At 40.0% G+C, this 72089-nt stretch overlaps 1 long non-coding RNA gene across 2 annotated transcripts; it reads left to right on the top strand.

The window, feature by feature from the left end:
* The first annotated feature begins 31510 nt into the window (after positions 1-31510).
* Positions 31511-52775, top strand: LOC129782791 (uncharacterized). Of its 2 annotated transcripts, XR_008744908.1 has the most exons (4): positions 31511-32927; positions 42258-42355; positions 46495-46706; positions 49449-52775. It is a non-coding gene; the product is annotated as an uncharacterized LOC129782791 (long non-coding RNA). The 2 variants fall into 2 exon arrangements; XR_008744909.1 differs by lacking the exon at positions 42258-42355.
* Positions 52776-72089: the final 19314 nt, after the last annotated feature.

The following is a 72089-nucleotide window of genomic DNA, read 5'->3' as shown; positions in this document are numbered from 1 at the left end:
AAAAAATTAGGTAGGATTCCATTCACCTCCTAGGTGTGAGCTCTGGACACCTCGTAAACACCTCCATGGGATTTATCCATGAGGGAAACGACTCTGCCATGCTGCGAAGCTAGCAGTTTCACAAGCTTGGAAGTGATGCGCTACTTAAAAGTGCAAGCCTGTTTTCCTCACACACACTTCCAAGTACATTTAGAGGCAATTTGTCTGATACACTTTCAGTGGATATGTGAAAATGACAAGAGAGGGTGAATGTTTGTAATAATAATAATAATTCCTCTCACCACTCCATCCACCTCCATATACCTCCCTAATTTCTCTCACTGGTTAAGGCACTAGCTATTCTTGCTCCTCCCACTGATTTCCTGATTTATTATGATTCATACTACAACAGCCCTAAGAAGCTCATAAGGGTTTGCATTTGGCTAAATCACACATCAATTGAAAACCTGTCTGCTGTTAACATTGGCGAAGCATAAGGTGAGGGGTGGGCTGAACAGAGGGGAAAGGCACTGGAAGGCTGTTAAAACCAGAGGGTAACAGAGTTCCTCATGTTATGGCCTGCAGTAGTATGCATGTCCTGTATAAACCTATAGGAGTGAGACGTCCTGGAAACAGACTGCCTCCCCAGGCCTTTGCAGAGCCCAGATGCCTCCAGTAAGCCAACCCTGCGCATCATCTCTCTCTGCCCTCCCAAAGGCTCTTCTTCTCTTGAGCATGATGCTGGGCATCAGGTGATTGTATTTGCCAGAACAGACCCAAACAGAACAGATCCACTGTTGGAAAAAAGAAGGGGGGGGGGGGGGGGGGGGGGGGAAGGGAAAAGAAAACAAAGGCCCATCCTGATCATGTTATTTATAGGTTCAAGACTTTGTGCCGATTTTAATTGAAGAAACATTTTAAACATTTATCCAGGCTTTCAAAAGCACGTATTAGTCATTGACTTATATATTCTTCTACATGTGCTCAATATTTAGGCAATTTACTATTTTTATCTTAATTAAGATAGATCTTCTCAGCCAGCAACAAGCTAAGTCATCTGTACTGTCATAGCAGTCAAGCCGCCGAGGCGCTGAATTTTGAGATGTGTCTGCCTCAGTGGGAGGATTCCTAGAAGAAACATTCATTTCTGCACCGCTGTCATTTAGAAACGAACATACGCAAACCTGCCTCGCAATGAAAGGCTGAAGAATCTTAGTCTATCCAGCTTAAAAAAAAAAAAAAAAAGGTTAAGGAGCAAAGTCCATTAAAAAAAAAGTCAGGAAGGTTTTTTTAATCCAGCAAAGACATGAGAAGACCCCTGTCACTAAAACCTGCTGAGGGTAGAAGACGCTGCTTTTTTTGTTGTCGTTTTCCATTTATTTAACCATAGGTACAGCAAATTAAATATTCACTGTCATATGATGTTTCTGAGTCAAAATGGATATATTTTGAAAGATATTTGCCAAGTCTTTTGTATGCTTTTGGAATGGGTTTTGTGGTGAAAGTTCATAACCTCCAGGCAGATTAGATGGCCATAGTGGTCGTCTCTAGCTGAAATCTATATACAGTTTATTTGCAGTGTTAGGTGTTCTATGTAATATACAAATACTCTGATACCTAAAGAAGTGGTCTGTGCTCTGTCTGAAACATTTCCATATTTGAACTATAATCTCGATAATATAATATGCAGAAACAAATTTGATAGCTCATCTTTCAAAATCATTTTTGGGTCTCTAATGATGAAACAGGCAAGCTAAATTATGCATATCCATATATTACCTGTTCATGGTAACAAAAAACCACCTGCCTAACCAAAGTTATACATTTTATCTTATTTTTGAAGTTTATGGTAATATCTCCATAGACTTTTGCAGCAGAGCACAAACTAGTACTAACTCTAAAACTGTTTGGCTCTGGCTAGCAAATTTCACAAGTTTTAGAAATCCCATTTCCTCAGATAAATGCTTCAGGATTAGTTAGAACTGGTGGAGTTTGACAGGAATTCCCATGTAATTGTGAATATGTCTGAACTTGTACAGATCACACCAATATAAAAAAAATCCATTTAGGATACTTTACTAGTTCTCCTGTTTCTTATGGAGACAAATATATAGGGAAAGAAAACAGTAGAAGTAAATGAAGAAAGAAAGCTTTTCGTAAGTATCAAGAGGCACACTGTGGGAAAAATTATTTATTGGGAAGTACTAAAGAAAAAAAAATATTTCATTTGGAAACGTTTATCTTTCTCGGTTGTCTTATTCATTAATGGTACAGAGTCTGCTCTGAAGAATTAATTCAGATAAATCTTATAAATGCCTATTTCCCCTTCAGCTGTCCTTCCATCATGCAAGACAGAGAAGGCCACGATGTCCTGTGACTAAAGACATCTTAGAAAGTGCTGGAGGCATTTCCAGGACTGGACCTTTTGCTCTTCTAGTCCGCCCTGCATGCTTCCACCTGCAGTCCTGAAACGTGCGGCAAACAGGAAGCCTGCACAGAATCTCGCACAATCGTCATCTCCCGTATTTAAAACTGCAGCCACCCTGTTATATCTGTGGCTTCCTTCAGCCTCAGTTCTCACCCCGTGTTAAGTCACAGTCCTTATCATCCAAAACAAAGATCATGCACATAGCTAGATACAATATATATGTAATTATGTGGGCACACATGCACACACACAAACACATATATATACATTTTTATTTCTATTTTTATATATGTATATAACATTTATCACCAGTGATACCAAGTATAGCAGCTTTTATTTTTTCCTGCTGTTGCTCACAAAGAAGACTACAGGGGAAAACAGCCCAGAAATTGCCAGAACAAAAGTTAAACAACACAATGTTTTGTTACAAAAATATGAATTGTTTACAGCAGATTATAATATGCAGATATGTTTTAAGTGGGCAAATCCTAACATTGCCTACTTGAATTCTAGCAGCAAAGTGTAATTCAGCACTACTTTAATTTTCTATTATATTCATGCTAAGTGATTTTCATGCACATCAGATTCAGTATGCCGCCTGAAGTAGCAGTGGATAGAGAAAACTAAAATCCTTCTAGCTGGTACTGAGAGATAAAGAAACTGAGTTGTTTTAATATTAGAAGTAGATTTATGGTAAAATTAGATGACGGGCTAATCCCTAGACACTATCCACATTCCCTTCATAGAAAGAGCTCTTTTCTCTAGTCTTTGCATATGTTCATTTAAAGTGTTGTCTCCTCAGCTTATCCGTCTAAGCAAAATTTGATCAAGTGCAGGAAATATCATGAATTGACTAATGACAGGGAATACCCAAACATCTTTATGCACAAATTTTGCTATATCCAGGCCCAGGTCTGTGGTTTTATAGCAGATGTTACCATTGGAGTATGCAAAGCAATTCTTGAGCTCTCCATGCAAACTAAGGAAGCCCAACTGTTCTGGATATTGCGTCATAAAAGAGTTGGATGAAATCATGACAGTGAAAAGCACAAATATAAGGGCTCTGCTGTTCCGCTGTTGGGATACAGGATCCCTAGTGCTAAAAGGCTCATTTCACTGAAATCAGAGAAGGGAACCATATACCCCATAAGGACGTTACATCAGGAGATAAAAAAAGAGGCAGCATCTGCCTATCAACGAGTTGCTTTTGTTTGTATGAATAGTTTTACTGCCACCGCTACTAAAAGTGCTAATGTTATTTCTGGGGAGACCTTGGGCTTTCATCGCTGGCTGGGTACTAAAAACACACATCGCAAAGAGTTTTGTCCACAAAGTACCTTACCAACCGAGAAAACCAAATGAGGCTGCCCTGTGACAAACATTCAGTCGTGCACTGACAGCTTCTAAAAACATTTTTACTTTTGTCCTTCTTAGGGACACAGCCTAGGAGACCATGGCCAGGTTCATTTTCATTGTGGTCCATGGTAATGCCAACATCCAGCACATGACACCACAGCCCTCACAGAGATCGCCAGGGCAATAGCACCAATAACAAGTGCTATTGTGGTGATAAAGGTATTGAAGTTTTTTGTTGACCCCTACACGAGTGCAGAAAAGGTGTATTGCCACACTGCTCTGATCAAGAGTCTTGAATTTCTCAGCTATGATAAAATCAAAGCTGCTGCATGCATAGAAATCATATCTCTTTAATGTATGAACCTAACTGAAGGGAAAAAAAAAAAATCCAGAGAGGCTATACTATCAATTTCTGAACTTTTATTACAGGAGTTCTGTACCTATCGTTTTCATATGCTTCCTTAACCAGCAAATGATGTGGTAAAATTGTGGGTAGTGGCAGCATGAAGAACAGAACCATTTTAATTTGTCCCATCTGGCATATTAACATTAATAAAAGATGTTTAAAAAGAAATGCCTTGAAAGGCTTTCACCTACTGATTTAACAAGATAATAAGGAAAGCTTGCAATCTGCCACTAAATATAACTGATAAGAATAAGAGTGAGTTTAAAGCGATGATAACAGAGATTAACCTCCGAAACACTGATATAAAAAGGAAAAAAAAACCCTGCTGATTGCAACATATGAACTTAAAACTGGCAACCAAACTGTCTATTATTTTTGGCTAATATGATCTATCCGAGTACAGACTATCGCCAATTTAACAAACATTGAGAACCATCGAGGGACTTTACACCAATCAGGTCAATGCAGAGACAGAGCATTCCTAACCCTATAATTGCCCACTGAGGGTACCCCATGCTGGGGAATTAACTGCTCTTTGATTGTTCCATTAAAATTTAACCAATGAATCGTCCTATTTTCAGGCTGCTCTGAGGGGGAAAGCAACGTTTTTAATTTGTCTAAAATAATTATACCATTACTTATTTTGGTTATTTGTACTCCAGTATTTAAATGCCCTGAGTGGTTTGTCAGAGGCAGAGAGGGTTGGATGTGGATACCAGTACCGGTAATTCCACCCACCCTCCCCGCCCCGCTTAGTCCCAGATATCAGTCGTTTGTGCCCAAATTTAAACTCACTGAAATAAAGTGAATACTCGGGATTTTCACAAGTGTAGTAGCAAATTTTGTGGCATCTCCTCTTCCCCCAGCAACATATTCTGATGCTGAAAATGGGCTCACTTCCCTATCTCCATTCCCTGCCTCAGTGCCACCTTTTCATCCCTGCCTTGTTCTGTTTCTCCAGAGCAAAGTGTTTGGGTTTTTTTCCCTTCATTGTTCAGGAAAAGATTTGTATTTAAGTCTGTGAGAAGGTGCACACTCGAGTTTTTGTTCCCAGGAAAACAACAGTTGGTAATCGGTATGTCTGATACTGCAAGAGCAAGATTCACCTTTTGTGGTCCCAGCTGGGATGAATGAAGCTGGTGGCATCCACATATGACTTCTGGGGTCCCAGAGGTGTGCAGTAAACCAGTATTAAGCATTATTGGCCACGCTTGTACACCACACTCACCCATTTATGCATTGCTTGGGAGCATTCACAAGGCAGGCAAACAGCTATTTTAATTCACATGAAAGCGAGAGGCGATTTTCTGAGCCAGACCCAAAGGGGTGTCGCAGCAGATCTCAGCCAGCGCTCAGCCAGCAAAGCGACAGCCTGCCCTCCACACTGCCCTTGTTGCTCCAGACCTCGTCCTCTCTCCAGCAGATGCTGCCCGTCTCGCCAAGCAGCTCTGAACACTTTTGACGTGCAGAAATGGGCATATGGATATGAATGATCTGCATGTCTTGCCAAACATCAGGAAACTATGGATCAAGATGCAGGAAAGAATCATGTGAAAAATACCTGAAACTGATGTAAATGTCAAAATATTTTAAAATATAATTATTTCCATGAGCTTTATAAATAGAACAGCAAGAAAAAAATTACAATGGCTGTAACATAGCTGTGACAAAGAGACAGTGAGAAGTAATAGCATGTATCACTGTTTACAGAAATAATGGGTTTTATTTAGCATATCTATTTTCAACCAGTTAGACGGTGCATGTATTCCAATGTGTTCGTGTCTCCAAATCGGGGATCAGATTACAGAATATGACAGATGATGAATTAGGGAGATGGGACAATAACAAGACAATAGTTTATTAAAAGGTTAAGAGGTCTTAAAACCAGACTCAGTCTAGACAAATTATGTCGATGAATGCATGAGGAAGCTGCAGGAAAACTGCCGAAAATACCAGGAAGTTTAAAGAGATGGTTTTAATGCTTACTCCATGTAGGAAAAGACTATCTGGGCTATAAAATGGCTGGCATTGCTGGTTATTTAAGGGGAGCCAAAACCATAAGAATTTTACAAACTTCTTCCTTCTATTCTACCTCTGATGGTAAAGATCAAGCCTTGATGTAGATGGGTAGAAAATATGACAAGTGTTTCATGTCAAAGAATTCCTGAAGGCAGCATTCTTAATTGCCGTGGTGGCTCAGGCACTGTTAAAACACTTTACGGGTGGAGAAATGACATTATAACTGCATTTCTTTGGGAAGTATCTCAGGACATTATTCCTTTCATCAGTTTCTGGTTTTGTTGGTTTTTTTGTTGGTTTTTTGGGGGTTTTGTTTTTGTTTTGTGGTGGGCTTCCTTTGCTTCTGCATTCAGATGTTTAAATGTGGGCCTGGGATGCCTTTTCTCGCACCATGCCAAATGTCTTAGTTCATTGCTACCAGTGGTAACAGCATCACGTGTTTTGCTTTACAGCAGATGTTACTAACTTCCTGTATTTTTAGCACTCGGATGTCTAAACTTGTCTAAGCCTGGATAAACTATGTCATGGCAGAACTTAAGCAGCCACCAGCATTTTGATTGTACTAATGTTCCCACCACCACTACCACCAGAGTAGATTTGCTGAAGTTAATTTGTTTGACAAGTCCAATGAATTAGAGAAGCAATTTGTCATATAGTGTCATATTCCTTCTCCGTGTATTTGTACCTTGCATAACAAAACGGGAACGTGGTCCAGTTCTAGGGCTCCATCACCCACCCCCTCCTCCTCCTCAGCGTCGCCAGCACTACCCAACACCGTCATTCAAAAAGGTAAACACATTTTATTTCATAACATATTCCAATATGTTCAAAATGTATTTTGACATGTTCTTCTTCCCTAGCTATGCCTATTTTCTAAACACCCTGGCACATTGTCAACACTGCTGATTCACTGTGGTCTTTCTTTGATTGCTGTGATATCAATTAAAATTGGAAAGATGTCACAAAGAACTGTTGGGGAGGGGAGGGAATTGCATTTATGTCCTACAACACGAATGTATGTGCACATCTGATTATTCACAGGATCACAAATTCATAACGTAAATTTAACCAAGGCTTGCATACTGACAGTCATGTAACTGACAACTGAACCCTTCAAAATGCTGCGAAGGTTTGACTCAGTTACATAAATGAGCATAGGTGAATAATCAAACACTTACATACTGATCTGCCATTTTTTTTTTCTGTTATATGAACATTTTTGCTAAAGAAATGGGAAATGCATGACTAAAGTATACGTTCCAATTGTCACCAATAACAAAAAATAAAATAAATGCTCACTTAAGGCACATGTTAAAGACCTCTCCCTACACTTTTTAAACAGAGATGGATTTCACACGGAAATTAGGGTGGACAAAGAATTCAGGACTCTTCCCTCCCTAACAGAATATGGAGTTTTTTTCCAGACATCCTCTAGGTTTTCTGTTCATCCAAGCTTCTCTAGATCCAATGAAGTCTAAGGAGTGACATGGATTACGAGCAGCCTGCACTGCAGACCGCAGTGTTTCCTTCTGTCATAGAAACATTTTGCCACATTACTGTGATAATAGCAGTGCAGCACAAAGTTTTTCATCATCCATCAGGATCACTGATAGAGTGGGTGTTAACTCAAAGGGTTTCAGTGTGATACATGTTACATCACCTAAGAATCTGCACGTAGATGGAAAATGGGTCTTTAAAGGCCAAAGTTTGTAAAGCTACTGTCAATATACATAGCCTTTCCTTTTTTTCCTGAGAAATTTTATTCATTGCAAACTCCGTTCATGTCCAGTAAATCGTATGTGATCCTACTGAAGCACAGATAGAACAAGCTACATTGAGAACATCGTGGCGGGTTCGAGGTTGCTGACTTGGAGCAGACAAACCTGCCACAAAGGCAATTGACATTTAAATGGGAGCCTCAGACTGAACTTAAACCGGGCTTGGGGGAGAGGAGAGTGTTTATTCAGACCACGGAAGCTATTGTTTCTTTGCCTGTGCTTAGCAATATTGATACTATCACACAGCATTTGATCAGTGCATGTTCACAGCTTGCAAAAAAAAAAAAAAACAAAAAAACTAGAACATATGCTTAGAGGGAGCATTTGTAATGCAGCTATCCTCAAGAGCACACTGGGACCTGAGCATGCCTAAATAGCCTGAGGAACTGGACATGATGCCTAGCACATAATCCTTTATAGTGGTCCAAGCTCGCAGCACTTAAAATTAATAGCTGTTGCTTATGGGCTGAGATAAGGTCCACACAGCCGGTTGGTCTGCTATTAATGTTCAACACCGTATCCTCAGTCCTATGGGAAGGTAAAAGATATAAAAATAATTTTTATATATCACTATCATTGTAGGCTTTTCTGAATATCATAAATAGCTACATCTTCCATATTCTAAAGTAATATAGTGGGGGAAAAAAAGATGCAAATGGCATGAAAGTGCTTGTTTGAAGGTGGGAGAATTTAGTTCCAATATAATCTTCAGCTTACTTTGTGAAATAAACTTGAAAATGGAGGATGGAAAAGAGCTCCACAGAGAACAAATCTTATTTCATCAGGATTTTGCCGCATTTTATTTTAGTTTAAGATGTTACAAAATAGTCTTGATCAACCGTTTTTTTCCCCCTCCCATAAGGTTCTACTTTAAGACCTCCATATGCTCGATTTTAATAATTTGCTTCCAAAGCCCAGGAATGATTCCAAATACAAGTTATGGAAATATTATGCTTTTTATTAAAAAAGAGAAATCCAAAGCCCAGGTACCAAATATTTGAAATACATGGCATGGAAAAAAAAAATTAATCTCATTCGCAGATTTTGTCCCTTTTCCTCTGGAAACAGAAACCACTCTAACAGCATTGCTATAAATGCTGTAGGGAAGTTTCCTCTTGTTGCAGTGTGGGTTTTTGAGCAGCCTCAGTAACACAACACTGCTAACCATCCCTCACCATGCAGCTGCCACTCAGGTCCCTGCTAGAGAGAAGTCTCTGCAAAGGTGAGCTGGACAGTTTGGACATTTCATGCCGGGAAAAGAGGCAATTGCTTTTGCAAAAGTCATTGCTATGTTGGAAAACCAGGAAGGCACTTACAGAGAAGGATGAAATTTCTCATTTTGTTTTTGTATGAGGACTAAGTACTGCATTGTTGGAAAGGACTGTGGAGGAAGACTCTCTGGGATCTCCTGTTTAAACAGAAAAAAAGAGAGTTCATTAATTTTGAGTGTGCTGCTTAGTGAAATGTTTCACTTACTAATTTGGCAGAGCATATTGACATGAAGCTCCAGAGGCTAGATACAAAGTACAGGTGAAATCCTCTTCTCTGTGCAGGTAAAGGAATACTACTCACTGAGGGCAGCATAGTCCTGTACAGCCCAGCAAGGTTGCTGAGGTCTTGCAGAAGCTCTTGATGCTGACCCTGTAAGCGAGGTTTCTAGGAGTGGGTGTTTCTTAATAGTCCTCCTTCAGATGCAGAAACTCTTTCCTCTACATGGTGTACAATGTCTGCAGTTTAGCTATCTTCACTCACTATTAACAAATCTGAGGGAGGGAAGGAGGGAGGGACAGATGGACAGACAGACGGAGGGTTTTTTGAGTTATTACTTTGCAGGACTAGGCATGTCCAGCAATGGTTCTACTGCATTTAGGCATGGAGGAAGCCAGCAATTAGGGGACCACTGCTGCGCAGTGTGTTGCATTACAGTACAAAGCCACTGGTATCACAGCCAACACATGTCATTCGTCTATACCAGTGGAGAGTCGATCCCTGTTTGCATCACTCCACGCATGCAGGAAAGGAGCTAAGCCAAAATTACATGCAGATCTTCAAGCAAATGAACCCACTGCCAGTATCTGATATCATGAGCAAGAAGGTTTGTAAGTTGAAAAGTCCTGTAGAAATCCATTTTCGGAGTCCGGACAAACTGGAATAGCCATCTCCTGAAGATATCAATGGGAGGAATATCAAGCTGCTGCTGGTCATTATAGCAACGACAACAGAAATGACTGGAAGCTGGAAGGCACCATCCAGAGCTTGTTGAAATCAGTGAAAACATTTCTAAAGACTTTAATAGGCTTTGGCTCAGTCCTGGAGAGAGGGAATGGGGAAAAGGGAGGTGTTTCCGAGTGGAGTCAGAATAAGGGAGTGTAGCTGGAGTGAACACATATGTTCCTACCATATGGGTGGAGAGCTCTGGGATTTCTGCCATATTGGTCCTGAAGTCAAATACAATTTGTTTTTCTAGTTCAGATAAACTAGATCCTCAAGTGAAGAATATTTAACTTCAGATGAATGCCGAGCCTGGTGTCTTCAGAGACCAATTTGCAAACCCACGAGCCCGTCTAGACCGTGAGAAAGAGCAAGCACATCCTAGGTTGACTGGGCCTGATCCATAGTAATAATGGAAAAGCTAAAGAAATCTCTACCCAGTATTCTCTTTGCATGCATTTCTTATTTTTAAAGAGATCTGATTTGCTTACTTTTACTTCTCATAAATGCAGAGGTCTCTTTTCAGTCGTTCTGTAGGAACTGTATTGTATACGTGACACTTTCAGTGAAAGGGAGGATTTATCAGGAAGCATCGTGGCATACGGATCATCTATGCAGAAAAATCTGCAGCTCTACTGCAATGAAGCACAACATTTATTTACTCAAATTAATGGTGGAACCGATGTCCAGGTATTTATTTCTATGTGTTTCTTCACCATATCATCAAGTTGATGCTTTATAATAATTACTTCTTAATTATGTCAGGGCTAAGCCCTGCATTCAACAGGTTTCTTGGCATTAGTAACGACTTAAAACTTGTACATTGGACAATGGGTGGTTCACAGTTCATTTTGGGCCCATATAGTTAGTAGCGGGAGAATCATTAATAGCTAGAAGATGGATTTTGGAAATCCAGAATTTCTACGCTGACATATATCAGAGCTCACAAAACAATAAATCTCATGGTTCTGAAAGTTCTCCGGCACCCATTTCTGTAATCATCAACAGAAGATTTTTCTTGTAATTTTAAAAACTTCCTTTAGGGTTACTATAAGGATCACCCCATGTAATGCTAATTTTGTATTTTTTATCGTCCAGATATATACAAAGATGCACAACATTTTAAAAACCAATGTTGGTAAAGAAATTTTTCACACTTGTCCAAAGCCAAAAACTTTTGATTTAGTGAAAAATCTCAAACGATTCTTTAATTGTCTGAGACAGTTTGTCTGTGTACGGTCGAACACAGGCTACTACTACTTTAGGTTAAAAGAAGAAGATGTACAGATTTGCTTAGATTAATTTAGACATAATTCAGATGGACCAGGGTGTTTGAGAAAGTGATTAGCACGAAGACTACTAGCCACAAATGCATTTGATTGACATGTGTTTCAGACTGCAATTAATTAACAATATGTTTCTCTTATGTCACCAAGATTTTTTACACATGACAGTGAACGTAGAACTTAATTCAAACAGCACCTCTGAGGTGGGATGACCTGAACAGTTTCCATGCAGAGGACTACTGCATTTCTCTTCTGATCCCTGCCAGCTGGTCATGAAGCAGCAGCCACTTACTCCTCACTTGAGGAAGGGTGATAGGTAACAGCTCCAGTATCAAGTGGGTGGAAGGGAGAGAAAAAAACAAATGCATGGGCCATGAGATAACTCTGGTGACAGTAATAAGGAGAGTTGATAACATGACACCGAGAAGAATAAACTAATTTCAGGGAACCTTAGCAATTTTTTTTTTTCTCTGATAGTGATGATCCAATATATTCTACCTTAGTGGGACTACACATCTTTATGTTAAAGAAAGGGTCATTCAGCAAAGCTGAAGAAAAGCCTAGATTAGTGCAAGCCCTTGTTAGAGACGATTTTGTGCTGTTTTCTGGATACAGCACAGCACTGGGCTGTAAATCAGCTCAGGAAGCAGCTGATGGCTGTATGGGGAAAGCTGGATAGGAAACTCTCATTTTGAGTTGCTACAATGCCGAAAACCCTTCAAAACTGCACAAATATTCCTGATTCAGTGCAAACAGCTCCATAGCTGCCATGGCAATCTCAGTGGACCACAACAGCTGTAAGAGTGGTCTGCAAGTGAGCTGCTCCAGGATGCAATCCCTTTCAAAAACATGCTTCTTATCAAAAACATATTCAAGGCATCTACAAAGCAACTAAAAGAATTTAAACACCTGCAAAATAAGTAAAACGTAGGGTTACGCTTTATTTTTATTTCGGTCTCTCCAGGCTGTATGAACATGGGTAATGCATTTGTCTTCCACAAGATTTTTCAAGACTTTCCATAGAAGTCTTTTGTTTGGAGACTGAGGAGTGCTCTGTCTGTGACAAGCTGGTGACTAATGGGCTTGCTATTGGGGCAGCCAGTCCCAGTTCCTGCACTTTGGTTGTTTAGTGTTTCCCATTATGAAAGATACTTGTGAGCTTTCCTGAGACGTTTGAAAAGTTTTAACACCTCTTTTGGAAACAAACATTTGGAGTTTGGCAAGGAGAAAGCCTCTGGGCTGGAGAAGAGCCTTTGTCCCAGATATAAATATCTGAGATATAAATATCTGCTGTGGTTTGTCTCCCTCAAGAAAATATGGGCAGCCTGTCAAAAGAAAAACTGCATATGAATATGCTCATCAAAGTCCAGACCTCTAACAGCGCCAGAGCAGTAGCAGCAGCACTACACACTGCAACGGAAAAGCATAGATATGGCCTGGATGCTCTAGCTGGGGTGGGATGACAAAAGCAAACAGGTCCAGAGCTGCTCAAACCACACTCTGGACAGATTACTATCTTTTAGAGGATGCCACACTGGAACACTTGCTTGGAGAGTAGGCAGAGCTTGTGTGCTCTGTATAGACACATTCCAGAAACTGGTCTGGATTCAACGCTCACCTCTCCAATGCTGCTGCTCTGGCTTTGGCAAAGAGAAAGGAGGAAACACCCACAGGCAGGTTCCCTATGGTAAGAAACTGGAAGAAGGAGAAAGAAGTGTCATGTTCTTCATCAACATACGCATGTGCACTATAATACAGCCTTTGGTTGCACTATAATGATATATTTTTTCCACCAGACAGCTTCTGTGTTCAGTGTATGAAACAGAATTAATGTTGCAGGGGTCCTCTCAATCTGGGTGTCCACAGACCCGGAGAGTCATCTCACTGTCCTCCTGCAAAGGGCTTGGAAGGCCTCAACTGCCATTTGGTTGGTCAACAGAGACAAGCAGGAGATACATTCATTCAACAACTTAGCCAAGGCACAGCTCTTCTAACAGCACAGCTCTCCTAGTATTACACTGCAATATTAGCATTGGATCTGAGCCCAAATCCTGATGTGGGATTTAACTCACTATTCTGGCCCACAGGCAAACAAGTAATCCTGGCAATACAGTGTAAATGGGCTAAACAGACATAAATCCTGGAATTATTAACATGCATAGTATCCAAAACTGTCCTAAAAATACAAAACATATACCCCTCTCATATTAGCACTAGAAAATATTCGTGAAAGAGGCAGCCAGCCCATGAAAGTTGATATTTTACCCATATATAATCTGGGGTTTATGCTTCTGCTTTTCAGTTTTGTAAACAGCTGGTCACCAACTGCAATTCAAATTTGAACCTGATAACTTTACTTTTCTTGCTCATTAGATAAAAATAGCAAAATTGTTGGGCTGTTTTTTCTTAAATCAAAGAAAATATTGAAATTCACATATTTCTCCTCTTAACATAACCTTCTGGAAATGCCTTACACAACCATGTAGTGAAGATTACAACTGCATTGTCAAAAGGAGCCCAGTGCTAAAATTTGTTACAGAGACATTAGGGTAAGTGTTCCCAATTGTGAGCAGGTGGTACAAACACGAACCCTACTGAGATATAATGAGATGTGTATACATGGGAAGTTTAGGAACCTCCTGTGCATCTTTTTGAAAATGACATAAAACAACTTGCAATTAAACTCTATTTGATGCCAGATGAGAAACAAATGTTTGGGGGAAAGTAGTTTTTAATACAATAATAATTCACTTTACATGTGCATGCCAGCAGCTTTGCATGCTACTTCCCCAACCAGCAAGAAGCCTTACAATCATTCAGCAGGGGATGAGATCTTCCATTTCGCATATCTTTACAGGGATATTTCCTCTGAATTGTTGCATGTGCACGATGGCAACAACTCAGCGTGCCAGGTCTGCTTTTATACTTCTGTAAGACCCCAACCAGGGGAGCACTTCAGCACACATTTAACTTTAAGGACACTAGCGTTGCTCGTTGAAGTAATGCAAACAGCTCCATTGAAGCCAGAGGCTGAATGCGTTTTTGATGGACCAAAGTCTGAAGGTGCAGGACATGCCATTTCACACTGGTTTGCAAGTGAGGTGCAATGGGAAGTGTTAATAGCGTTTCCTACAGAACTGATTTTCTTCTCTTCCAAAAGCATTCATACCCCACAACATATTCCTACAAGTGGCATCTGTGATATGCAGAGAAACATCTCCATTTTTCAAAGCACACTTTTTTTTTTTTTTTTTTTTCTGTCTGTGAGTGAAAATCCCTGCTTGGGTGAAAGACACAATTTCTCTGGCCCAATGTCAGTATACCCAGCAGGGTGCGGCACTCCTACCTACCCAGCCACGCATCCCATAAATGCTGAGTAGGAGATGATCCTGTTGTCTTTATATTCATAGGGCAAATTTCAGTCCAGCACTTGTTTCCGCTGCTTTTCCAAGGTGGGAAACAATCTAATTAACATACTGAATCTGCTTTTGCAAGTTTCTCTGGAACTACAAGATAACTGGCATTAAGTATGTATATATAGGGCCAGTCTTCTGCACTAAGGAATTGCATGACCGCAGTAAACAGTGCAGTTGACAGTACAGCATCACAGCCACCACTTGTTTCTGCTAAAATCCTTAGAAATATTAATTTCTGCACTGTAATTTGCAACTAATTGCAAAAAGTGAAACAAAAGACTAGGCAGTCTTGTAGCTATGTTGACAAAGGATTAAGGATTAATATGTTGCTGAGAAGAATGCCTCAGTAAGCCACATTTTCCCCTAAATTCCCTGCAGATCTTTGTTATGTTTTCATGCTTACAGACAACCCTAACGATCTGGAACTTTTCTCAGCAGCGTGAAACACTGAAGGAAAAGAGATGAGAAGCTGGAAGAAGCTTCTGCAATGCATCATTTGACAGGAAGTCAAGTTATCAGAACAAAGCGGTATAGGTATCAATCTTACACCCATATATGGTGTACGTCCTAGTTACCATACAGATATGAAAGGGCCATTAGGGCCTCTTATCAGCTGTATATTGGTGTAATTAAAGGGTTTGATAGCATTAACCTGAACTGTGAAAGTCTCCAGACAATGCACTCTATCAGTCATCTGACCCTTGAGTTTAAACAGCTACAAGAAGACTTTCTCCTCTGCCTTCCAAAGGACACACTGAGCTGCTGAGTTCAGTGGCTTTTTAAAGGAAAAGCCTTGATTATTTTTTTTCCCTTAAAAGTAAACTGTTCTTTTTAATTTAGCCTTCTACTTTAATGACAGAAGAAAAAGAAATCTTCTCTTCCCCAATATATTGCTATGTTTTGATTAGTATGTAAGCTAAGGTACTGTATGCTTTTTTTTGCTTTTTTTCCTTTTTTTTTTTTTCTTAATGTGTTTTAGTAGCTGTACCATGGTTTTCATTTTAGGTCATGTTGTTTTGTGGTCAAATGACATGTGAGAATTTAGGAACAGTATATATTTCTGGGGTTCTTTCTAGCTCTTTGACTGTACACCCAAGAAAGCCTAATTCTTTTTATCACAAGCTAAGAAGTTCCGATTTGATCTAGTAGCCTAAGCAGAATCTGGAACTAGGGATTTAATTGCCTTTTTGTCCTGTTGTTTTGCAGGGGGTACTAAAGAAAACCTATTATTTGCTATCCCAAAGGCCTGCTGAATCTACAGCACAGATGATGGGGGACAACAAAGCCACTAATCATTAGGAAGATTTAATCAACATTTTACTTTGGGGAATTTGGATACACCTTTAATTCTTAGCAAAGACTAGTGCATGATCTGGTTTAAAAACAAAATTTAAAAGAAAATAAACCAAACTTGTAAATGGGGCTGCTTGCAATTGTTCCTAAAGGGATTTTTAATTTTTAACTATGACTCTTTTTGCATCAAAAATGTAAATCAAATATGGAAAATAGCTCTTCATCAGTATTTTGGTTTCACACATACTTTTTAAAGGATTGTCTGAACAAGAATAAATAATCATTCCTTTTAATAACTAGGTAGCTAGCTGTCTTTGTGTAATTCCTACTGCAGTCATCTCACTCCTAGTTTACCATGGTCAAGAGTAACCTCAGCCTGCCCTGCTCACAGTTGGCCACACCTCTGCAACATCTACTTGCTAAAACTCTGAACAGTTAATGAAATTCCTTGGGAATTTTCTAAGTCCTGCAAAATTCCTTTTTTTTTTCTTTTTTCTTCCTGTTTTTGTTCTCTAGCACATTGATATTTCATGGCCTTTTGCCCTTTCTGCATCTGTCTTTTCTTTCTCTTACATGAGAATATGTACAACACCCTCTCCCCAAGCAATCCCACCAAAAACTGTAGTCGTTGATAAATGGAGGGAACTAATTTTAAATTTGCAGAAATCCTCTTTTCCTCCAGACAATATGAGTCCAAATATTATTCACCAAAATCCTTCTGTCTACCTATCCATCCTTCTGTGTGTCTATCTATTTCATACTTATATTAGGCACAGTACTGACAGGAAATGTAAAGGAAAAAAAAAGAACTGGCAGAAGTTGTTATAGCCAGATGTAATGTATGCTTTTTCCATATATAGTAATGCAGTAAAAACATAATTTAACTTTACATTAAACTAAACATCATGTTTAAATTTTCCTCTAATAGAAACCTTACTCTAAATCAGTTATTATAGATCAAGTAGCATGAAACTTTAAAATAAGAATTTTAATTCAACTGGAAAGTGATGAAGGAGACTTTGGTAAACATTGTTATCTGTGCAATAGGCAACTTGAATGTTTATGAATGAACCATAAATTACATTAATAAAGCAAACAGCTGTACATGGTCTTACAAGATTGGGGTGGAATCATCATGTTGTCCTCAGCTAAAATATAATATCTGTCCTATAGCATAACTTCACCCTCATTCTCTTGAGAGAACCTAAATAAACTCGCCAATGGTGTGGCAGGAGTGATATTAAAGTCTTACCAAAATGAGTACAACTGCATCTTGATCTTGCAGCTAGCATGGAGGAATAATGTTCTGAATAGCGAATGTGCAGTTAACTAGATGAATTCTAATGATTTTGATGGTCTTCGGATAAGCCCATTCAAAAGTGTGCTTTGCATTACAGAAGCACAAGTAAACGATAGCAAATAATTCCCTTTTAACATGGAGGGCTTTTCTTCTTTGGATGTACAGTGAGTTTTATTCCAGAAAAAAGGTATTTAAAGTCAAGTCAATATGACTCTTGAATCTGAGTATCAAAGGTGTTTGTAAAAATACTTAATAGCAAATGTCTTTAGGCAATAAGGGACAGAAACCATGCCATGAGACTTATCTGCTGATTACAACTAACCAATATAATTCACGGAGCTCTGAATATGCATAAAGAATCATTTGCCATTCATCTGTCACATTAAAGAGATAATTAGTGAAGGATGTCACATTAAACCATTAGCAGAAAGAGAGTTTTGCGAAACAGTATTTGTATTGTGAATTCTTTAATGAACCCCAGCGTTTACACATGAAATTCTGGTGCTTACTGGACACTGAATACCACATACAAATGGAAATTCTTGCGGAATTATGACAATGATAATTGATAAAGATAGAAAAGAGACAGACTAAGCTTATTACAGTTCTCCCAAATGCCACAACTATGCAGGCAGCAAGAAGCAATGAAACCCCTTACTCAGGCTCTTGCAAGTGTTAACCACTGAAGAGAGAGAGAGGCATTTTCAGTCTTGTCACTTGCCATTAAGATTTGCTGTTTATGTGCTTGCACAGTGTTAGGTTGGTTGGTTGGTTGGTTGGTTAGGTGGTTGCTTCAGCAGTTACGAAGACCTTGAAAACTTCCTATGTCAGGTCCTAGGAGGTACTGACTGAGGAGCTGAAGTATTTCTGGTGTCCTAAAAAACTGCCTCTACACTCCAAGCAGCACTGGAGTACATCTGCATCAACACAAATCCCGCATCAACAAGTCGGGTACCATTCCTTACCACTTCAAAATAACACCCAGCCTTCCTGCTTCAGGCAATGGAAGGTTTGGGGCATGCAAAGGAATTCAGTGAAAGCCCATATGGACAAGACACGTCATTAAAAACAAAAGATTAAATAACGAGTAAAAATATTTTTATTTTACAGGAAGGTTATTGCTTTAAAACAATATATTACTTCACAATACTACAGGGTTAGTCGCATTTTTGTCAGCCTAGACAAAGGACTCAAGGAATAAATGAAGACAGAAAATTTCTTAATCTTATACTTTTCCTAGAATAGAGGTAGGAGCAGAAGCAGTTTATCTGAGGCCAGCTTAAACCACTCCATTTCTGTTGATCTGAAGTTGACCTCTCTGTTTGAGACAGTAATTGAGTTACCATTAGCCAGCCTTAAAATGTAGCTAAAGAGACACAAGACATTGAAAAGGTAACATTTTTAAAAAATAACAGTACATTAAAATAATATCAACTGTGACTTTTAAGAGAAAAAGAAAAACAAAACCCAAAACCATGAACATTATAGCGAATACTTTAAAAAATTTAGGCTTGGTCTAGAACCGTTTTAATTCTGGAAATTAGTAGTCTTAGGGAAAAAAAAGAGGAATTAGGGAAAATAATCACATGTAAAGAGTATGATTAGAATCATTTAATATTCTAGTAACTAAAGAGTGCTTAATTTTTAAAATCTCCCTGCTGTTTATCACAGTTAATAGAGAGATGTATGAGAGCAAAAATGAGGGTGTCAATCCATTATACCCATTTTGTTATCAAGAGTAATCACCATGTGAAATCTAGGATTGAAGAAATGATGCTAATTTGGGGCCTGCAGCAATACAACCTGGGGCTCCCATTGACCACAGGCTTGTTCAGGATGGGTTGGGACAGAAAGAATCATGGAATCATTGAGGTTGGAAAAGACCCTTAAGATCACCGAGTCCAACCATTAACCCAGCACTGCCAAGTCCACCACTAAACCAAGTCCATAAGCACTGTGTCTACACAGTGTTTTTAAGACCCCCAGGAACGGTGACTCCAGCTCCTCCCCGGGCAGCCTGTTCCAGGGCCTGACCACCCCTGCAGGGAAGCCGTTTCCCCGCTACCCGAGCTAACCCCCCCGTGCAGCTTGGGGCCGTTTCCTCTCGCCCTGTCGCTTGTTCTCCGGGAGCAGCGCCCGACCCCCGCTGCCCGCAGCCCCTGCCAGGCAGCTGTAGGGAGCGACCAGGTCCCCCCTGAGCCCCCTCCTGCCCAGGCTGCCCCCCCCAGCCCCCCAGCCGCCCCCCCAGCCGCCCCCCCAGCCCCTGCCCCAGCCCCCTGCCCGTCCCTGGACACGCTCCAGCCCCTCTGCGTCCCTCCTGCAGCGAGGGGCCCAGCCCTGAGCCCAGGGCCCGAGGGGCGGCCGCACCAGTGCCCCGCGCAGGGGGACGGGCACTGCCTGGCCCTGCTGGCCACGCTGCTGCTGACACCGGCCAGGGCGCTGCTGGCCGCCTTGGCCACCTGGGCACGCCGGGGGCTCACGCCCAGCCGGCTGCTGCCCAGCCCCCCCAGGCCCTTTTCCCCCGGCCCTTCCCAGCCCCCTGGCCCAGGCCTGCAGCGCTGCCTGGGGCTGCTGTGACCCAGGGGCAGGGCCCGGCACTCGGCCTCCTCGGGCCTCCTACCGGGGGCCTCGGCCCCTGGGCCCGGCCTGCCCAGCCCCCCCTGCAGAGCCCCCTGCCCCCCGCAGGGCAGCACTGCCCCCAGCCCGGTGCCACCCGCACACGGACCGGGGGGCGCTCGGTCCCCTCGCCCAGCCCGTCGGCACAGACATTACCCAGGGCCGGCCCCAGCACGGAGCCCTGGGGACACCCCCTGTGCCCGGCGCCAGCGGGAGGGGGCTCCAGCCACCGCCGCCCCCTGCGCCCGGCCGCCCCCAGCCCCTCACCCAGCGCAGGGCACCCCTGTCCAAGCAACGAGTATCCACAAATGTGTAAGCAGGAAAGCAGTATTGTGCTTCAGCATCTCAAGTCAGGGGAACCAACCCAGATGACATGAGTCCAAATTTTTTTTCTAGAAATTTATTCTGAGATTTCTTCTTATTCTAGGACTTCCACTTTTTCTTCTGCTCTGCTGCCCGTTCTTTTTCTGCTGCTGATGCACAAAATGCCATTCCAACACATCTGGGAGGGAAATACATTGCTTTTTGCTTCAGTAAAAGAAGTCATCATTGGTTTAAAATTATTTGTTTCTTGTCTAGGTCTTTATATTTCAAGGTAATTATAGATAAATTATCATAAGAACCTTTACATAGCTTCCTGCTTGGTGCTGTTCCCATCTTCTCCAGAACTGACTACGTGGGTGAAAAAAAAAAAATGAAAATGCATTTAACTTCTTGATGTCACTAGTAAGCTGTGAATGTCAAACAGTTTAGCCACATTCATGCCATTTAAGAATATATTTTGCACTCAGCCCTCTGTACAGGTACCATAATTCATATTATCTGATGTGCAGAAGACAATCAAAGAAATGAACTTTGAGACCCACAGTTGTCTGCACTGTTTGGCTGAGACCTGCCTGGTTGGTGTCTGAGAACAATTTTAGCATTTCGTATGCAGAACATCATACATTGCTCCACTATTAAAGCTGCTACTACTACTTGTAACAATACACTACACGAAAAAAAAATCCTCAGGCAATTTCTGTTGAAATCATTAAGCAATGAATTACATCTCAGAATGTTTTCAGAGTCTACAGGCATTTCTGATATTGATTTATTTGTTTCTGACTAGAGATGACACCAAAGCTGAACACCAAACCCAAGTCCTTGAAATCCATCTTTGCCCCTGACACCTCCTTATCACTTATTCCATGCAGTTCTTTGTTGTGGTTTTTTTTTCAGGCATGGTATGTCACTTAGGAGGTAATGCCTCTAACTTTGCAGGGTGGAATGGGACTGTTGGAAACAAAAAGCAGCTTCATAAAAGATGCTAGATTGATGAAAACTGTAGTTTGGTTTCCTCTGTCAGTTTGCATAGGTAAGGATGGGTGGATCAAATCAGCTGTAGGAAAATGATTTATCCTTGGTGCAGTTTAATCAAAACCTAAAACATGTACATTGATGAGTGTCATATTTTCCATAAGTTCATTTTAAAGGTGGAAAAAAAAAATCCAATTTTTTTTCATAACCCTTAGAAACAATGCTCAGCCTACTCTTGTGTCTGAATCCAAAAGTGTATAAGAAATAAGGGCCTGAATTCTGTGCTTGTAGCAAAACAATCAGGCAATATGGGTAATGTAACTGTTAGACTGCAGATCTCTTAGCTGCAGTTCAGAAGTAGCACATCAGTTTCAGAACTGTGAAGTCTGAAATATGTCATCTGAACATTGGGGCGGGGGGGGGCTTAGTAAATCTACTAAAACAGAAGCAATATATTTTCCACACTATTCTAACTGCATGTATTTTACATGCAATTGAAAAACATCACCCACTTGGATGGTGATCCCTTTCTTTGACATTGCGTCTCTTGTGACTGTCTTCACCAACAGCTACAGGGTGAGCAAGAGTGGGTCTGGAGAACTATAACCCCACAGAGCAATAGAGCTTCAAGCTGGACAGTAACAGACATGTACTTTTAATTTATACTTGCCTATCTGCCTGATACTGACCCATGGATATCTTCAAGGTCTGTAATTTTAAAGCTAGAAATGGACTGTTACGATTATTTTGTTTAACTGTAACACACATGAGAAAACCTTGTCCAGTAATTCCTGCATAAATCTCAAATACTTAATTGAAATCTCTCTATATTTTAGGCTTATTCATCAGCTATTTACAGTAAAGTAAACCTCTGGCACTAGGATTTTTATTTCCATGCAGCAGGATTTTCAGTGCCAAGAAATCTTTTGTTTCTGTTCTCACAGAGCTTGCCACTGTCTAATCTGTGCAAAAAAACCCGAGGAATTATCTACCTGTTGGAAATGTCCTGAAACCAGAACATGGTCTGAAAACCCAGGTGTCCCTAGGTTAGATGGCAATGTAATTCAGCCTAGTAAAATAGCATCCCAAACTAGTTACAGAACAGTTCGAGATTATTGTTGCTTAAGTGATAATCTAGCATCCCGACCTCTTCCAAGGGGTGTCACTTCAAGAGGGACTTCAAATCTCACACACATGACATGGAGAGCAGCCAGCATAGCAAAGGAATGCCATTTGCTATCGTAGTTTGAGGTCTTCCTGACACAGAGATGTCTTCTTCCATACACTGATAGGGCCTGGGAACTTCTTCCTTGAGTTGGAGTTGACAGTTTGCAGACCAGAGATCCAGGTTATGTTTTCAGCACTCACAAGGCTCTGCTCTCTTTGATGAGAAATATCAATCCCAGCATTTTCCAACTACGAGCTTCAATTGTTTACAGGGAAAGCACGGATAGTGGGCTATGGCAACACTGTGCTTTCAACTCATCATTGAAAAGATTTCTATGCTATACTAAATGGTTTCCAGATTTACAATTCTCACAGGATAAAACCAGCAACAAGATACATGTGTATGCTTCACTTGGGAAGGAATCCCATTCTGCCTTATCTCTTTCTGTGTTCTAAGTGGAATATCTTAACATGGTACCCCCAACCGCAACAGCAGGTTGCGCAGATATGTCTAAGTGCCTCTCAGGTATCTTCTCAGGTACTGACCATGGTGTCCTGGATGTCAACATACAGAACAGCTTTAAAGTTTGCCTGAGATGCTGGGTAAATCCTCAGATGGCAAATTTAAAGAGAGATCCATGTTGCCATGACTACACTGCTGTGAAACAGGCAAGCTTGGGGATGTCGGCACTATCTATGGTGGTATTCTTTCTGCTTGTGGACATACTTTTGCATCTATCCCCATGCCAAAGGGCATCAAAGAAATCTCCAGTCAGAAGAGAAGACTCTGACTGGAGCTCAGTAGATGCTGGTGAAGTGAATAGCAGGAGCCTATGCAGGCACCCTAATGCACGCTCAGTACCTGCACCCATATATTAACATAGCAGTGCCATAAATTTTACTGGGGACAGTGTGGACATTAGCTTTTGAAGGGGTGAGCTATTCAGCTTTGATAAAAGCAATTTTTCATCCTTTTCTTTCTGGGGCGGTCAGTTCAGTTAGAAGACTGCAGCTACATACATTCACAAAAAGAAACAGCATGTTCATTTCCCTGCATTCACTGCTTACAGATTTCTCTCTCTTCTTATTTCTCTACGGTCAAAACTGCAGTTCCTACCTAACACAGGGCAAACTGACAGTCCAAATGTCTTTAGGACACAGTAAGAAAAAAGGATCCTCTAAACTAGTAACAGTTATATATATATTCATTTAAAGTAATGGCACCTTGGATACTCGGCATTCTCTGTATGTTTTTGCCAGACCAACACCTCAAAAGCCATCAATGGGACTCTGAAAATGAGCAAGAAATATAACCTATACAAAAATTAGAGGTAACACATAAAAATCTATTCTCTTATTTTAGATACCAGGGATTTTGCCTGAAACACAGGCATCAGCATACAAGTATCAGCAAAGAGGCCAGGAGAACAAGAAAGATCCATTCAAAGTCAGAGTAAAAATTAAAATGGCAAGTAAGCAAATATGAGCAAATGCTTATTTTGTATTGCTTAAGAAAATAAGCTGTTTAACACTAAACAGTCTTCTGAGGCTGCTGGACTATCAGTATTTTAGGCCACACTATCTTCAGTTTGATATACACAGAAGAGGTGATAAAACAGGGATGGGATGGGAAGACAGGTTTGGTACACCAAGAATAAATGTTTATGGCCAACAGGTGGATTGCTGTTCAATGCATGAAACAGTTGGCTCAAAATATTTTGCTGTAGAAACAGAAGTCCTTTCTAAAACAGCTTCAGTGAAGAATGTGGCAAAGATCTGGCATGATTGGGAATGTTGTAAGGGAGTTGGCTGCAACGCATTGTTTCTCCAAGCCCATTTTGCTGCTCACATCTGCCTTCAGTGGCCTCAGAGCATCTAATAAAGCACCTTTTTCTACCAAAACAGAAGGAGAAGGTTAAAGGCTACCTCCTGTAAAGAGTTCCCTGATCCACAGGGATCTTACAATCTACAATTTGGTTACTTACTTAGAGCCTAGAAACCATAGCGCAGTGTAAGGATCACACATAGGATTTCCTCTTCAGCTTTTATTTCCTGTCAAGTGCCCCATTCAATCTCTGCTGAAGGTAATGGGAGTCTTTCTCTTCAGCTTTGTTAACTTTTGGATCAGGCTGTAGTATATTCTACTTAAGAAGCCCCAAGCTTGCATCATCTTTAAAACTGGTTAGGCACTGTTTAATGGATCAGTAATGGCCAAGGGCAGAATAATTAAAGCAGTATCTCAGTGGACTTAAGGAATTAGAAGAAAATGGAGATTTATGGAAAAAAATTCATTGTAAGAATGAAAACAATTTTCCTGCAATTGATCTGATATGCAGATGAGTGCACCTTCACTCCAATTCATCTCTCTCTTCTCTTACTTAACCGAGGACTTGACCTCAAACCCATTAAAACAGGGGAAAGACAAGTGTAGGTATACTCATAATAATTCACAGCCTTCTAATTCCACATTCAGCTTTCCTCATTTTCCCATCTTCATTAAGTACTTCTTATGGTGAGTAACAGTAATGCCCAAAAGTGTGCAATTTGAAGTGCTGTTCAAATATTAGGTATTCTTGTCCCACTTGTATTACAACACTGTGTTTCAGGAGTATGATATTTAACCTGGGACTCCACCAGTATTTAGATCTAACAAACAAGGGGAGAAACTAAAAACTGCAAAAAAACCCTGTGAATTTACAAGCACAACATCCTCACTAGCATGGCATTTTTAGCCCTGATTACATGAGGTTCAAAGCCATGGCAATGCAACAAGCAGTGTTCCAGAAGATTTTGGAGATCTGCTCTACAGTAACTTAGAGTCTGCACCTTATTTAGTTATGGAGGAAGGGAATACCTCAGAAATATTCAAATATTCAGATCAAGTGATTAATCTGACATGAGAAGTATGATGCCTGCTCAGTAGCCAGCAGTCAGGTGTACCAAAGGAAGTTGAACACACGGGAAATGTGCATGTATGGAATGAACACACGTGGAAAGTACACCTATGACTATATTGCACACCCCATTGTGGATAGCTTTGGAATACAACTGATGTCTTAACTTCAAACCACTGGTGGGAACCAGAGGGGTTACCAGTCAAGGATAATTCCTCCACATAGAGATTGCGATGTGGGTAGTCACGGAATGGTGTATAATAGTACCATGTTATTTAATATTCAGAAGATGGTGTGGTCTGCTGGAAACGTAAGTCAATACAGCTTTCAAAGTACTACAGTAAAATGCAATCACCCACAAACACATGGTTTTCTTCCAGGGCAGCAGTCTTTCTGACTGCCAGATCAACCACTTAAACCAATCTGGACCAGTCTGGAGGAAGCATAATATGTTGTCATACATTGCATCTGAACTAGGCTTTTGGACTCTTTAATCTGCCTGGCCCCTCTAATCTACTCCACTAAAGCTGGAAGTTTCTGAAGAAAATAGTTCTCATTTCAAAGGATGGAATGAAAAGCATACTTTATGCTGCCAGTCATGCCAGCCATTATTGATTGATTTGTGCAGTAAAGAAAGCTTAAAGTTGTTAACTGCTGTTTTCTGCTTGTGTGTATTTTTATGGTGTGAGCTAACGGCAGGAAGAGATGAGGATGGTTCTGCTGAAGGCCGAGAACAGTACGGACTGCTAAGCAGTAGCATGTGTGAGCAGAAATGAATGACTGAGAAAAGAAGATCTAGCGAGATGTAATTAGCTTTGAACTACAGCTTCCTCTTCATTTTCAGTCAAATGTGTTCAGAGGAGTATGTGTCTTTTGTTGGGAAAATGCCAAGTAAAAACGGGTGGTAGCATTTGCACGGCAGTGGAGAATGAAGCTGAGCAACATTTCTAGGTTTCATTCCAAGATATTTGGACAAACACAAAAAACATTTTGAAAGTACTTACGGGCAGAGATTTCTTTTTTTTCCCCATGTTAAAGTTTTGCTCACTCTTAGGAAATTTTGATTCCGTTCTAAATGGCAGGCCACCTCTTTCTTCACAGAAGAAAAATATGGAAAACTATAAAATAACTTCTTTTTTAAATTATTTTTTTTTAATTCTACTGGCTTCAGATGAATGACAACATGGAAATATGCAGATGGTCACTCCAATTGTTTTCTCAAACGATCCATAGAACAGAGTATTTGGTGGCTATTGAGGACTGCAGCATTTTCTTCCTTGGCTTCTCCATAACCAAATCCCTTCCACACTGATTCTATCGTACATTATATCTGCCATTGTCCCTCCTCGTTAAGGAGTTTTATTTCCACCCATTGAGTAAAATGACCTAATAAAAGGAAATTTTGAATAATACAATCTTTTTTTTTCCATAGGATATTATTTTCCATCTCTTGGACCTAGGTGATTCATTTTATTTAGCTCTATTAATCAGAACATCCTGTTCAATCACTGGTAAAAATGAAATCTTGACCAGAATTCAGCTGACACCATAGCATTTTTCCAGCTGTACTCTCTCCATGTCCTCACCAAGATGCTTTTCTCCCAGACGCCAGAGGCTTTCAGGAATGGAAAACCGTTGACTTCTGTTCACTCCATCCCTGACATATTCAGCTGGGGAAAAGAGAAGACAAAGACCTTTTCCAAATCTTTTTGGATCTCCCAGTTAACAAGTCTTCCCAAACATAAGAGATGCACATATTGATGTTACGAGCTGAAATAAATGTTCCAGAATCTCTCCATCCATGAAGATTTACAAATCTGGTTAAGCCAGTTGCATGAGTCATTACGCTCTTAAGAGCAACTGGTAGCAAAGAAAAACTTCTGTTCGATTCCCTTTTGACAGCAAATCCATTGCTGTGATGCACCACAATGTTCACACAGCCTCTGATGAGTGGTTTTACCATTCCAAACTGTTTAAAACATTCACACTCATAAAATATTAAACAACTTTGCTTTCTCCTGCAGGAGAGTAAAGGGAACCTTCCTAATTCATTTACAAAGGTCTGACTCAACTGCCACATTCATTGCATTACTTAATCAATTCCCATACATACAAAAACTTATTTCCCACCAAATGTGTCCAAATTAATTGTACAATTTGGTGTAAAGTACATAAAATCTATTGCATATAAAAAGACACATGGCATGTGTATTCTGACACTAAATGTATTTTCAAAGTATTTTGAATTGTTTCCAAGAAATTATATGCGGATTTTGAACTTTTTCAAAGAAGCCAGGATCTTTAACCAAGAACTTTATATGATCTTGTTAAACAAAATTTTAAAAAATTATACCATCTAACTACAAGCAGAGTTTACCTCTTCGAAAAAAACTCAGCGTATTATATGCTGGCAGTAAGTGAGCTCTCTTAATGCATGAGTTAACTGTGTCTAATTTACCATGGCACACAATGTTATGAGTCAGCTCTACAAATCTGATGTAGTTAGGAAATTCTTCATAAAAACTGAAGTGGAAAAGCATATTCCCTGTCTACATATAGGAATCCATATGTCTAATTCAGATTTCTGTTGTACTTTATATTTTATGCTTGCGTATTGGCTCCCAGGCCATTTTCTGTGAAGGCTCACTGGCATCTGGATGTATTATTCCAAAAAGGCAGCAGGACAAGAGCCTTATTCCCATTGACTTCCGTGAACTAGCCAAAATCAGAGCTGGGCTGAGTTTCAGGCTGGAAGGTTCCCGAAGTGGTCGTCAGGTTCTGTCCTTCCTCTTTGGCTTGCAGCAGTGCGATGGGTTGTGGAGGATTTGAGTTTTTAATGAAAGCGTTGTACCTGGAACTTACTGTCGCTTGTTCATTAGCTATGTATGGTGATTTTAGCTTTAAATTTCCATTCACTGTACTGTGAAAGTAAGGCTCATTTCTACCTCCTCCTCAGTTATGATTTCTTCGCATGATATGAGGTCTTCTCCCATTATATAAAAGAAATGGTCTTTCTTGATACGATTCCTATTCTTTAGAGTACTATATTAACCATTTTAATTCCATGTAGTTAGCAAACCCCAGGAAACTCTTTCTTAAGAAATCTTTCCTTCTTTCAGAATAATAGGAGGATTAAGGTATACACCAAAGATTTCAACATTTAGACACTGGATTAAATCAAAATCTCAGCATTCACTTGAAGGAAAACAAAAAAGTAGGCCTCTAAAATGTACACCTCTATTATGTATTCAAAATTAGAAATAAATGTTTAAAAACATCTGCTGGTTTCATATAGGCACATTCGCCTGAATTGACAATTAGCCATAGCAGAGAAGCGTGACCAATCCATGTGTGCCCGTGAGACAGTAGATCCCCACAGCAGCTTTGGAGGTGCCCACCAGCTCTGCTCGATGCCTGTTCGCAGTTACCTGTCCCTCTGCTCAAATATGCTCTGACTGCTGGATGTGCTTCTCCGTCCCTTCTCTTACGCCAGCTCTATCCACCTTGCAAGGAAAAGGGGCCCCATTATTCTTGAGGATGCTAAAAGGCTACGCACTCGTAGTCCTCCTGTAGAAAATATTTTACTTATTTAGAATTCAGCTTAAATAATTGATAACAGAGCAGGACATGACAAACATATGGCCTCTTTTCACTGAGAAACTTCCGGCAGTCTATATTGTTAAAAAAATTACTCTTGCAAGGTTATTCTCCTTTTCTGACAGCTCCTGAATGCCCAGCATTGGGGCCCTACGTGAGTTGCTAGCACTCTACACAAAAGCAAGTATTCTTTAAAAAGTAAATTCAAATTAAATGTAATCCTTTTAGCTTTGCCACTTTTCAAGAGCAAATGTGTAGCAACTCTACAATTAGCTCCCATTTCTTCTCTACAGTATTAAAGGAACTCACAGATCTTCAGTTGCCATTGAAATGTCTCTGTAAACCGCGCAACCTTTCACACAAAAGATAATTATGAAAGCGCTAACATTCATTTGACCACAACCAATACATAATTTATGAACTGGGGGTTTGAAATTATGCAAATATTATAAATACTTTTGTTGCCTGTACATCTGAGTAAGTATGATTCAGAAGAAAGTGTGCTATGGATTAATAGATTCAACATTTAGCAGATTTGCATTTTTACAGTGTTCTTTTCTTTGCTGGTTCATACTATCTTTAGTATCATAGCTCGGAAAACAACTCCTGACAATACTGTCTCTAAGTGAATATCCTGGCATCCCTATTCATCAGTCTTTTTGATGCTTAAAATATTTTTGCCTTCCTTCCAGAGCTTTTTATAAAGGGAGAGAGAGAAGTGCTAGTATCAAACTCACCACAAGCCTTTTGGCCCCTCTAGCTCCCGAAATGTATTTATTTATTATATATAATTGACCTGTGTACTGTTTTGTGGTAAAACTAGTTCTAGTGCTGCTGTGAATGTAATGCTAGCCTTCGGCAGTTTGGCTACTGTTATCCTTATTGCCTAAGTACTGTGAGAACATCGATTAATATATTTTAAAACCAGGACAGAACATTATGGTCAACTGGTCTGACCTTTGGCATGATGCAGGTTGCGGAGTTCTCCCCAGTAATTCCTGCAACAAGCGCAGTCATATATGACTAATAAACTGTGGTTGCACTAATGACACTTTTTGGCCACCATCCTCTAACCCATGGTCATGCGGAACAAAGGCTCGTGCAAATTACATCTGCACAGAAGAGTTGAGTGCTTAAGTAAGTTTAGGAAATTTGTGCAGTGTGGCCTATTGTAAAGGTCAGAGAGTATTTTTTATGCCTTTTCAGTGTTACGGATAATTGTCGCTTGATCTTCTGGCCTTCGGCAATACTGACAGTGGAGTTTTGCATTCTGGTTGTCAAACACAGGAAATATGCCAAAATAAAACAAAGTGCATTTACAGTGCAGTTTTCTAAGGTATCTGACAGGGCTCACAAGTAGTCATACTCTTTTTCTTCCAAAGGATTTGTAATTTGCCTGAGTAAAATGACCTTCCAGTTCCAAGCAAATGCTTAGAAATATGTACAAAGGCTACATACATTCATCGTCCTGTGTAATGCATTTGCTGCCAAACCCCAAATCACAGGAAACATATGTAGTTTCATCTTCTGTTACAGCAACAAAGAGTGAAGCTGTGAGACCCACTAAGGCTTCATAAACTATTCAAGCAAGCCTGTGCTCTGCTTCATGTGACCACAGGTCTGCTGGTTGTCTTTTGACAAATCTGTAAGAAATTCATGCCTGTATTTGGTTGGCTTAGTGTTTCCAGCCCAGCTGGATCCAAGATTCAGTGTGGATATCAGTACAGATGCAAAATGGGCTGGCATTGAGGAAACCATTCACACACAACCCAGGGCACTGCAGCTTGTGAGATCTGCCCCAGAAACTGGGTGAGGGGGGTGTAGTATCTCTGCTTTACATCAACTTTCCCATTATGCTCCTCATCCAGTGCAAGGAGGGGGCAAGGATGCTTTGTGAAGAAAATACTCCAGCAAACAGAAGAATTGATCCATGGGAGCATAAAATTCTCCTGCAATAAGAGGGTCAGGTTTTTTCAAATCCTCTTGCTGACTTCTGTTGGAATCACCAAGCTCCCCATACACAGGAGGTTTGGTCTTCAACTTAGCAAAGGTCACCACTCTGTATGGAGAAAAGCACTAAGGACAGAGGCGGTCCCAATGAGTATAAATAGTCTTCAGCACACATTGGGCAACTATTTGGAGAACAAAAATAGTCTGTGTGTGAGGTTGTGGGGGTGGGTGAGGGTAGTACAAGTGCCAATTCAAAGCCAGAGACTGGCTGACCTAGATGGGCTTCCTGACCTTTTTCCATCCTGAAAGCCTCCCCGTCCCTCACTGGACTGGAAGTCGTCTGGCTGTAATTAGGGGCGGTTGTTGCTTTCTCTGGCTTCCTCCTTCTGCACATTAGTTGTGTTTGGCGTGAAGCAGCGATGTTTGAAAGTGCTTGTGCCCCCCCCTCCAGCATTTGGTTAAGCCAATCAGTGGAAAAAATGACAATACTGTCTGGCATGGAATACAGGTGTTAAAATACCTTTATTAAAATAGAGGAAATAACACCTATTAGGAAGTGACCCTGAACTCACACATTTTATTATGGGTGGGAGAAGGCATTTTCCTTTCAGCATACTGTAAACGCTCTTATTTCTTTCGTGGTATTTAACAGTAGGAATGGGTGCAATCTATTTTTATAGCATACAGTTTTGTTGTAGACTCATAGAGTGCCGAGCAATGACTTAGCAGGTTGCTTTTTTTTTTTTTTTTTTTTTTAGCCAAATCATAAAAACAAACTTTAAAAAAACTAAATCCACTGGCAACTCTCCAGCAACAGTGTGTGAGGTTGTTCCTGTAGAGTTATAAAGAAGAAGGAGAAGGAAAATCATCACTCAGACAAATCTGAGCTCAACGACCTTCTTCCGAGCTTCTTCTGAGAAATGACATTCTTCTCTATCGAGCAGGAACAAAGGCACTTGGGAGGAGGGAGCGAAACCTCACTCATGCTCTTCTGAAACGTGTCCTTGCCACTGACTGTGTGCATGCCGAACTGTGGGTGCAATCATGCATATCAAGCACCCACAACCATACAAAACCACTTCAAAAGCGTAGTCAGTGCCCGCTCCTCCATCTCCAAATGAAAAGCACACTGGCTGATTCAAGACGTGTGTTTCTGCTTTGGGCTTAAACAAGAGAGCATTATTTCAGAACGATCCCAAAAATATGTTCCTAATATACAGAGATGAAAGAGTATTTCACATACAAGAGGAAACATTAAAATGTCCATCCATTTTACTTCACGTTGTTAAACACTCGGGCGCTGATTCAGGAAAGCATTTCAGCACGAACCTAAGTGCTAATGCCTGAACTGGAAGAATTAGACCATCCAGGAAAAGAAGATACAACTTGCAAACACCAGTTAGTGTCTGTACATGTGCGTGTATGTGCATGTGTGTGTATATATTCACCAAAAAAGCAAAATGTGGAAATCAGTGATAGCTAAAAAGACCAAGAGATGAAGAAAACACCAAATTAGGCATCATTTTCACAACATAGTTTTAATCAGAAAAGGAAGCCTAATTTTTGGCTGACTGTGAAATGCTAAATAAAAAGAAAGTAATTCTGCTCTGCATTCAACCCAGTAAGACACCTCTGTGAAAGAGGAACAGCGTTCAGTGCTGTGAAACCCACCACTAGAAAACATTGGTGAATTCAGTAGTGTTTGTGAATCAGAAAAATTGCTCATGGCTTTGGAGGTACAATTGTTTACTGAAGAGAGGGGGATAAAAAGCTTTGTGATCTACTTGTGTCTATCCCAGCAGGGCAGTGAGGTTTAGCACAATTCCCCCCACTGCAGCTGGCACCTGTGCAAGCGTCAGCTGCAGCCCCACGCAGGTTCAGCACACAGCGTGATGGCCATGCACAGCCCCGGGGGACACAGACATCTACAAGGTAAGAAAAATAACTGGGTGATTAGATGTGTATAAGGAAAAGGTCCCAGTTAGCATGCAAACTAAGAAACAGAAAAAAAATGTGTTAAGAGACCTGTTGCATGACTGGGGGAGGCAGGAGGAAGAGGAAAGGAAGGGGATGATATGGGGTGAGCAAGAAGATAAGGGCTACCATGAACTACTGAGGGCTTATATCCAAGGTATTTTTGCATAGATAAGCAGAACTACTGTCAGCCTGGCCCTGAGAATCAGGAAGACATATTCAGGGCTCAGAGAAACAGTGCTCCAACAAAAGGGCTCCAAGCTTTTCAGGATGTACCCATTAAAAAACTTAGACTTGAGAGTATTCTCACCCTATTACTTCTGTAAATGGAAAACGTTAATGATCATTCTTTCTTCACCACCACACACACACACACACACACACACACCCATTGCATTATTACTGCATTTAGCACTCTTTTCAGCACAAGTAGTTGCTTCAAAGCAGATTTTTTCAGGTTTGTTTTCTGTTTTGGTAGAAATATGCATCCACTCTGAAATGTAAGAGGCTAGGAGCAACGGTAATCGTACAGGGCAGGGCTGGGACCACAACAAGGGGAACTGGACATATTGATAAGTATTAGTGTCTCTAATGTCTATGGGTCTGAGAGTTTGGGTGTTGTTGGCTGTGGATGCATTTCTTTCATTGGGATGATGCTTAGAAATACCTTTGCCTCTACCAACCTCCGAGTGACCCTTTCTTGCCAATCCCTGTTACTCTGGCATGATTATCATTATGTTTGGTTCGATTTTTAGAGTATATCTAGGGGAACGTGATGAAGAAAAATGATTCATGGTCAAAATTCAGATACCTAAGCAGTGCACCCATATTTGCAATTCAGCTGTGCTCAGTTTGGTTTCTTTAGCTGGCTTCCTTAAGCTGGCAGCTCCATGCAAACTGCAATGGATTTATTTCTTCAAGTATAGCATGAGTAGAAAAGCTTTGTGCTAGGATTTCCAGCCTTTCAACAGCTAACCTAGCTGTGCAATGAAAAAAAATTTTTAGTTCCAACATAAAATACTGCCAAATGACTTCATTCCTTCATTTAGTCAAAAGGACCAAAACTTCATGTATGTATTTTTAAACATCACAGGCTGATATTATACCCTCATTTCTCTAGCAGAGAAAAGTCAAGATGATACAGCATAAAATTTAAGGTAAAGTACAATGTGTAGCCTGCAAAGGAAGAAGAACTTTTGGGAAGATGAATTTCCTGACATTTCAGTGAGATAACATAGTCTTCTGGAAAATTGACTAGCCTGTTTTGGCTGTGAGCACCAGAAAAATACCACAAATAAAATATTTGCATAGCTTATAAAACACTCAAGTTGAATATTAAAAGCATCTGTTTTCAAGGAATATACTGTAATTAAAAGGACTTGAAGTAAATCAGAAGTTCGGATTCCCCAAACATTAAGCATGTCATAAACAAGTCAATTGATTGGTTCAATATACAGAGTAATGGATGGACTGCTACATTACAAGGAAATCATTCTCTCCCGGGCCTCTGTGCCTCACATTAACCACATCAGTAAAGCAGAAATGGTTCACTGGCTTAGCCTACCCTCCAAGACTGCATTAAGCTAGATTACTACTGTAGCATGATATGGAGGATTATTCTGTCTTTCTCTATGTGGATTTGTGTGTGAGTATGTATGGGTTCTGAAGCTTTACATATTTCAGTCCTGAAGAGAAGCCAATATAGGAAACGTAGATCTACCCTGAACAGGCATTATTTACCATCAGTATGGGAGGTTACCTGGTATACAGACCAGCAGAAGAAAAAAAAAAAAGAAAAAAAAAAGGAAAAAAGAAGAAGATAAAAGACAAAAAATAATAGGGTAAGGATTATTACAATACCATGAGAGTACTAGATGGATACTCTGAGTTGTGCCCTGAACCCCTGCTCTCCTATGAAGAAGCTCCAAAGATCATTGAAAACCTTCCTTTGAAGTTTTTCTTGCGGCTCTGAGACCAACAATTGTTGACTTCATTAGAAGCAGAAATGGCAAATGACAACAGTATTGCAAAGTGTTTTGCCATTGCAGCACCTGCTACCTGTGGGTCTTCTCTGGATGCCCAGTGTCTAACGCACACTTCTGAATGGTGCTTTTTCTGTAAGGAAAGTTGCAACCTTTTTCCTCACCCATGAGAAGTAGTCACACTGATATTCAAAGTAGTTTCACTTGCATCTGGTCCAAAGAGGGAGTGATGTTCTTCTGGGAAATCTCTGGCATTACAAAGAAACAGCAGTTCTGGGAGCAGTTTGGGTTTTTGTAAGGACTTTGGAAAACTCTTTGAAAAGGCAAATCCAGAACAACATGCACAAAAAAGAATACAGTTTCAAGCACGTGCAAATTCAGTGGGTAAATGTACAGTCTGTGAGACACCCAGACACTTCTGAGCCCACCTTCTTCCACCTTAAGCTTCTCTCCTCATTCAGCTTTAAGACCTCTTTGCACTGATACTTGCAAGTATACTTGAAGGACACAAAGGAAAGTGATTGCATGAGAACAACGTACATACCATTAGGTTAATCTAAATCCGTGTTGGCAGGCCTGCCAGAACAGCAGCCTCACCTGAATCCTGGGGACCCCTCAATCTGAGCAGAAACAGTCACTCTCTCATTTATAATCACACCGTGAGTCAGACAGTCTCTCTTGCAAAACTATTGCAAAGCCTCGATTCGTTTCGAAGGGATCTGCCCTCAATTTGTTCATCACAGCAATATGAGCATTCGCACAGTGAGAACACGGTGTTGCTGCTTGTATACAAACTGTGAAATGTAATGGGAAAAGGGTTAGCTTTTGCAATTGCCATGCTCCTAGACCTAGTCCTGGCAGCAGCCATTTTAACAAAGTGCTTGGAAAAGCAACCATTTTGCAGAAAACTATTTTCTGTGGCAACAGAGTGAGAGAGGAAAATGTCGTTCTTGCTTTGATTTGGAGTTAAAGAAACAAAAGCATATTAAAGGATTCAGGCAGCTCATCGTGCAAATGCAGAGACTCTTTCCTTTTCAGCAAGTTTCAGAAAAAGTCATCAGATGTTAGTGTGCAAAGAGAGCAGCTAATTCTAAAATCTGTTTAAATTGTTAAACTTATGTTAAATATGAAGGGATTCAGCTTTGCACTGAACTCATCCTGCCAGTACCACAGTTTTTATACTACACTTCTAAACGATTGTTACCAGCTGTGAGATTATAATGAGTCCATAGTGATTATAGAGCCTGATCCAACTTCTCATTGAACTTAGTGGCAATCTCCTTGTTGACTTCAAAGGCAGTTGGACCAAGCCCTAAGTTAGGACTTCAAAATGTCAAGTCCTGTGAAAATTCCATTGTACAAGCCAATGATAAATGCAAATGCAGATAATGCACCAAAGAAATATTAAAGTTGAAGACTTAAACCTCCCAAAAGCAAGAGAACTGTAAATTAATCCTATCATGGCAAATTATCCCAGCCCTCCTGGGTGGCACTTGTAGGCTATATTGCAGTTACTTGATTTTTCTTTATTGAAATTTTAATTGTATTTCTTTTTCTTTTTCCTATTTTCCCTGATATTGAACAATGTCTTAATTGGCTGCTGAGCAGAGCTTTTGATCTGGCTGACCTTTGGAATGTACCATGTAGTGATAGCAACCCTCCACAGCCCAAGCAAGATCTGCCTGAAACTCTAATGACAACTTTGAGCTCCCTCTCCCTGAGCTTCTTTGATGGCGTTAGCTTGACTGCCAAAGGGAACAAAGCCTTTTTCATGATACACTATTCCCTGCAGGAGCAATGGAGAAAAAGATCATTCTTGAAACTGAAGCCTAATTTGATAAGCAAGTATTTACTCCAGAAATTACTTTGAGAAATAGATGACTACTGTGAATTTGCTGAGACAGTTAAGAGCTGGTTCCGAGTCAGCAGCTGTCCTGCAGCAAAAGTGGTACTTTTTGTTAAATAATAGGGACTACATTTTATGGAGAAAGGCTATGATATGCTGTGGCCACTCACTTGACACCTGCCCTTCCAGGCATGCAAGCACATCTACAGCCACCTACACACCACCCACATAAGCTTCCTGCCCCTCGATTCTCCATCCATAAAATATGAGAACAGAATGGCACTACTTCTCAGGAGGCTTGTGAGATTAATGACTTTGAATCTTAGAAGTACCCTGATGCTGTGTTTAATAGAACCACTTTAGTAGCTAAAATGGATTTGAGGCTTCTTCCTGGAGGTTCTGGAGAAGAGAACACGGCATCCCAGTCTGTCTTAATGCACTAAAGGAAGGAAAAGGGTCTCGTCCTAATGTTCACTCTTAGTTAAAAATCTGTTCTTGTGGTATATATCAGCACAGTATGTGCCATTGATAAATAATTTTTCTTGGCAGTGAACCAAAATGTTCAAACTTTCCAGGTCTCTCCATATGATGTAAGTACTTCAACAGGATAGAAAGACATGCTGTTAGAAGGGCATGCATGACAGGACATATTAGCAATTCATCTGCAAATTATTTGATTTCATCTGAACCCTGTTCTGATTAATCAGGGAGAAAAGCATTGCATTAGATAGAACATTGCTTGAGACTGAGCAAAGAATTGTATTAAATACAACCCTCTCATGCCTCTTTTTTTTTTTTTTTTGTTCCTCTCTAGCTCTTTCTAAAGAATATTAGCAACTACATTGGTATATTATGTTCTTCTGACTCTTTTTATACTTAACAGTGTGCTAAACAGTTACAAATAAATCAAAGGCTAACAGATTTCTACCTTTTAACGATAACAAGTTACACTTAGCTTCTTTTCTACTGCTTTCTGAAATCTAGATCAATTGACATAATCTTTTTGTAAGTATAAAAGGCATTCTGTCCTCCTTCTCTGTTTGATATCCTTAAGCTATTATTATTATTTGTTTGTATTACAGCAGCTGTCAAGTCCCAATTAAAATCAAGACTGACCATAATATGTGCTGAACACAGCACAATACCAAACACTTTTTTTTTCCTAGAAGTTTATATTACAGTCACTACCAAAAATGTCATCAAATAAGCCCTATTTTAAAAGTAGGATAGTAAGGTGTAGGTCTTTAATGATACTTAGGTATTTAATTCTCTTTGCACAGGGAAGCTGTATTTAATGCTGGGGGCCACAGGTTTTCATTTGTGTGCCACAGGTGGTGAATACATGGCACAGAGACAACTCAGAGTAGTTGTCGGGTACTACTTGGAAGTATTTCAGATACAGTGATTAATATGTATGCTGCAGCCTGGTAATTTCTGCATCGATGCAATCCTTTGCTCTGTGTTGAACAATGACACACTCAGTGAAAAGCTTGTTTCCTGTTCAAAAGTAACTGGATTTCAGTAGTTTTCAAATGTTCAAGTACTCTTCAAGGCTGCAATGTTTCGGCATTTCACAGAAAGTCTGCAGCTAGACTGGACGTGAACTCAGATCATCAGTCACGGTGACAGGAGAGCATCTTCTTAAATATTTTCCTGATAAACCTTTTCTATTTAAATGACTCAAGGTAATTCTTTCTAAAAGAACAAATTCTGCTTATTATGGATAACTAAAAACTGTCACTCAAACGTTCAGAAACATGCATGTCTCCTTCATCTTGGAGGTATGTTATTTTATTACTGCTTTTGCTTAGGAATCCCAGTTGCTGTTGGGCATTTGTGCTGTTCAGCTGTTACAGAGTTAGAGTGGAAGACAGAGAAGCATGCAAGAGACAAGGTTTAGGGGCATGGGGTGCAAGAACAGGGGCGTAAGGTTATGGAATAACAATGTCAGCCATGTGGCAGCTATAAAGCACACAAAGTACCTTTCCGCTCAGGAAAGCCACAGTGACACAGGAACAGATGTCGCTTATACATATTGTGCTGAACTGGGTGGTCAACTGCTATTGCTAAAGAGCAAGTGTTGCGTGAGGAGTTGCTGGTTATGCTTGTGCATCAGGTTTTTTTATTTCCTATAGCACTGCCTTTGATTAATTACTGTTCACTTCACAGAACCTGAATGTGAATCGGATGGACAGAAACAAGTTTCTCAAATCTCATATATGAAGCCCACATGATAAATTTTCCTCCAGCTCTGTCTGACAGGAGCTTCAAATCTAATGAGACCTTTCTGAGATTTCATTGGCAGCTACTTAAACTCAGAAGGCAAGAGAAAAGAAGTGGTGAAAGCAGGCTAATGTGGAAACCTGATAGAGACATTTCAGAATCGTAGTGGCGTATCACTCTCCATCCTTAACATTTCCCACGATGGAGATGAAAGGCGCTTGTGCGAACGTCTGTCAGACAGAAGAAGTTGATATGGTGTATATCATAACTCTGCCCTGCAAAGCATGGCCATGCAGAAGGTACATGACCAAACAGATGCAAATTTCTGAAGAGGAATGAAGAGGCAGGAGTGAAATGTGTCCAAAGTCCTTTCTTTCCAGTTAGACCTTGGAAATGTGAATCAGGGAACGAATGAGCCTTTACACCAGCTCACCAAGCTTTTTTGTCACAGTGCAAGAGGAGCCAAAGAGCGTAGAGCATCCTGGCTACCATACAGCTCCCTTGACCCTACCCAAAAACGTTTCTGGACGGCTGCTGCAGCACCCGTGTGTGCAGGCTCTGCTGGATGCTACTAAAGGTTTACAAATGACCTGTGAGCAGGGCACTCATCCCTCAGATTTAATAAAGCCAACAATTGCCTCTTTTCTGTTTTGTTTTGTGGCACAAAACACACGGTTTAATTGCCTAACAAAACATACAACATTTTAACATTGTCAATATAATATGGAGAGTATGAGCAAGCTGGCTCTTTAATGTATCAACACCCAAGAGTGTTGCTAGCGCGCTTGAAATTTTCCCCTTACCATCAGCAGGAACCTTTGCCTAAAAGCTTTGTTTATACAAGAGAATAACACAGGACAAAGAAATAGAGCAAACAGATATATCCAAAACTAAGATAGTTACCAATGCCTTGTAGATTAGGCGTGAGCCTATGGTCTTGTGTGTTGGTCTTCAGCTGCTGCAAGCCTCCTGGAGACCTCAACGAAGTCTCCATTGTTTGTATAATTCTATCCCTTTTAGTGAAATGGCAGTAATGTCCTCCTCATCTTTTGTCTTGGCTACTTCAACTGGATCTCTTTGGCACCCAGTGCCTCTTATATCATGTCAGTACAGTAGGACTCCAATGTTCATTGGTATTTCTTTGAACTTCTATAGCTTTATCATTTTCTAGCTTTTACCATAGATCCTTATTCAATGTGAACCTTAGCTCATACATAAACTCCTGTCATTCTTTCAGTGCTCCCTAAACATATTGAACACCACATTCAATATTTTTTAAGACTGTGAATTTTGTATTAGTATTCAATTTTCTGAAGGTCATAAAAGAACCAAACCTAGTCTAAAATATCTAAAATAAATGGTCCTGGATCTGCATTTCCTTGAATTGTGTGTTTTGAGCAGAGCTAAGTAAATGCGGTCATTTAACATTCAGGGTATTTGTTTCTTTCATCTCAGTCACTTTAGCTTGTATCTGGAAAGGAAATACTAAGAGATGGGCTACAGCAAGTTAATTTGCAGAAATACAATGATAAAAAACCTGTTGAAAATAAAAATCAAGTTGGAAAAAGACTGTTTCTCTTTCAAAGAAAGGATGTCTACTTGCAGATACTTTAAGATATTTAGACTGTACTTTCTCCAGCCCCTGACCCACTTTCAAAGAGTTTTAAAAGAATTGTCAAAGGAAACACAGATGTGTTTTTCATGGAATTTGACATTGTATGTCCAGTACGTGGTAAAGGAAAAATGTCTGCTATCTACTTGAACCTTTTTCCTGCCGTGTCAGTCTGATGAGAAAAACTGCGTCTTGAAGACAAAAAGAATAGGGGGTTAAGAACAACACAAGAGATTGATTAACCCTGTGTTGTTATCTAGCAAGTGTCAATAACAAAATGCTACTGGGCTCCCGCATTGTTTCCTTCTAAATTTCCAGTCTCACACCTGTCACATCTCGAGATAACTATCCATCACGGAGTCAAAGTGGCAAACAACTGTGTGGTCCCTTGATAAGGAATAGTGACACAATTTGTCTCCTTCTCCTCCCACAGATTGCAACTAATGGGCTAACAGCAGGTTACAATAGCACGAGATGGATTTGAATGACTGTCAGTGCTAGAAAGCAAGCACAGCTGCAGAATAGCCTAAAGAAACACTTCAGTTTAGATGAAAATCTGAAGCAACATACAAAATTGAAACCTAATCAATCCGCTTTAAAAGGATTTAATGGTAGTCTTAAAAGTTAATTATTGCACATATTGGAGGGTTATTTATGACATGCTCTGCCCTGTTAATGGCAAACTATTGCAGAAGCCAAGACACAGCTCCTGCACAGCAAATAATATTACAGTGGAAGGAGACGCAGTAAGACTGAGAGTATAGTATACAAGACTACAAAATGCCTATCTGGCATCACATGACGTTTTCCAAATGGATTCCATGGCACGACATTTAGAAATGTTGAGTTTATAACATGAAAATATGAAATCAAATGTACAAACAACAAAGCTAGGAACTGGGAACCAATTCAGCTCTGATTCAACAAAGCTCGTTTTATTTAAGGTTAGAACATGCATTTTCACAACAATAACTTCTTGAAATTTGTTCAACCTCTCCTCTTTCCCAAACTCCCTCTGCTAAAAATCTATGTGTATAAATCTGTATTCATAATGGGGAGTCAGTATGAATTTTTCAGTCAGACAGGCCCAAGGAACAGCATTAAAGTCGATTGAGACGTAAAGCACATATCAGTGATTTAAAAGGAAAACAGCTGTTGCGATAGTTATCCACAAGCCAGAAATTACAGATGCAGTAAAATCAGTCCTGTGGTTATTTTGAAAAGAAAGCCTAGTACATTAAGATATGATAAATATAGGTAGTCAAATGGCCCTAACTTGCTGCTATAGTAAGCCTATGAGGAAAACCCTAAAACCCAGTCTACCCTCACACGTGACTTCTTGTCTTCAAGCTCACTCCAGAATCTGCAGAAGGAGCTGGAGCAATTGTCCTGCTTTTCAGGTCCTGAGCTGAAGCGAGTTGCTTTGGCTCCATGAACAGCAGCCCATATACACCTTTGCTGAAGCAAGGATGTGCCCCTTAGCACCTCCTTAAGGGAGCTGGGAAGGGATTAACTTTGAGGAAGACACTATGACTCCTGTTAGCTGCGATCTTGGTGCTTCTGCTAGATCTGCCTCTGATCCTCCTGTTCATGGTTGCCAGAGCCCTGTTCACCTCTCTTTTCAGGCTGACTTCAATTTAACACCTTCCATTTCAAACGAGGGGTGTGTTGAACAGAAGCCAACAACATCTGGATTGCATGATACTGACATCCATGTAGGAAGGTAGGAGGCTTTAAAAAAAAATCCCCAGGATGGCTTCACACCTGAAAATGATTGTCCTCTATTTACTAGTCACTCTCTCGCTCTGGTATCTTTTGTTCTCAAGCTACCAAAAACTGCAAATGAAAAGGGTTTCCTCAGGGAAAACAATGTAGTACAGTTCCCAGAAGTATTGTGCTCATGAGGCATGGGCTGAGGCAGAATATTACCAGGCTGTAGAGAGCTATGAGATAAGCAGATGATTTGGGCAGGAGGCTCAGCTTGTAACCTGTTGTGAGAAAAAAAACACAGGCCTGCCTATTTTAATAGTAAGCAGTGCAGTAAGCCAACACTTTTGCGATGCAACATTGCAGAGAAAGAACTGGATGACCTTGAAGAGTGAAGATAGAGAAATATGATGTAATTTAATAGTAAAAAGTGCAACAGCATGAACCTGGAGGCTAATAGCAGGAATTCCTGCTATCAGCTGGAGTTCATCAGTTGGAAATAATACAGCAGGAGAGAGACTTTGGTATACTAATTACACACTGTATGATTAGGAGTTAGTAATACTGTGGCCATAAAAAATGCTGGGGTGAGGTATTCCTGTAGAAATGCAGAAGTATTTGCTCTGTCGTGCAAAGCACCCACGAAATTACAATTGGACTGTTGTGCACAGCTCTGATCAGCCAGGTAAAGGGTTCACCGGGATTGGCACGTGAACAGGGACAGCCTGCTAAGCCAAGCAGGGAAAACAAGAGCCTGGCTCGTAAGCAGGAATGAAAAGGGTCTGGCTTCTTTCAGTTTGCAAAATTGGGACTGAGGAGGAATATGACTGCAGTCTATAAATACATTAGTAGTAAAGAACAACTGCTAGTGAAGGGCAGTGTTGGCACAAGAACAAATGTGTATAAACTGCAATGAGTAAGTGTATGCCTGTAATCAGGAGGACTATTCCCAACCACCAGAGGATTCTGCAAACTCTTTCAGTAGGAGTAGAGAAGTCTGCAAACTGAACTGCTTTCCAGACAGACATTTTTACCTGTTTCCTAAAGTGACTGCATGACCTAAACATATAATTAGGTCTAGGACAGCAGGTCCTAGACCTGGTGGTCTGGGAAGTACTTTTCTAGGGATAAATCCAGTAACCCAGTGAATGAGAGACTGAGCCCTCACCTCTCCTGCCATCACAAACCTGGGGTTCACACCTTTGCCAAGTCGTATACTGGGAACGTACAGATACAAATCAAGTTGCATCCAGCTACATTTCACTGGGCAGCCAAGGCTGAAGCTGCCCTCCAGGTAGCTTAGAAGTTGAGCTGGAAAGGGAAGCAAAGACAACGTTTTGGTTTTCTTTCTCCAACAAATCATTTCCCATTTTCCAGCCATAATCCCTCTATTCCTGTGCATTGATCTTCCTGATAGTCTGGAATTACAGCTAAGGTCTAAGATCAATTCAGTTTTAATGAAGTCAAAAAAATTCCCGGGAGAGGATACTTTTTTTTTTTTTCTTTTCCCAAGTCCCACTTAACATGTTACTGCCTCATTCACTTAAGGGTGCTTTATTTAAGATTTCCTTGGTGATTGCACTAAAAAGTGACAGTCAGATTCAAGCCATTTCCCTTCTTCCCTACATCTACTCAAGGCAGGACAAAAATGTGACCCCGACAAAACTGGAGAGGAAAAAGTATCGTGTTGAATTAATTTAATAAAAATGTACAGCACTGAAATAAAATCATCACGTTCCTCTGTGCCCTTACAGCACAGTGCAGAATAGAACGCTACCTTGTCTGGGTGACGTGACAATAAAAGCAGATTATGTAAAAGCAACCAGACCCTACTGGGACAAATGAAATGAAGCAGTAGCTATGCTCTAACTTAAAATCAACATCAATACATCATGTGAGCTCTAATGATGTATTTCTGATAAATGGCAGGACCATGTGATTTTAAAATGCATCACATAATGTTGGGGTTTATCATGCCGGTTTGACCATCTGACTATGTTGGAATTACTTCTACTATTCCTGATCACAGAGGAACTTCAGAAAGACAGCACTTTTTGATTGTTTGCAGAAGCCATAAACAGCTTTTTCCGCCTTTTCAAATGTTAGTTTTTCTTCTCCAAAGGGAGCAATAATCATTAACTCCTACTGAACTACCTGGTTTAAAATCCAATTTATCTCAACTTTGCATATTTGAAAAAGGTATTTTACACCACTGGGGAAGGAAAACATGGTGTCCTCATGTAAATCGGTCTTGACTCATACCTTTTGAGGGACCCACGGCACAAGACCTTAAAATTATAGATGCTGTCCTATTTTATCTATTTTGTTGGAGTTTCTTAGGGGAGCAAAGGCAGAAATCTCTGTCAAAGAGGAGAATTCCTGTTTTCTTCTCTGTCCCAGATTCTTGAAGGAAGGCAGGACATGAAACGTATGAGGTCTGTGCAGAATACATAGTATGGATGTGTAAAGATAACCTGCATAAGTCAATTATATCTTTGCTACATGTGACTAATGTGGCTATCTATCATACCTTCTTTCTGACAAAACTTCATATTGCACCTGCTTTCATTTTCTTTCCCTTCCTTTCAGATATTTATGCCTGTAGAGGCAGCCAGGTGAACAGCCCAGTACAACAATTACAGATACATGAGTTATGTTTTGCACTTTCTTTGATCAACTACCTGTTTTATAGACAGGATTAGAAAATTTATATTGCAGCCTTAGGATCCCATTTTATGTTCCACTTTTCTGGATAGATGCTGAAAACCATAAAAGGGAGATTTCTTAAAGTGTTATTAGCAGTAAGCTATTGCAGTGTTAACATCATCTGTATTGTGGCAATGGAAACTCCAGGTAAGCATCTTCTTTTTCTGTCCATTTCTCTCTTTAAATTTTATTTATAGCCTTGCAAAATACTTGCATCCACATAACCCGCCCTTGCCGACTTGCCAGAAGATTAATGATATCGCAGTGTTCTTGAGAACAGAAATGTGTCTACCACCCTGGTAAATAATCTCTCCTTTCGCACGTTAAAAGTGATCTGGGAACAGCGCTGGAGAGAAAGGACGGTGTGCCATGCGGAACTGGCACACAGGCAGGTGTCCCCATGCTGCTAATTGCAACACACGAATCCTGCGACGTTAGTCACCCCTTCCACTCTCATGCCTCCCTTAGTGTTTGGGACAGAGGCTGGCTCCCTGTCAGCAGCATGGGGGACATAAACGAACACCCCACATAGTGCAAGGGAGGCTGCACCAGCAAAAAAAGGCACCAAAGGGACAACCACCCCAAAAACACCTTTGGTGCTAGCAGCACGCCCACTGAGCAAAACCAGAAAATGGGTCCCAGTCTCATTTTCTTTCTGGGGGTCAAGTTGTCTAATACCTTTATACAGTTTCTCTGTGATCATATACCTGAAAAGTCCATTTTCGAGGAAAAAAAAAATATTTTTTTTTTTTAATCCCTTGTAGCCTTTGCAATAGCATGGCTGGTGGGGGCTTTAGCTTTTGCTTGTCTGGGAATGGAATGAGAATATTCCCTTCTCCATGCTGTTGTTCCTTTTCAACACTAATAGTCCCTACTTTTTGCTTGTGGATGGTTTCATTTTAATTTTTTTTTCCTGTCCTTTTCTTTGTTGTGAACCTGGTTCCAGTTTTTTTGTCTATCTCTCTCTCTCACTTCCTTTGACCTTTTCCTTTCTGTTTCACTCTCTCTCTCTTCTTTGTCCACGTTGGCAATAGTCTTTAGCTTATGCTCTTTTATCAACCTTCTGCTTCTTCTTGTTTCAACTCTCTGGACCTGATTTGCAGCTGCTGTGTTCTTCCTACAGTCGTTTACACATGTGCGACACAGGTGTAAAATACTACCATTTTCATTTATGCTGCTTGTAAATGTCAGCAGAAGAGAAAGAAGAACCTGTCCTTCCCAGGGTGAATCAGCAGACTTTCAGGAGTGTCAGATACATATGAGCAAAATCTGTGTGAGTCACCAATCACTCCTAATCCATGCCTGATCTCTCACAAACTGTCTCATGCTATTGCTTAACCCTCCAGCTCTCCACTTTTCCCAAGGGCTCCTTTAATCCAGGTTCTTCTTTAAATGAGAGGATGTTTTACTTTGATTTGGGGGATTTTTTTTTTTTTTTTTTTTTTACAGCTTCCAGACTCCGGGAGAGCTAAAAATACACACATGGAGCCAGGTATCCACGTGTCGTGTTTACCCTCTCGAACAGCAAGCCATGCAAGAGCAACTGGAGATGGAAAGAGAAACCTTACACATGTATTTCCAACTAATGAAAGAAGCTACACAGCATTTTGCTTATTCTAGAGCTTTTCTGAATTCATTGAAACACCTGATGACCTCACAAGGTGAGGAGGGGTTTTGGTGAAATTCTGACTATTTTGGGGCCAGATGTATTCTCAGAAGTCTCCATCTTTTTCTAGGATAAGTTCAGAAATCACTTTTAAAAGAAAATCAATAAATGCAGGAAGCATAAGGTGAACAGTTAAGTGGCGAAAGCTCAGCACCAGTTTGCCTCGAGTGCCGGTACCAGCCCCGCTCTTGCATTGCCCACTTCTGCTCACGGTGTGCCACAGACCCAGCAGGACGATGACCTGTTTGGGAGAGTCCAAGTACACCTCTGCTCCAGGTCCGGGGACAATACAGTGGTGCAGAGCTCAGTAAATAAATGCAGCAGCCCAAAAGACAAAGTTATGTACTGTACAAGCCCCGTGTTATTAGCTCTTTTTGCCACCGTTTCATTGTCAAGCTACAGCATCCCGTTAGATATTTTAGCTGTTGCACGTTTTACCGCAGCCTGCTTTGGTAAGCTGCTTATTCCTATGTGTGCTCTTGTGATAAATTTTATCAGTGCTCAGCTGAAGGTTTTTCCACGAGGCAGCTGCACAGTGGCTTTTTATCTGTTGTGGCACCCCCCAACCAAAATGCAAAAATTATTTTTTTTTAAAAAAAAAAAAAACAACTTAATTTATGTTGTGGCATTTCTGTCCGTAGATGTCGAGTTAGCAGTTTGTGGTCCCAGAGGAAGCTTACGGGAAACAGGGAGCCTAGACACAAAGTAAAATATGGCCAGGATAAAAGCGACAACAAATCGTAATTAAAAAGTATTAGAGGTTGTCCACTTCTAAAGAGCAAAGAAGGTTTGATACCTGCTTTCTCATTTCTCTCACCAGTTGCACTCATGGTATATACAGCTCTCACATAGCAACTGGATAATCTTCTCTATGTTTTAGTTCACTCGTTTTAAGTAAAAACTGCTCTCGGCAACAACTTCATTTTAAAGGACAACTGACCAGAGAGTGTGGAAACTCAAAACTTAAAGGCCCTTTGCCTGTGACTAGTGATGGATTAATATCTGTCTTCCTGTCCTATATTTTCCATCTTTTTACACCTTTATTTGGATCTTATTTTTACCACTCCTCTAGAAGCTTTCCCATCAATGGCACTTGCCAGAACATTTACTTAGTGTTCATTTCTTTAATCACTCTGTTCTATAGTTCATCAATTAAAATGCTTTCCCGCAAAGTTCCCTGAGGTTTGTCCGCCAACAGGGGTATTTTAAATAGGATAAATAATGCCATATAGTAAGTTTCTAGCATCCATAATAGAGAACTTTAAAGATCATCTGCAGGATTAGTTTCACTGTTTCAAGCTACTTCAGTTTTCTTCTAAATGGAAAAGTGTCACATACAAGTGATTTTTCAAGTTTCCTTTCTTAAAGAAATCATCCAAGAAAGTATATGTCAAGCAAAATTTTGCCAGCCATTCCTCTGTCCTCTGGATTTTAAGGCAATGACTATATACTGTGCTCATTACGAAGGAAATATTTTCTATTCAATTTCAACTATTTCAATAACACCAATTTATTTCAATAGGCATCATCCAAATAAATTTATTTCAATAGGCATCATCCAAATAAATTAGCAACACCAGTTGCTAATGTTATTTTGAGGTTCCATCAGACTTATGAGGTCTTGTATCACTGAACTGAGAAAAGTTCATGTACTGAAACACTATAATTTTATAGAATTTTTTGTTATGATTTACTCAATATTGATTTTTAAATTGGATTCCTCCAACTGCCAAATTTGTACACCTAAGAGTTGTTATGGCTCTGAGGTAGTATACCAAAATATATATTCTTCAGGTACCAATATGTATGTGTGTGTATACATAAATATATTTAACTCAATAAATATTCCTCTAAAACACCTCAATATTTAGCCTATCCTGGATATGTATTTACCCAGTCTACCTCCCATGTTTACCTAAGTGATTAGAAAAGTCTCTCAGGCAAACAGGGCAGGTTTTATAACCTTCCATGGAAGTCTTTGTAAATTTGCTTTTTGAAGAAAAAGATCACTTTGGCTTCTTACTCTGTTAATTTCCTTTCATTTTTTTCATATATAAAATTATCCTCCTTGTCCTTCAAGGGAAACTGGATAAATAAATTTTAAAACTATTCCCAGTGTCTGGATGCTTTAGGACCAGGATTCATCAAGGGATTTAAACTTCTAAAAAAATGGCCCTACTGACTGCATGGGGAATTACCACATGTCTAGAAGGCTTGTAGTTAAGGTCCTTGCTGAAGGTGTCCACACATCTTTTGTTAGTGGACAGCAAATAATTTAAGAGCACTGTATTAACAGCAATGAAAGATAATGCAAAATTAGGAATGTCGCTGGAAAATGTGAAAAGGATGCCTTTAAGATTTTAGTCCTCTTGTTTAGCAGTAGATGCTTTAGACACAGAGCCTTAGCTGATTAGGTTGCTTTTTGATGCACGGCATCCTGGAGCCTTCCTGACTTTCCTATGTAGTGAAAGTAAGGCCATACCCCATGGGGGAGAACAAAACCTAAACAAAACAAAATGTCTCTAAACTAGCACCAGATTGTACAAATAAAACATGGGGACTTGCTGTTCAAAATATGTTTCAACAGGAATTGTGGGGAAATGTGAACATATATAGTAATGAACTCACGGTACAAAAAGCGGAGCTTACCGCAATTCAGTTTCCAAACAATAGCATTTTTTGTGGGCTTGATCCTCAGAACTGCTGGGCACTTTAAACAATTTCCATTGACTTCTAGGGGTGAAGAAAACAGTCAGTACTTCACAGCGCTGAGCCACATGTTCAGAGTGCATATGCGAGAGCCAGCCAGGAGCTCCAGCCAGAAATGCTGGCTGCATCTTGTTAGCCGCAGCAAGAGCTTGCATATTAGACCTTAAGTGCTGAGCCTATTGTGAGCCTGGAGAAGTTACAGTATTTATGGAAATCAGCCTGGAAACCTTCCCTGCATTCACCTTCAAGCCCTACCAAGTTAGATTATGCAAGTCCTTTTAGATACTTTGAATAATTATGGACAATTAAGGGATATGAACCAAATCTGAAACCTTTGTTTATTCCTTTCATCAATAAAATACTCAACATGGCTCAGATGGAAAACAACAGGGGGGAATCTGCTTCTTACGACAGCCTTGTTTATTAGTACCCCTTGGCAATGGATTTTTTAATAAGCTTGAGCCTATCAGCCTTTGCAAGTTGCAGCAGAAAAGGGTTAAATATCCCTGAAAGTGACCTTATGGGAGAAAACCAAATTTTTCAAGACATTATTTGTGGAGGCTTTGAAGTAGGCTTGAAAAACTGGATTCCTTTTTCGTATTCAGCATGTACAATGTGCAGTATCTGTAAGTAGTAAAGGAGCAGTTCATGAATTCAAGAATCTATGGTCAAGCTTGTCCTTCAGTTATGTAATATTAATAACATAATATAATAGTAATATTGAAAACTATAACTATTGTTTATAATGTTATTAATGTTGTTATTACTATTATGATTGTGAAGTTAATCCATAATTTGCTGTTGTTGAGGAAAGACAAGATCTTTTCTTTTAGTCAACCATGAAATATTAAAATATTGTAGTTCCAAGAAGAACCTACTACCTGAGAGCAGAAAGGTCCACTAGGAATCCTAGTAAGATGATTATATCCAATCCAGAAAACAGAAGGATAATGTGAATGGTAAGAAAGTTATGAACTGCAGAAATAAATGTCAGCCATATACGAGTCCTGTTTTCAGAAATGTTTTGAGACTTAGCCCACTGATGTTTGTAAAGCATTTGTGTGATCCTTGAGTATCAGAGTTAAAGGAATGCAAAATATTGCAGTTAGATGTCAGATATGGCTGAAATGCAGAACAAACAAAAGACAAAAGATTTGCCCTATACTTGCCCCTCAATAAGCAGTCATCTATTTGTGGAATATTTATATTATTCTTATTAATAGACATGTGGAAGCTTTCTTCTAGAGTGGTTATTTGCAAACCATCTACAGCCTATGATTTGTAATGCTTAGAAAAGCACCAGAGAGCAAAATTGCAATACATTGAATTCATGGCTTTTGATAAAATTTTTCTAGCTATGCAGCACAAGGTCTTCAAGTACATACAGTATCTCAGATGCATCCTCTTAAAAAATAGCAGTATATTATAAACAAATGCAGCTGTGTTTGGAGCCCCTTCTGAGCTGCATATGAAGTCTATAAAGCAACCATCTTTCACTTCTTGAAAATTACAATGCTAATTAAAAACTGCCTGGTTGATTCCTGGTTGTATTAATAAATGAGGAAGACTTTATTCCACTGCAATGGTTTTCTGTGAGATGGCATATATGTTCTTGCACAACAGGATCCAGATAGAAGACTCTGAAGTTATTGTCTGTCTTTCCAATGCTTCTTTGTTGTTACTTCCAAGATTTTCTTTCCAGTTCAGGACCTTGCAACTTCTAAAACTTTTCAGCAGCATTTTAAAGATAAACAGATTGATTCCAGATTGTCTGCCAGTCATGCTATATCCTGTGTTAAAACTGATGATGTATGGATGAGAGGAGATTCAGGTAGGACCTAAAGCACATATGGTCAACACACATTGTATTCAAAGGAAAAAAGAATTCAAAATTCAGAGAAACACTTTTGCCTTTTGAATCTTTTGGCTTAAACTCCACACTCTCTCTCCTTGAACAATATCAGATAATTCTTTTTACCTGTGGCTTGCTATCTTTGCAAACACTGAAGAATAAAAATCATTTTAAGAAATGACTGAACATGGGAACCGGTGCTCAGTGGTATTATTGTTGCAAGTATTTACTAGGTGTCTTATCGCTCAGTCCTAACCAGACAGATCCAATCCTCAGAACATTACCTGCCACCATCAGCACTGCCTGTTGGATGTGAGAGGTCACGGTTTTGCCAGAGCATCTGATCTTGAGACCTCATTGCTGGAAACAGCCATCATATGCCTTCACCATGAGCGCTTGCTGATGTCCGTTCAGTTTGCAGCATGCCCAGCTCCATCATGTAAACCTTATGATTGCTTTTCATTAACTGGTGTATATTTTTATATGACTGCTGGTATACTAGTTATAAGGTATTCTGATTTTTTTAAAACAGTATTTTATTCAAAGTAACAGTATTTGAAAGAATGAGTTATGAATAACTCTTCTGATTTTGAGCACTCCAACAGACACACTAAGTAGTGGTAGTAATATGCTTACTCTTCTTTCACAGATATATAGGAATAAGGAAATATGATGGTTAGGAAATCTAATTTTTTGCACAAAAAGCAGCAGTGGAGTGACTATTTTCCCCTATTAAAGTACCGAGACATCTTAAGCCTGGTAACTGGGGCCACAATCATACGTTTTTTTGAAGTAAAAATCATCCACTGTGACCATCTGAACTCATCTTTGAGTCTAAACCATAACCACACATATGTAAACCACCATTGGGCTGACGGTGAAGGTAACAAATATTATGACTATAATGTCTGCAATAATTGATATTTAGGGGGGATAAAGAAAAACTTTGTTTCTAAGCAAGAGTTCACAAAGTTCACTCCAGAAAACCTGTATTACACTAAACTGCTTCATCACATGGAAAAGGTTCGCTCACATTTTGCACATATGTTTGCACATTTGTTTTGTTAAAACAAATGATGATGTCATTCACCTATAGCAAGATGAAGCTCTGCTGTATGACAAGCAGCTGCTTTTGCGTTAAATCATCCCTGGCATCTCTGAATTTACTCCTCTTGTTTCAAGACTGTTCTTTTTTCAGATCCATACCTGCAGCATTTCATTCATGAATTTAACCTCTCCAGTGCAAAGAAGAGGCTGAATTTCATTCTCCTTGCCTGAACTTCCATGAAAGAAATTATGGTGTTTCAAATAAAAGATGTACACTTCTATGTGCTCAGCACTTGCTGAGATGGTGGGGCCTGCACCCAGACCTTATGGGTCTTTCCAGTCATCCTCATCATGTCTCAGCCCAGGAGAATTTAAAATTTAAACAATCCCAAAGCAAAAAGCTTCTTCCCCACCATAACTAGGTAGGTACATACGTCCGGACACACTAATCACAGAATACATTAGGAGGGACAGTTCTGCAGTTACAAGAGGCCAAGCTGGCCTCTCTGAAATGACAGAGGAAGAGGGGTTGTCAGCCTATCTCGGGACAGCTGGTTGCATTTCATAGAAGAGCTCAGTCTGTCCACCTTAGGATCGAGGAGCACAGATGAGGAATAGGGCTCTGGAAAATGGAGTGAATACTTGAGAGTGACATAGAGATGACAGACAGCTACTAGGTGATAACTGAAACTTTGCAATGATAATACTTTTCCTGCATTTGTAGTAATCACACTAAGAAATCTGGTGACAATTTAGTTCTTCCAAATTTTGCAGAGAGCTGATGCAGCTTGGCTGCCAGGATTTTGTCAGCAAATGTTTTGAGTGCCACAGTTCAGAATAGCCACTGTCTCTCTAAGAAGGCTGGAGGTAAACAGCAAAACCACATGGACAATGTTTTTGGAGGTAACTCTTGCCTTTTCATTGAACTTATTCCTGTCTAGAGTAAAGGTGGTCCCACAGACAATGCATTCCCAGTCATCTTTTGCTCATAGGATCACTTAGGATTTCAAGCCCATGATTTTTGCCACATTTCAATCTGAAGAATGCTGGTATGGGTTTGGGGTTTTGGGGATTTGTTGGGCGTGTGTGTGTACATTTGGGTGGGTTTTTTTTCAATTTCTCCTTCAGTTTCAAACAGAGCTAAAGTTAACATGGACACTGTTGTTTAACTGCTTCTGTTTGCCAAGAGAAGATACTTCAGTGCATCAGATTTGCAGTACTTTCATACCAGAACCTGTGACTACATTACTGAAACTGTGAGAGTAGCATTACAAAATTGGGTATCACTGCAAAAGCATGGACTTGTTTTTTTATAGGTCTTACAACATTGATGTATTTTTATAAATATGTTTGAATAACAATAAAATAGTTGTTTAAGAATTTTTGTATTTGGATAATCAGAGATTTCCCATAGCACTAATAAAAGTAGACCAAGATTTAGGCCTTTGCACTACCCCAGGATTCCCACTACTGCTGAAGATTAACCGTGTATCATTGAAATATTCTTTTTCATTTTCCAGGGCTCAAAATTGAACACAGAGTTCCCAAAAGGCAACTTTTTGAACTCTGAACTGTGTGACCCAAGCAAAAGATGTAAAATATAGAGCCAAGACAACATTTCTTTTTCCTTCTCTCCTAATTGTCAATCATTCTGTTCACCAGAAATTTCCAAATATAGAATTATTTTGTCTAGCACCTTTTGGCCAGCAAGACAAATTCCTCTCCCTGTAGCAACATTAATGAGGAATGCAATCTTGGCATGTGATGTCAAGTCCCTACCTCTTTCTATTCTCTTTTAAATTACCCTCCACACACTTAGTTGAATTCCGGTATTCAACTAAGTAATTGGGAGAACAATTAAAACCCTTTCAGATAGGCTGAAAGATATCCCATATGGGTGAATGTCTGAAAACACATGCTCTCTGGTGCACTACCTCTGCCTGATGGTTGCTCTCTGGAAGCATATGTATGAACCAGAGCCAAACTTTTCTATACTTACTAATCGTCTCAAGGGCTCCAGGTTTCAGATGCCCAACTTGAGGCAGTCAAAGGTGAGCAACTCCTTGTCTGAGAAAGCAAGTGTCTTGAGCTCAGCTCCCAAAAAGTAAGACTCCTAATGTAATTTTAGTTCCCTGCAGCTACTGAGCCCTGGATTGTACCTGGCATTGAATTTTGCGGACTCTACTACAGTATCAAAGAGGGAAATAATACACCTCTCATTTTTAAGAAACAAAAGGTTAAGCATGGATCCATTTCCTTTCATGTCACTACTCTGCCTCCCTGTTTCTCTAACAGGCTGAGGACATATTTACACAAGCTGCATATCCCCCATCTATCATGAGATGCCAAGCGAGCTTCCCTCTCTATCCAGGTTATGAAGAGAGGTGACGCTCTTGAAGAGCATCTTTAGCAGAGCTCTTTTGCATCTTCCTCACCCCTGCTGAGCCCGGAGTATCTTCCACTCCCCAAAAACTTACACAGAAGCACCAAGGAAAAGAGGCTATACAAGACATATTTAATTTTCATTGTAGGTACTTAAATAAAAAATTACTTCAGCAATTACACCTGTATTTAAAACCAAAAGAAAATGTAATGTTTGGGCTGATCCATTAGTTTGTCATTTAACAGTCTTTGTAGCTGTCCTTTAACAATTACAACTGTAGTACAATGTAGAGAGAAGAATGACAAATGTTTTGTGGAAGTGTAAAAATAGCAGAGAAAGCAAAAATTGTCTTAAGCCAACTACTTACTACAAAAAGACATGAAATAGTATAACAGCTCGGGGAAGAGGGAGGAAACAAAAACACAGGCTTTTTTTCTACAGTGTGATCCCTTTTGTCAGTAAGTCTAGTCTCAGAAACTGGGCATTTCCTCCATCCCTCTTTCCTGCTAGGGTTAAGCTCTAGTAAAATATGATTCTAGTGTACCTCAGTAAAAAAGATTCAATTACTGGTCGTGTCATGTTCTAAGAGGTTCTATGAGGCCAGAAAAAAAAAAAATCGGGGTTTTTTTTCAGTCAGATCAGACCTGATTCAGAGCACAGGCACTGGAACAACCAAATCAGCACAAACTCTTCTCAAAGGGGTGGGTAGAGAGCTCTTATGGGTGGTGGAGGGTCCATGAGAAACTCCTCATCCTCTAGCACACATCGGCGTCAGCATCAACTTACTACCCAAGCTGCTACTTTTGCGCTCTAAGGTCAGGGAGAATTTTCAACTCAGAAGTTTATAAAGACAATGCATTTTTAATAAAGTAACATAAAAACTGACCTGATAGGGAGGTAGGAAATTAAAGAAAGAGGGACCAGTGTACTCCAGGTGTGCCAGGCTGCTAGCAGCTATGGACCACAAATATTTCAGACCAGAAGATTCAGGTGTCCTGCATAGCCATTTGTGCTCTTCGCTGCAAGAGCTAAAGTGCTATTCCTGAAATTAAAAGCTGTTTAACACACAAAAGACCCAATGTTCTTTGACATTTATGTGTTGCTGATTATTCTTTGTCAATGGAAATAATCCTGGCTGCTAGATGGCTTGACAATTTTTCTCGGCTGCTGGTACAGGTGACAGCTAATGGATTGTGCTGGTGGGAAGTCCCCTTTGCATAAATACCAGATTTCTTGACCATGATGCTTTCAGCTGGAAATCTTACTTCCCTGCCCAAAAATTAATAAATGCTATTGGAAGACAAGACCCAGAAAGGACATATTTGAGCAACTTTGCTTTGTCAACTGCCGTGAAAGTTGGCAAGTACTACAGAGTTTAGTCCAAGAGAACATAAGAAAAGGTTGAAATGCATTACTTAAAAATAACAAAGACAATCTTAAGTGTGAAAATTACAAGTATGTGTCTTGAAAGCTCTCCACTGAGTTCAAAACCTTATCTTTTTTCTATAAATCTGGTTACGGGACATTGATACTCCAAAGAAGTCTCAAAGTGCCTTTCTACAAATAAGTTACTTTTGCATTAATGATTTATTGAGTCAAGACCTTTCCTTCACAAACAAGTGTCTATTTGCTGTACCTGTTGGAATCCAAAAGAATAATATATGTGATGCCTTTGAAACTGAAATGTGCTTATTAACACTGTCTCACAAAGCCAGCGAATGTTGTTAGTAAGAAATGACAGTGTATGGTTCAACTGCACATGCTCCACTGCTGTCAAATTACTCAGTATAAATACATCAGGTAAAATGGGCACCCAGCTAAGTGAATTCTTTGCTGATAGGACTTTCACTGCCTGTTATTTCTCTATTTTTTGCAACATGATCCAAAGCTCATTAAAATCAGCAGAACAGAAATGCACCCCTCGATTTCCATCTAACCCCAAGAGCCAATAAAAATGGAGGGCATCAAGTGCATATACGATCAGGTCCCGACAGCAGTAAAGCAAATTATACTAATTAATCTTTTCAATCACCAACCTAATATACGGCAAGAGGCAGGTGATTGATTATTTTTTGCTTTTAAGACAAACCTCCACTGGAAATGGTCAGCATCTTTTTGATTAATCCTTTTCTGAGGAAAAAAAATAAATAGTTATACCTTTTCATAACTGCAGTTAGTCAAAAATTCAGGGACTTGCAGACTGTTCTAGCTTGGGAGAGAATAACTGTGCTTCTTGGCAAACAATGTACATGTTGGATTCCTCCTAGATTAAAGGAAGCAAAACTAGAGACAAAGACCTTGCTCAAAAATATAAGATACATCTCATGGCAGGAGACAGCCCAAAAGCTTCCTCTGCACCTGGAATGGTCCCATACTACCATAACCATGTGGAACTGTACCATACTACCATAACCAGGCCACGGAGTATGTCTTTGGTGGTTTTTATTGTTTCAGTAGTCACTATGCTCAGGATCAACCAAAGCAGACCATTTTCCCCACAAGAGTCAGAGAAGTAAATCACAACATCACAAAATACATCAATTTTGAAACTCAAAAAAATATATTGACTCTGGAAAAAATGTCCTTACAGTGGCTCTCAGGTCTGCTGGGCCATTCTGGAGCTGTGAAGTGTTTCCAGTCATTGTCTTTCTCTCTCATTGAAATTATTTGCTTTGTTCTCATACAAAATAAAATAAAAGAAAAACCACACTTGGAAACCTTGACATTTTTGTGCAATGTAATTCTTCTTCTTCTCTCTTAAGCCCCATCACTCTATACCCAAACCAATGACATTGCCATTAAGTAAAGGAAACTAGAACAAGGTATTTTAGAACTACATAGTAAACAATATTCTAGCCTTAAAAAAACTTTTGATACTACTGCATTGGCTACCACCTTGTTGAAGAACAGAGCAGAAAAAATTTTAAAGAACAATAAAACAACACAAGGACAATTTGTAAGTGTTGTTTTGAAATGTGTAAATAATGCTGTCAGTTGGTGAGGATTTTTTTTTTTTTCATTTTGTACATTTACATTTTCCAACTGCAGTTTTAGAACATTTCACTGCATGCTACTATCAATCATCCTTAGCCTAGAAATGTACTACTGTACATTAGTAATGCTTAATTGGCATATTTAAAGTAAATAGCTACTTAGTTTTGCTGTAAAATCTTTGGGAACAATTTTATGATACCACACGGCATTGTTTGTTCCAAGAGCAAATATTCAAGTCTTGAATGTTAACTCTGATAGAAGACAATTAGAAGTATCGAAATACTCAGATTGCCAGGCTACCGTACAACTAAATATAGGTCATTGGGATATTACCTGCCAATGAAATAAATGTGTCTCATACTCTATACTTGAAAATTATTTGAGAAGTAAGAGGGAAAGGTCAGCCGTAAAAGAAAAATAATAATTGATGTATCTTTGACGTGACCAGGAAAAGAAAGATAAAATAAACATTTATAAAAATCAGGAAAAAAAAGGGGGAAAAAGGAGAGACAAAAAGACAGGCAGCGAGAATAGCAAGCTGGAGAGCCGGAGGAAGAGAACAATGGCACAGGGCCAGATCCTGCTCTCAGTTACACGCAGGCAGCATTGCAAGCTGAAACGGCATGGGTGTAACTGAGAGCAGAATGTGCTTCCCGGTCTGCTGCTTGTTTATACCAACTCCCAAAGATCTATTTTCACATCAGGTATAAACATCATTCTCTCCACATGCAACTTCTGCATTTTCTTCTATGTAACTGTGGAGGAGTGAGTCTGCTACAAACAAGCAATGTGGAATGAATTTTTAGGAGCGTATAGCCAGTCCACCATCTTTTACTAGACAGATCTTGGCCTGATTCTCCTCTAAGATGTCTTGTAACTGTGCCACGGACTTTCTCTCTCCCTAACAGATTTCCCTGCCGCTCTCATACGTGCTTTCAGATAAAGGAGTAGACGTGTGGCACATGCTGCGATGTGCACTGGCAGTCAGACCGCTGCACGACTGGCAAAACGCGGATGGCACTCTCTGTACTAAGTGGTACGTGATGTTTCATTTATATTTGCCAGCTGGCTAATAGTAGCCAAATGTTTGTTGCAAAGAGCGAGCGAGAGAGAAAAATAGCCATATCCTTTGGCACACAGAATAATAATAATCCTCCTCCAGAACAGGCTGGCAGTGCTCGAGCCAGAGGCATCTTTCCGACTCTGAGACACTATTAGATTCTCCACCCTTCTCTTCTAAATTCTGCAGCAGATTGTTTGGGCTGGAGAGAGATGGAGACAAGAGGTCCCATCTGGTACCAGTTCCTTATTTCTTTGTAGCTCTATAATAGCTCCAGGTCTTTTCACAGTTCATTCAGGAGAGCAGGGGAAGAGTTGGGTGAGGGGAGGCTGTGGTCCCGGGTAGTCTACAGGCCAATCATCTTGTTATTTTTCTTTTGTATTTCCTTTCTTCTCTTTCCCTCCAGACTGGCAGGAGTTAATAGGCATCTGCTCTCCTGCATTCACAGCTCTATAATGCAGACCTGTCAATAGTTTCCACACTTACTGAGATTATTTTATGGGTAAGACATTATACAGGGCTAGACAGAGCTAGTGTGAAAAATAACTTTTACACGACTTTTTTTCCACACACACACCCATGACTATGTGCCTTATTTTTTTCATAAGACCTAGAAGAAAACTTTTCGTTCTTACATATTTTTAAGCCTGCCTTCCCAACAACCTGCCTCCACAGAGGACTAACTGCATGTCTGCAGCACCTTAATTTCAGACCCAGGTTCTGCCAAATGACAGTCAGTTTCTCCTGCTTTGATGCACAAGAACGGGTTTTGTTCTGTAGGTCTCTGTTTTAATATTAAGCACTACCCCGCAGGCAGAGGTGATGGAGTAGACTTGTAAGATGTCCAAGTAAATACTCAGCAGCTTGTTCATCCCTCTCTGTTCAAGTGCTGATACTCATCAATCCTGGGTGAACCCAGAGTTTCAGTAACACTGAATCCTGTCACTGCAATTAGACAAGAAATGTCAGCAAAGGAAAAAAACCTTCCTGAGAAATGCTCTGGTTAAGACAGCAAAATGTGGGCTTACAGGCTCTGCTGGAAAGGCAAGAGCCAAGCACCACCGCCATCCTGCACAGAGCAGGCACGGAGGTGAGGATGTCTCAGATTTCGGTCTCAGCTTTCACGGATGAACCCACGGACGCTGCTAGATGCAGACCAGTTTCTAGATGCAATACTCTCTTTTTTTTATTTATTTTTTATTTCCCCCATTTCAGTGAGCTGAGACAGCTCTGCTTTTCAGAGGAAGAGGCTAGGCGGAGACAGGGAATTAGCAAAATTGAATGGCAGGTTACTTGTTGGGCTAGAGGTGTTATCCTGCATGTGGTCCCCTCTCCAGACCAGAGAGCAGAATGAGAGAAAGGCTCAATCTCCTTTCTGATTTTTGTTTCTGTTTAAAATTGCTTTGTGTGGAGGGGGAAAAAAAACAACAGTTGGAACCTATTTAATGCAGCAGTATTTAATTGCAGCAAGGCATAGTTTCAGTATGATTTCTTTGTCAGTTAATATTGTGCACTAATTATTCATAAAGGACCTGAGACATCACTTAGATACCTTTAAATTAAAAGATGAAAGGCTGATTTTATGAACAGGAAATCTAAAACTGTATCCTTCTTTTATTATTTTATCCTTGAAAAGTAGAGGTTCAATTATTTATAAGCTCTATAACAAATATTTGGGAAAAGCAAACCTTTGCTGCAGTAAGAAAGGAAACAGAAGCAAAATAAACACAATTATGTTACAATTCAAGGAACTAATCTGAAAGATGCTGAGTGCATTCTGAGTAAAACAGAATGTACTAAGGATTTATTGGATTGGACAGGACTTGAAGTTGTTTACCACACTGAAAGATCATACTCCAAAAATATACTAAATCATTATTTTTTTTCAACCTGAGGTGGCAAAAGTTTTACATTGAACCCACAACTGTTTCCCTTTAATCAGCTGTTTGGCTGCATATATGATTTGCTGAAAAGAGGAGTTCAAGGGTGACTCAAAATTCTGATTTTAAGTCCATGTTTTACTGTGTTCTTAGCTATTAAAGATGTGGGGGGAAAAAACAGACCCTTTATTGTGATCATAATTTGCAACAGGCAAGTGATCGTTCCCTATCGAAACCTTGGAGGGAGGTGAGAGAAGTAGTAAATCTATTGATAAGGTTTAGGACACGTGTATGCCTTCTGATTCACAGCTAGCTTTGCCTTGTTTAGTTGACTAGCATTGATTTGCATGTGGTTTAAGTGCTGATATTTAATTCTGAACTTAAACGTCAATTAAACAATCACTGACAAGCCACTAGTGATATTTTGATTATTAAATCGAAATACATTGTGAGTAGTAAGAAACTAGGAATATAAATATCATGTAAATTGGGTAAGAGAAAAGAATGAATCTGCGTTTTTCCTCCAAGCCGGTTGCTCTCTGATTTGTAGGCACTTTTCCAATATGCCTAATATTCCATCAAAGACATCCAATCTAATAAAGCTGAGAATATTTCTGAAGTGAGAAGGCTAGCTATTGATTATTAAGTCTGCTGTAATGCTGTAACCCACTGAGACAAAACACTGCTGGGAAACAATAAGAGCTGGAGGGCACCTGGCTTGTGCAGGGAAAGAAGGAAAAGCAGGCATTCTGCTGCTATCTGATTTAAATTGACCACTTAAAAGCAATGTTTGGAATGTGCTTTTTTGGAAGGAAGTGTGAAAGAGCTTTGGGGAGAGTAGGGAAGGTGGAAAGCAAGAATAAACATCTCTAATGCTCAGAGAAAGTGAATGTGTTGCAACTGGTACAGTAAATATAAAAAATTTGAAAGAATTTCATTATATCTGAAGGATGAGCTTCTACAAATATCTACTGGACCAGATAAACTACACTACAATATCACACTCCAAATAACACTTAATAAGAAGCTTGATGGAGAAAATACTTCTTGTTTTGATCAGCCCAAATTCATATATCCCTCCTCATGCCCCCTAAAGTTGGGAAAAAGTAGAAATTATTTTTTCTTTATATGCAATATATGTTATTCTGGAAAGAGGTATGTTTATATAAAATGACATAAAGTGCTGATACCGAAGCAAATAGTTAAAATGGAGTGTTTTGATGTACCTTTTAGAAATTTTCAAAACCCATTCAGATGAAAATAAGCATTTGTTCTGCCCTAGAATTTTGTTTCCATGGAGCTGATGTGTTTAATAATAATTAAAATCTACAGCTTTTTTTTTCTTTTTTCTTTTTCCTTTTTTCTTTTTTTAAATGTCTCTTCCCTGCTCACTCTGGACAGTGCATGTTTAATGCCCTGATATTCCCACCGGTGTGAAGCATGCCGGAGTAGGCTACATTGCAGAAAAGAGCACTCGCAGGAGAGGCATAACACAGGAGTACAATTGTCTAAACTGCTACTAATTGCTCAGCAGATAGAGCGGAGCTATCTTCCAGTGCACACAAACACATTTTAGCTCTAGCACATCTGATCTCTTCTTGCCTCTAGCCTCTGTCAGGGAGATTTGCTAACTATATCCCATGGGAAAAGTCACATGAGTTTGACTCAACTCCAGCTCTGACAACTGGGATTCCCTGCAGTCACAATTGCTGTCGCTCAAGTCCAGTGCTCTGTCTGCCCTGCAGAAAAGATTCACATCTTGCAGGAGAAGTATGAAAATTGCTGACTGATTAAGTCCAAACTTTAAATGGTATCCAGAGAGCCGGTTAGCAATGCAAAGTGAGTGATAACACATACATCAAATGCATGTGCATTCATTTACCCTATTATTTCAGACGGACAACTAAAGGTAAAATGGAAACACAGGTTTCCAGCAATGGAGAGCCAGTGCCTCCAAATCTTAATTACCTTTTCTAGACAACATCCTACTTAGGTCCTTGTTTAGTACACCCAATAATACAGTTGTGCTGGTGACACACTGTGGAGATCTGCCGGACTAAGCTAAGACTAAATGTTGTCACTCATTGTGTAGTGATGCATTGACAAATGGAAGTTAACAATGAGAATGAAAAGTTGGTGTTGCAGTTTGGGTGAAATCTATTTCACCTTTAGGAACAGATCATGCAGTAGGTTTCAGAAAGGTAACATCTGCCTTTCTATGAATTTCTCTCTATTTCTCAAAATGAGTCTGCATTTTGTTCCTACACAGTAGTCACCAGGAGCTCCCTAACCAGCAGTTCATAGGCTTAGTATTTCCCTTACTTATTTTTTTGTACAGCATGTCTTTTAATCCTTTTCAAGTAACCAGGTAACGGTATGCATCTTTTCTAGAACCAACAAGCTCGTCGTGTGTTCTTTGGTTTTCTTAAATTGAATAATAGGGGTGTGCTCAGAATTTGCTGCAGCTAAAACCAGGCACTTCTATTAACTCTGTGTTTCAAACTCTGATTTGTATAATGCATAGGTTTTCAGATCTTTCCAGATTTCAGTTGTGTAACACCAGTCCTTAAGTGACTCTACAGTAGTGTCTGGTGCAGCTGTTAGGATCATTGGGATTTCAAATATCTTTCCATATTAAAGTAAGGAAAAGATTTAAAGGGAAAAAAAATCTTGGCCTAATTAAGAAGAGTGAACTAGATTTAACGATGAACAATTTATTGGCAGTTAATAGAGCTCATACATGGTAGCCAGGAGCTAGGTAATTTATCATTAAAAAGAATCTCCATTACACGTAAAATCCCTTTTCTCTTGATACAGTTAGCAACTGCACTTCACAATTACCATTTTTATAAGCCTGATTCACTGGCAAATGAAGCTGTATTTCACAGAGTAGCAGCAAAACTTGTAGGTGCTGTGAATATTTAAATATGCAGGATTCAAGTTCTTTGTCGAGCAGTTTATGTACTCCTCTTCAGTTGATGCTTCTGTGCAATCGTGACCTTGATTTTCAAGGCTTCATAGTTCAGCCTCCCGTAACTTTGTTATCCATCTGGAAAGCTCTTTAAGAAGCTTCTGGTTAATGCAGTCAGTAAAGTACATGGTAGGAAAGCATTTTGCCAACACCCAAGTACGCCCCAGATGTTTCAGCATCCTGCGCTTGCACAAGAGGCAAACCGCTGCTCCCCTGATGGAGGTGGTAACCTCCAGCAAGCCAGCGGGACCCACACTTGTGTGGTTCAGGGTGGGTTACGACAAGAATTGATTTGGCTTCTTGCCGTTGTGATTCAGAAGTGGAGGGATTTGCACTTTACGCATTGGTTGTCAAAATGTACGAAGGCAGATGTGTCGATGTCGCCAAGCGCGAACCTGTGAGGCTGCCTGTTGACAAGCATGCAGATCCAGACCTGAGCCTTTGTTTTTGGCAAGTGGGAGCTGGGAATGTGATTTCCAACCACCGCAGAGGACAGCATCACAAAGACATTTTGGTGATTCATCAGATGGCACCTTTCCCAGTGAGTTGTACTCAGCTAATGCCCAGGCACAGTGTTTTGACTTGAATTCCAGTTTGAGTAATTGTATTCTTTTTCATATATCCACAGACTAGTTTTCCCTGTGCTTTTCTCCCATCCCAGAGGTGGCTGCCTCTCATTTGTCAAAAGATTTGGATGAGCTTCACAAAACATCTTTGTCTCTTTCGGTATCGGGAATTATATATGTAAGGGCACGGGGGAGATTTCCCAGTGAAATATCTGCTCCTCACAAAACTGACACCCTGACACCCAAAGGAGCAGGACTGGATCTGCCGGCTGTGGCTGGCAGATTCTTTTTCATGAAGTGAAGGCTGTTGAAACTGGAATGCCAAAGCATTAGCTCACTGTACCATCTACTGCGCTCATGAATGTAAGATGAAAACATAAACAGGATGGTTTCTCCGGTGAAAGAAAAGATGAAGAGAGTTGCTTTCTTGGCCCTTCCTCAGATGAGCAAAGGAAAACTGGAGTAATGGCTAGTTTTCCTGGTTGGGAAATCTACAAAAACAGTGGGGTCTTTTGGACACAAGGATCTATCCCTTCAGAGAAACTTACAGCTCCAACACATTTCCCAGCACAGTTTCTCCAGGCACTGTGTCCCTCCAGATAAGAAAGAAGGCAATTTCACTCTGCAATAAGGTAACCCGTGTAAAACAGTGCTTTAGATTTTTGAAGGCAATGCTGAAGACGACACCATAACCCATGAGCTTGATGAGCAGAGGCCTTGTCCTCTGCCTCTGCTCACAGAGAACAGGAGAAGATGGGCTACCTTGGGAAAACTGCATCTTGCTGATAAACACTTTACCTCGTCTTAGACATTGCTCCACCATTTCTTGAAGATTTGAGGCACCTTGAAGTCCACTCACATGGAGGGCCCTGGTGATCAGGACACACAAGACCTGTTCTCTGACTCTTTCTCTGCCTCTTTTCCTCCTCTTGTTTCCTTTGAATCAGCTCTTTGATGTCTGTAAGTGTGAAGGTGCAATGCCACTGTCATCCAGTGGTGACAGGGGATGTGAAATCTAGGGTTGGACCCAAGCAGTGAGTGGCTTGAGCCATTTCTAAAGAGAGAGGCCCAGAACTGCAAGAAAGTGTTTGAAAGGTTATTTAAAAGCTCTCCTGCTGCTAGCTGGCTTCTTGCTTGCCTGGAGAAGACCACAGCCTAGCAGCTTCAGCAAAGGTAACCTGGTGCCATTGTAGGACAATGTGAACATTTGCAGAACTACATCAAGAAGGCTGACAGAAGATGGGGAGAAAGTCCCATGCAGACAGAAAAAGCCAGCTAAAGGCAGCTGTTTAACTGCTGTTAACCACGGGATGAAAACAGTGAAGTACATCTGCCCAGTGCTGGGTTTTGGGCCCCATTTTGAGTGGAGGGTCATGGATGCAATGAGGTCCTTCTTTGTGGAGATCTCCAGGTTTGGGGCACCTGCACTGCTACTTTTTTTTAAAGTGCAAGAGAAGGACAAGAAGAGCAGAAGTTCCTTGTGCCATCTTAGTGCACAGGGCACCTCACCAAGTGGCACATTCTTCACAATTTGTATGAACTCAGGTTAGGATCTCCATAACAACACTGTTCAACTGTCAAAGATCAGGATGATGCAGTCTCCCTGACAGGACACATCTTTGACATGCAGTCCTGCAATGACTCTCTGAGTAAGGTAAGAGATGTGAATCACTGCTGTTAATTTTACAAAACACCCTTTAGACACAATTGTAGGTTCACTTGATTTACTGTTTGCTAGCTAATGTGGTACAGCATGGTTGACATGGGCCTAATGTACAGTGCAAAATGGGGGCCTTCAGGCTGCCTTGGTGGTCAAGCTACAGAGCTCTTCTGGCTCATGACCCCTGCCACAGCTGCAGTACAAAAAATAGATTTCTGGGAGGAGAGCTTAGGTGTTCAGATTCCTAACGATCCAAAATGTCACCTATCGCCTGTTTGCTATTTATAAGGAGGTTTTCAAGATTAATCATGTTTTGAACATATTTTCCATCACAATACTTAGTTGAGGGGAAAAAAATGTTCTTCAAATAGAAAAAATACCATTTTTCATCCTTTGAATGTTATCTTTAAAAAATTAGTATCTGTCAACAGGCTGCAAGGTTGTTTTCAAAGGGTAACAATTCTAACTTCCTCTGTTATACAATACTGGTAGAATTCATATTTTAGAAGTCTAACATAATCAAAGATAATTAATCTCATCAAGGTAATAATGAGACAAACAGCTGCATTGATCTACACAGAGATGACTGATGCAACAAATGGGGTGAACACGGGTCAGCCACAAAAACAGTCACTGGCAGCAGCGGCCTGTGGAAATTCAGATCGTGAAAGACTTTCTGAATCTAAATTTCCAAACAGACTGCATTTTCCCCTTTCCTCTGCATTTAAAGATCTCACTCTTTTAATATATAATTTCACAATAATTTATGAAAATGGAAAGCAATGTAGAATGCAATCAATCATTCATACTTCTGAATGAAAACCCAGAAATAGCAATGCTGTTCTGCAACTCTGTCAAGAACTGCTGCTGATATCATGTTCGTCCTGCCATCCTGATGAACTTTTTGCCTCATCAGCAACTAAAATAAGCTTTTACTTCACAAAAGCTTTACATTTAATTGTGGGTTTCAGCCATTTACAGGAAGGGAGGGAGGAAATATGATTTGTAAACATATTACAATTCTGTGTTAATTCTTTCCTTTGATCCAGTCCAACATTGCCTTCCATGGCAATGGGACGAGGAAAAAAAAAATATTAATAATATAATAATCAACATATAATAACAATTTTTAATGCCCAAAAATGCAGGATTCCCTGTCAAAAATGAGACATCAGAGTTTAAAAAAACAGTCATTTTAGCATTTCCCCAGCCTAGATTTATTGTTTTGCAAAAGTCCAGCATATTTGGTTCTGATATTCTTGAATTAGAGTCTGTTTTACTGTGAATTCAAAAATGGCTAAGGAGATTTACTGCATGTTAAACTATTTAATGTTAGAAGAAACAACTCAAGAGGGTAGCCCCAAAATAAAATTTTTTAAAATTTTCACTGAAAAGAAGGAAACCTTTCATTTTGTTTTAACTCAGTTCTCGAGATTTTCCCTAGTTCTGTTACCAGCCAGAACTTAATTATTTGCCCAGCTGCATAGTTAATGGAGCAGCATAGATGCTTTAATCCTGCTAAGCAACCCAGCACAAGGAGAAGGATGCCATGGTGAAACCTTACATCAGCAAAGCCTACATCAAGTGTAGGGTGAGGCATGGCCCTACCAACTGTGAGACAGGAGCATCACCTGGCCAGCATCAAGTAGAAAAGACAACCCAGGGCATTTCCTGATCTGTTATGCCAAAGAAGGGTATAATTTGCAGACAGCCTGAAATAAGGTTGCTTTTAAGTGCTTTTAAGGAGATTTAAGCTAAGCAAGAGATACCGTCTATCCAATGTGAATGCACGGACCAAGTCTCAAAATAGAGCGACTTTTTCAAACAATAGTGTTCTCTCCCTTACCAGATCCTGTAAGTCTGAAGCTAATAAAGATTTTTCCACTGGCAGGGAGGTGGTTTGAATCAGTCCCTGCATGTGAGAGAAAAAATCAGAGCCTGAGCAGTTCAGGAAAAAGCAGTCTGCCTGAAAAGTAGTACACTCACATATTGAGAAACGCTTTAATCCTTTCACAGTTTGCTTGGACTCATGCCATTTCATTTCACTTAAGAAAATCTACTATTGGATAGAGGGTGCTCATATAAACAAAAGTTTTTTTGTTTTGTTTTCCTGCATATTACTATTGATCCTTTTCATTCACAGTTTTAAAGTCCTTTTAGTCGAGTAAATTGCTTTCAACGGTCTAAATTTTCCTGATATTTCTTCTGCTCTACAGAGATTTGGCAGATCAATTCTTCATAAGATCAGTGTCTTGCCCTAACTGATTTCCAGCTCTATATATTAGGTTAGTGAATGCCAAAAAAAGAAATATTCACAAAACCTCTTTGTTGATAATCTCGGTTCAGGAGGTTGATGGAATGAAGATGTGATATAAACTTCCAGTCTTACTCTATCAAAGTAAGAAAATGTATCTGCTTTTGATGAAAGGTTTGACAATGTGATTGCAAAGCAAAAGTCATTATTTTTAGACAATTCTTGCATAAATGAAGCCCTGTCTTCTTGGGAAAGGAGAAAAAATGGATTCTTATTTTAAAAAACATGAAATATTAGCTAACTATAACTTTAAATACCAAGCATAGCTGTATAAATAGAGTCATCAGAAAATTTTCCATTAAATATATCAACTTCTTTCTAAAATTGTTCAGTTTTCAAAGCTTTAGTCAAAAATTCTTGTTATTTAAACATGTGAAGTCAGGGAGAGAATGAAGAAGCAAGCAATTATATTTATAGCAGGATCAATGTGAACTATAGAAAGAAAAAGAAATTATATTTTGTCAGATTTTGACAGGAAATTTTCTATCTTCTCCCATTTTCCAAAGGAGAAAGAATAACCCTCTGACCAAGCTAATCACTGTAGTATCTTCACAGTAAGAGTAAGAACTCCTTGCAAGATAGGGAAGAAGCGTAATGATTTGGAGGCAAGAGAGTATATTCAGCCTATTTAAAAACATAAGCTGTAATAGAAAAAAGTTCTTTGCCACAGAGCAAGCAACAGAAGCTGAGGTCTGGGCACTGCGAATTGCTAGCCAGTTTCTACTCTAGCACTATCATTAGACTTGTGGCAATCATGTGACATGCTGGCCCTGGAGAAAATATATTTTGCAACACTGCATGATCACAGAGAAAATCAGACTGCAAGATGGGAAAAGCTATGAAGTGGATAGCTGTGCATGGAGTTTGAATATTCACCCCCAGAAGAGATCTATATTGGAAGCACGGAGATGCCGAAGCTGTCATATCTGAATGAGCATCTGGTCCGCTTCCTCCATCCTCTTTGTGAGAGTCTGGAAATCAAACACGCTGAGACAATAAAATCTCTCATTCTATCAGCTTCTGTATAGGAAAGCTAAAACCTTTCAGCATGAAGGAGAATAATGAGCAGATCAAAAGGTGACCTGTTAGGAACAGGATGGAAATACAAGACACATATCACACACATGAAGTCTCTCTATGTAAACTTTCACTGTACTTCGCTGTCATAAACCAGCCTGCTGCATAGCACGGGTTCCAGGGAAAGCTTTTGATGTGAATCATTTCTCTGAGACTTGTACACAGTGGCCATCTGCTAAGGAAAAAAAAAAAAAGGGAATTATATTCGTTTATGCACGTGCATCGAGGATCTACAAAGCTCAGGCTTGGCAAGCACCTATTGCTGAATTCACCCAAATTTTGGTAAGTATATGGGCAGAGAGCTGTGCATTTCCTGTTAACTGTGAATTAATGCTTTCAGCTAATGCCTTTTGGGCAGTGTCTTGCACAGTAAACAGCCAGGGATGAAACAGCTACCTGTGCCTGTGTAAGGTCATAACAAAGGGAAAAGTGAGCAACCATGGTTATCACACAGTGATCGGGGCATTTACCAAAGATGATGCATTGTGCCACTCAGTTTCATTCTCAGGTTTTTCAGCAGCAACTCGTGGTCGGTGACATGAAAGACTGAAAGTAAAAGAACCATTACGTCTTACTCCGCAGCCAAAAAGAGATGATAAGTCAGCAGAATGAGCCCAGTGCTGCACTCCAGCCTGTGCAGAAAATGAACATGAATATTGCTAAGGACATCTGTCAAAACTTCCTCAGTCTTCTTTTGAAAGAAGATCTCGAAGTGGCACCTGGAAGCTTCAAGAGATCATTTCTTGTGCAGGCTACTTGCAATCACTTTCCTTATGGAAGCCATTGTATTCTGACACGATATTTTAATGTCAGAAACAGGCATTAAAATTCACCGCCAGTAATGATGCCAGTGTTTGCTCTATGGGCGGAACGAGGAGACCATGATTCCTGTCTCCATCAGTCTTCCAGGGGGTCCACAGGCAACACTGGCTAAACACTCCTGCTGAGAAACACATATTTGTCACCAGCAGAAATGTCTCAGCTACCATGGAGGTGAAGCTCCAGACTGTCATCCTCTATGTATTTTCTATGTGACTTAGCAGTTAAGTCATTCTCTATGTGATTTAACAGTTAGTTTTGTACATGCCTTCTTGGAAGCATCACTGAACTGCACTTTAACTTTATTCAGTTCCCCACCTGAGCCTGCTGCAACAGCTGCAAAAACTAGATCTCCATGCTTTCCAAATGCAGACCTTGGGTTATGGACACTGCTGAAAATGTTCACCAGTTTTCTGCAGACCTTGGGGTTCTTTCACCTTATGTTCGTTCAAATTGCAAATAAACAAGATACAATATCTTTCTTTGGATCCTGCAGATGCTCAACATGTTCAGGTCATGACTGGATGAGATTATACAGCTCATTCAGTGCAGCTAAGCCATCCAACAGAGACCAAACACAGCCATGACTTCAGTGCAGCCTGATAGCCTTGTAACTGTGTTCAGCTTCTCAGTTTTGATAAACATTGTATGCATCAGAAAACTAGAAAAAGTTATGCAGCTAATTCCTGAGCTAGCCAATCTCTTGGTTTGCTGCTTGGGCTGCTAATGCCTGTCTCTTTTACTTTTTCTGAAGTTATTTATTAAAAAAAAAAAAAATGCAAAATAATCCTAACTCTGACACTACCATCCACATCTGCTTCCACTAGAATGAAAACCTCTCTAGGAATCAATGAGGCGCACACAGAGGGTCTAATTAAATCCCTATGCCATTTCCTTTGTAACTGTCAAACTGCAGTTCTTACCGTGTTTATTCACCCCCAGTGGTGGTGTGGTAATTTTAGCTGGGGTGTACTTACGCAGTAAGACAGGGCAGCATGACAGTCACGCTGAGATTGCACCATACCTTGAACTGTTAGATGGAAAATCAAAGACCAGGGACACCAGACAGTCAAGAAGTCCTCATGCACGTAAAAGAAATGCCTGTGTGCCTGAAGGATATTACACAGTAGCCCTGTGTGTCAGTGCTCTGGGACAAAGCTGAAGTCACATATTGAATAATATGAGGTTAATGTATTTTATACCAAGATCAGAACTCCAGACTACAAGAAAGCGGCCACCCTGGCCCTGAGCAGAGGTACATCCAGACTCTTACAGGCTCTCTACCAGTGACGGGAAATTGGTGTTTGCAGACAGATTATAGAGAGGAGCATGTGGTCAAGGCTTCCCCAAGTACTCCTCCAGCTGGTGGTGGTTCAGAGATATGTCCTTGGAACTAGCAGCCCTGATCCTAAAACCCCTTACAATGCACAGGTGTAATAGAAAAGCTGTTAAACAATTAAAACTAAGAAATCACCAGCTTCTTAAGATAATTCAGGTTTAATTTTACTATTTATCTAGAAAAGGGGCATAGAACCATACGCCCACTTCTTCATTTGAGCTCTTGAGGAACATCTCTGCACTGCCCATGCTCCATAACTTTACCACTCATGTATGCTCACATCACCACATCCCTTTTTTAATGAACATAAAAGTTACAGGCCCAGAAGCACTCACTTCATCTTTTTGTCCCTTTTCATAAGAGTTGTTTATAATTTGCCTGTGACATATAACGACTGAGAACGTGTCTCCTACTGTCTTCCCCCAGTAAGTAGATGTGGACAGAGACAATTTCAGAAGCACACCTGTGCCTATTATTTTATCTATATCTCGTGAAGCCAGGTGCCTCTTGAGGACAACCTGCTTCTATTGATTGCATTGCTTTGGATTATTTGTTTTATAGTTTTTATCGGGAACTTTTGCAGGGATCTGTATACAACCATGAAATGTTTTCTTATAACATCAAGAAATCATGAATTGAAATTTATCAAATGACATTCATAAACTCCTGTCACCTGTTTTGAATGCTCCTAGGACACCATATAAAGT

Source organism: Falco peregrinus, chromosome Z (assembly GCF_023634155.1).
Source record: "Falco peregrinus isolate bFalPer1 chromosome Z, bFalPer1.pri, whole genome shotgun sequence".
Taxonomy (NCBI): Eukaryota; Metazoa; Chordata; class Aves; order Falconiformes; family Falconidae; genus Falco; species Falco peregrinus.
This window is presented reverse-complemented; position numbering and strand designations above follow the sequence as displayed.